General features: G+C 44.2%; 1 long non-coding RNA gene across 1 annotated transcript; it reads left to right on the forward strand.

The window, feature by feature from the left end:
* The first annotated feature begins 36807 nt into the window (after nucleotides 1-36807).
* Nucleotides 36808-59075, forward strand: LOC132831491 (uncharacterized). The gene is made up of 5 exons (XR_009646502.1): nucleotides 36808-36854; nucleotides 37490-37596; nucleotides 40245-40314; nucleotides 42175-42267; nucleotides 58974-59075. It is a non-coding gene; the product is annotated as an uncharacterized LOC132831491 (long non-coding RNA).
* Nucleotides 59076-72089: the final 13014 nt, after the last annotated feature.

Consider the following 72089-nt stretch of genomic DNA (forward strand, 5'->3'; position numbering starts at 1 on the left):
GTGGAGGCTGGTACAATTGCAACATTTAAGAGGCATTTGGTTGGGTATATGAATAGGAAGGCTTTGATGGGATAGGGACCGGTTGCTGGCAGGTGGGACTAGACTGGGTTGGGATATCTGGTCGGCATGGACGGGTTGGACCGATGGGCCTGTTTCCATGTTGTACATCTCTATGACTCTACCTTCCATACCCTTCATTATAATATCATCCATGCGCCTACCCAGAAGTATATTAAATATCCCTGATGCATCTAATTTTACTGCCACCGCTGGCAGTGCATTCCACTCAGCCACCACTCTGTATGTAATGAACCTACCTCTGAAATCTCCCCTTAACCATCCGCTAATCACCCGAAAATTATAACCCCTTGTAATAGCTATTTCTATCAGCGTAAAAAATATCTCTTATTATTCACTCTATGAATGCCTCTCATCAACTTGTTCACCTCTGCCAAATCACACCACACCCTTCTTCACTCCAATGAGAAAAGCCGTAGCTCCCTCAACCTTTCTTCATAAGACATGCCCTCCAGTACAGACAGCATCCTGGTAAATCTCCTCTTTACCCTCTCTCAAGTTTCCACATCCTTCCTGTAATGAATGGACCAGAACTGAACACAATATTCCAAGTGGAGTCTAACCAGGACTGTAGAGAGCTGCAGCATAACCTCACCGCTTTAAAACTCAATCCCCAAACTAATGAAATCCCACAAAATATATCCCTTCTTAACAAGCCTATCAGCATGGGTAGCTACTTTGAGGGATCTATGGACTTGGACACCAAAATCCCTCTGTTCCTCCACACTGCCAAAGATCCTGCCTTTAACCCTGTATTCTGCATTCAAATTCAATCTTCAAAATGAATGACTTCACACTTTTCCAGATTGACCTCCATCTGCCACTTCTCGACTCAGCTCTGCATCCTGTCAATGTCCCGTTGCAGCCTACAACAGCCCTCCACACTGTCAGCCACCAACCTTCGTGTCATTGGCCAGTCTACTAACCGACCCTTCACTCACACATCCAACTTATTCATAAAATCACAAACAGCAGAAGTGCTGTAATCACACCCTACAGAAAACCACTGAGTTCCAGGATGAATTATTTCCATCTATCGTCACCCTCTGTCTTCTGTGGGCCAGTAATCCTGTATCCAGACAGACAGGTTTCCCTGTATCCCATGCCTCCGTATTTCCTGAATATGCCATAAATGCGTTTTGTCACATTCTCAAAAGATTCAATAAGACTTTTAAGGCATGACCTGTCCCTTATACAAACATGCTGACTATCTCTAATCCAACAATGGTTTCCCAAGGAATAATAAATCCTCTCTCTCAGAATCCTCTCCAATAATCTGCACACCACAGACATAAGACTGACAGGTGTGCAATTCCCAAGATTATTCCTATTCCCTTTCCTGAACAAGGGAATAATATTTTCCTGCCTCCAATCATCTGGTCCGACTCCAATGGACAGTGAGGGTGCAAAGGTCATCACTAGGTGCGCAGCAATCCATTCCCTCGCTTCATGTAGTTACTTTGGACGCATCCAGTCTGGTTCAGCGACTTATCTATCCTTATCTTTTACAAAATTCTCAGCACATCCTCCTTCTTAACATCAACCTGTTCACGTACATCAGCCTGTTTCACGCTGTCCTCACAAACAACAAGACCCTTCTCAGCAGTGAATACTAGCGCATAGTATTAATTAAGGACCTCCCCTACCTCCTGTGACTCCAGGCACAAGTTCCTTCCACTATCCCAGAGTGGCCTTATCCTCACTCTGACCATCCTCTTGTCCCTCCCATCAGTGGAGAATGCCTCACAGTTTTCCTAAAGCCTTCCCAAGAAAGTTTTTTCATGCCGCCTTCTAGTTGCCCTAAGTCCATTCCTTGATTCCTTCCTGGTACCTTCAGGGAATCTCTACAGTATGGAAACAGGCCATTTGGCCCAACACCTCCATATTAACCCTCCAAACAGTATCCAACCCAGCCCCATTCCCCCACCCTATTAATCTCCATTTGCCCTGACTAATTCACCAAACTACCCATCCCTGAACACTATGGGTAATTTAGCATGGCTGAGTCACCAAATCTGCACATCTTTAGGCTGTGGGTGGAAACTGGAGCACCTGGAGAAAACCCACGCAGATACGGGGAGAATGTGCAAACTCCCCACAGACAGTCGCCTGAGGCTCTCATCGAAATGGAGCCTGTGGTGCTATGAGGTAGCAGAGCTAACCACTGAGACACCGCGCTACCCAATGTAACTCTTTGGAGCCCTGTCTGATCCTTGCTTCCTCAACCTTAAGTTAGCTTCTTTCTTCCTCTTGACTAGATGCTGAAGTCCACGTGGACAATGCTAACTGCTCTGCCTTCATCTGTCTCTTGGCCAGCTCCTCAAAGACTCAATCCAATTTGTGAAACATGGTTTTCCACTCACAAAGCCATGCTGACCATCTCGAACCAGCCTTTGCCTTTGTAAATATACACAGCTCCTTTCTCTCAGAATCTCCTCCAACAACTTCCCCATCACTGGGCACACTGGGCTGTAATTTCCTGGCTTTTCCCTGCAGCCCCTAAGTGATGCAACAGCCTTAGCCTCCCTCCAGTCTTCCGGTACCTCACTGTGTTTGTTGATAATATAAATACCTCTGTCAGGGACACTGCAATCCCTTCCCTAGCTTCCCACAATATTCTAGGATCGACCTTATGAACTACTGAGGATTGATCTACCTTTATTTGTTTTAAGATTCCAGCACTTTCTCTTCTCTGGAGAGGATTCTTTCGAAGACATCACTATTTATTTCCCTAAGTTCCCGAGCTTCCATGTCTTTCTCCACAATAAATACTGACAACACTACTTTGTCTAATATCTCACCCATCTCATCTGGTTCCACACATGGGTGACCTTTTGATCTTTAAAGGGACTCTATTCTCCACCAAGTTACTCTTTAGCCCTTATTAAAACTTGTGTAAAGGCTTCTGATAATTCAAATACACCACATCCCCCATACCACTACACCCCTCCTACACCCTTACAACTCTGCCATTTGTATTCACAGACAACTTAACTCCAACAGGCTAAGAAACAAGTTCTCTTTTATCAAATGTGTCTCTAAATGGCCAGTTATTGTATACTGACTTATCCTTTCTAACAATGTCAGTTTGGTCCCGAATTACTGTCAGGGTAACTCTATTTGGTTTCGGACGGGCAGCAGAAAGGGTTGTGGGAGTTCTTGTTTATCAATCTGAAAAAGGTAGCTCACAGGGTCAGCAGGTAATAGAGAAGGCAAATCAAATGCTGACATTTATTACAGAAGCAATGGAGTCTAAAAATAGGGAGGTCTTGCTAAAACGATGCAAGGTACAAGTCAGACCACACCTCGATTATAATGAACAGTGTGAGTGCCCGAAGAAAAGATATTGTTGCATTGGAGGCAGGTCAGAGAAGGGTCACTCGGCTGATCCTGGGAATGGAGGGATTTTCCAATGAGAAGAGGTGGTGTAGGTTGAGGTTGAACCCATTGTAGTTTAGATAATGAGAGAGAAATGGAATGAACCATTCAAGATTATGAGGGGCTCTGATCGGGCAGATGCTGAGAAGTTAGAAAATAGAACAGTAGAGCACAGCAACAGGCCCTTCGGCCCACCACGTCTATGCTGTCCATGATGCTATTCTAACTGATACAATCTGCCTGCACATGGGTCCATATCCCTCCATTCTCTTCCCATTCATGTTTCTGCCTAAATGCCACTTCAAACCTTTACTCACATTTCTGCTTCCACGACCTCCCTCAGTAACATCCATTCTACGTAAAAAACACTTTGCCTCACACACCTCATTTAAACTTTCTCTTTTTCACTTTAAACCTTTGCGCTCTAGTATTTGAAACTTACACATTGGAAAAGAGATTCTGACTATCTACATTATCTATCCCTGTCCTAACGTTATATCCCAGTACCTGGTCACCTGTCAGCCTCTGATACCCTCACAAATCAATCCAACTTTGTTTAATTTCCTCTTACACACCTAACATACCCTTAAAAACCCAAACATAGGCAACGTGCTGATAAACACCTTTTTTTTACCCTCTCCAAGGCCTCCCCATCCTCCCTATTGTGTGGAGATGAGAACTGCACACAGTTCTCCAAATGTGACCAAACAAACATTTTATACAATTACAGCATCAGATGCAAACCACTTTACCCAATGTTGTGACCGATGAAGGCCAGTGCTCCATTTGCTTTCCTTCCAATCTGAAACACTTCTGTTGCCATTTTCTGGGAGTTGCTGACTTGCACCAAGATCCTTCTGTATATCAATATCCCTCAGTATGCTGACATTCTTCTTGAATTTGACATCATCTCACACTTGTCCAGAATAAACCCAATCCGCCATTTCTGTCCAACTCTCCGACTGTTCTGTAACCTCCTGCAGATTTTAATGAATCAGGGAAACAAGGGTTTTGTGGAAAAGGCAGGAAAGTAGAGTTGAACAGTATCAGATCAGCCATGATCTGACTGAAGGGCACAGTATACTCAATGGGCCAAATGGCCTCATTCCCCTCCTACATCTCATGGTCATAACACAAACTCAATATGTCCTGCATAATATTATGGGTTTCTGCTCACACAACTCCTTTTCAATGGTATTATTGGATATTTATTCGTACACAGCATTTGATCTACAAATATGATATGATGTTATAGAAAACCATCTCACATACAATCCAGGATTCTATCCGTTACAGCACTGATACTCATTGCTGTATCAGTCGGCATGGAGACCACTGTCACACACAGTTACTGTACAGCCCTTGCTACAAGTACATTCAGTGTCCTGACTGTAACCATATTGACATTCCCATCACTGGTTGGTGCCTACAATAGAATTCCTGCTAACGGTTGCTGCTGCTTGCTTATTCTCAGCTCCACTTTTGTTATTCAGATCCACATGACTGTCTCATTAATACATTAACCTCATCCTTCCTTCACAACTTGTTGGCGTTTTGCCGAGTCTGCCTATTGGGACTAGATTGGGTTGGGATATCTGCTCAGCATGGATGGGTTGGACCGAAGGGCTGGTTTCCATACTGTACATCTCACTGTCTCTATGACTCTATCCCAACAAACCTTCAGTATTCACTCCCAGCGATGGTCATTCTGCAGCTACATCTCCAGAAAGGCAGTTCCATCATATCTGTTCACTGTCATTCCATCTGCCTTATGGCGAATGCAGGGAGTCATTCCTCAGTAGTGGGGGGTTGAACAGATTGGTAGAGGTTACAGAGATAGGGAGGCTTAGAAGGACTCGAGGATGTTAGAGTTTAACAGAGTTACATCTGGTCAAGAACGTCAGTGGGACAAAGGGGTTTGGGGATTGGAGGAATTTACAGAGATAGAGGGAGCTGTATTAGATTTTGGAGATCGGGATAGGGATGGTGAAAGGAAGAGGTAGGCAGACTGAGAGGCACAGTCAGGGAGCTGTTTCATCTAGGAGAGTACTGTATACTAACAGAGATATGGAAGGTTGTCGTGACTGAAGACGCTTACCAATATAAGAAGGCTTCTAGGTTCTGGAGCTACGTAGATCGGAAGGCAATGGGGAATGCCAGGTTACTGGGTTGGAGACAGTGACACAAATGGGGAGGGTTGTACAAACTGAAGGAGGTTCCTGTGGTCGCGAGGGGTATGGTGTCGGGAATGAGGATGAAATTTAACAAGATAAAGATCAAAGTATTGGAGAAGGATAAGGAGATTACAATTTTTCACAGCTAAGGAAGCGTTGTAGGAGCTGGAAAAGATTATGGAGAGATTAAAGACAAATACATTGACGTGGAGGGTGGTATTGGTGGGAGGAGCTTACAGGGATAGATAGGACAGTCAGGGTTTACAGGGATGAAGGAATTTAATATCTACTGCAGAAGTTTAGGAGTTAAGGTGTTAGGGATTGGAGCACCTGAGAGAGACAGAGACAGGGAGAATGGTGTGGAGACAGAGGGAATGGTGTGGAGATTCCAAACAGAGGAAGGATTATCGGGACTGGAGGATATTACAGAGATCACTAACACAGCATGGGCCAGGATTGATGCCTGCAATCCCCTGTGCTGTCGCATTGAGGACCAGTACAGCAGAGGTGAAAGCAGGACCCCTCATAAGATGGTGGGAATGAAGCCTAGAATGTTGTTGTTCCTTGCCTAGCTCTGTATCTATTCCAGGTCTGAATATAGAAGTCTACTACCTCCTCTACAACCTCCCTGTGTTGTTTACTGTGGGTGATCTTACCGGCTGCAGGATTTACTGAAGGCTCCAGATCTCCCTCTCCATCCCTCTCCGGCTGACCAACCAGCTTCAATAAGGTGATGGATGAGACAGGAGTTAGGAACATCCTGATTACCTGCATGAGACAGAAATAGACAGAATGGGAAATTAGACTGATGTAATGAGGATAACTCATGCAGAGTGACACTGAGTCCAGCAGAGATCTCAAAATCCCAGTCTCCATCCCTTGTCTGTGCTGCTGCCTCTCTCTGGAGTGGACAATTCTGTTGACTCAGGATCTCAGACCATCTGTAAAAGGGAGAAATGCTGACAGAGGCAGCAAATAGACTGACACAGCGAGGGATACCACATGGAGAGATACTAAGTGATATCACATTATTAGACACTGCATTAACAGGGAATTGTTTGAATTTGTAACAAAGGCACTGGGATAATTGTGAGGGGATTCAACCTTCCTATCTCATCATCCCTTTGGCGGTGGGTCACAGACGAGGCTGACTCTCTCCCGCTGTCGGTGGTGTTGGGGTGGTGGGAGAAGTCTGGAGTTGGCTGTACAGACCGATGTGGCCTTCCACAGACTCTGTTACACTTGGGGCAGAAGGTGGAATTGGGATGGGGTGGGTGGGGCATTGGTGTGGCAGCGCGCTCCTTGTGCTGTTTTCTCCTGGATTCCCATTTTCCCCACAGCAAGTCTCGAGGTGCTCGATACCTTCCCAATGCTCCTTCCCCACTTCAGACGATCTTGGCCCAGGACTTAACAGATTTGATTAAGAAATGAAAAAAAAACTATCAATTCTTAAGAAGCCAGCGCTTAGAAATGTGGACGCATTTGTTAAAGAGATCGCTACGGATTCTCCTAGCAGGAGGAGTGCAGTAGGAAACAGAAACATTGTCAGATGATAGGAACAAGGAGAATTGAAGGTGCTGGAGGTGGTGAGAGTGTTACAGAAGGGGCAAAGGCCTGAACAGTGTTACAAAGCCAGTACGGATTGCTGCAGCTAGAGCTGTTTGCAGAGGTAGGGATGGACATATGTATTCTCATTGATTCATTCGTGGCCTGAGGATGTCACCGGATGGACCAGCATACATTACCCCACTGCTAATTGCCTAGAGACAGCTCAGAGTCAGCCATATTGCTGAGGGACTGGAGTCATATGTGAGTCAGACCAGGTAAGAATGTCAGATGTCGCTCCCTAAAGGACATACGTGAACAAGTTGATTTTTACCGGATAATCAACAATGCTTATACAGTGGCCTCACTAATGTCCTGTACAGATACACCATGGCATCCCAACTCTTACTCTCAATGCTCTGCCCAATGAAGGGTAACCATCCCAAACGCCTGTTTCACCAGCCTGTCTACCCGTGACTCTACTTTCAAAAAACTGTGTACCTGTGTCCCTGGGTCACTGATTGACAACACGGTCCAGGGCCCGAACATTAACTGTACAAGTCCAGCCTGGTCTGCTTTACCACAATACAATATCTTGCATTTCTCGACCTGTTATTCCTAACTTCACTGGCCCAGCAGTACTGTTGATCCCATTGTACTCTTCGATAACCCTCTTCACTGTCCACTTTATCACCAATTTCAGTCTCACTCCCAAACTTGCTAACCATGACTCCTGTATTATCATCCAAACTGTTTATATAAATGATGCACAACAGTGACCCAGCACCGAAGCCCATGGTACACCGTTGGTCACAGGCCTGCAGTCTGAGCACCAACCCTCTGTGAACCCGTTCTGTCTCCTACCGTCAATCCTGTTTTGTATCCAGTTGGTGAGCACTCCCTGGTTGTGTGTGATCTAAACTTACTAACCAGTCTGCCATGCAGAACCTTGTCAAAGGCCTTGCTAAAGTTCATGTGGACATCGTCTACTGCTCTGCTTTGATCTCTCACTTGTCTACCTCTACACTTACTTCTGAGGCATGATTTCCCATGCACAAAGCCATGCTGATGATTGTTAATCTGTCCTTACCTTTCCAAAAGCATGATGATCATTTCTCTCAGAATCTCCTCCAACAACTTACCACCCCTGCCATCAGTCTCACTGGTCTGTAGTGGCTGTTGATGATACAAATAGACAATAGACAACAGGTGCAGGAGTAGGCAATTCTGCCCTTCGAGCCTGCAGCACTATTCAATATGATCATGGCTGATCATCCTTAATCAGTATCCTGTTCCTGCCTTATCCTAATAACCCTTGATTCCACTATCCTTGAGAGCTCTATCCAACTATTTCTTAAATGAATCCAGAGACTGGGCTTCCATTGCCCGCTGGGGCAGAGCATTCCACACACCCACCATTGTCTGGGTGAAGAAGTTTCTCCTCATCTCTGTCCTAAATGGTCTACCCCGTATTTTTAAGCTGTGTCCTCTGGTTCGGCACTCACCCATCAGCAGAAACATGTTTCCTGCCTCTAGAGTGTCCAATCCTTTAATAATCTTATATGTCTCAATCAGATTCCCTCTCAGTCTTCTAAACTCAAGGGTATACAAGCCCAGTCACTGTAGTCTTTCAGCGTAATATCTCTGGGAGGGGCCCTGCAATTTCCTCCCTCGCTTCTTACAAGGCGCTGGGATACATCTGATCATGTCCCAAGGTTTTATCCAACTTTTTGCATTTTAAGACATTCAGCACCTCCTGTTTTCCAATGTGCGCTCTTTTCAAGACATCACTCTGTATTTTCCCAAATTCCCAAGCTTCCATGTCTTTCTCCGTAGTAAATCCTAACGCAAAATATGTGTTCAGTATCTCACCCATCAGCAGTGATTCCACACAGACAGCCTCATTGACCTTTCAGGGGCCCTACTCTCTCCCGAGCTAATTTTTAGCCCTTGTTTAAACTTGACAAAATGCTTCTGAAGTTTCAAATATCCCTCTACCGCAACTAGCCTCCCCCACCCTTATCTATTCTGCCATTTATGTTCACAACAAAATCTAGAATGCCTTTTATAAAATCATACATCTCCCATTGTTTCTAAGCATCCAGTTATCATTTATTGTCATATCCTTTATAACACATTCCAGCATGTTCCTGACTTACTGTCAGGCTAACACCGTTTGGTTTCAGACTGACTACACAAGGGTTTTGGGAATCCTTGTGGATCAATCTGAAAAAGGTATTTTACAAGGTCAGCAGGTCATAGAGAAGGCAAATCAAATGCCGCCATTTATTACAAAAGGAATGGAGTCGAAAAATAGGGAGGTCTTGCTAAAACGATACAAGGTACAAGTCAGACCACACCGAGATTTCATGAACAGTGTGCGTGCCCGAAGGAAAGACATTCTTGTATTAGAGGCAGGCCAGGGAAGGTTCACTCGGCTGATCCTGGAGATGGCGGGATTTTCCAATGAGAAGAGATGGAGTAGATTGGCCTTGAACCTATTGGAATTTTGAAGAATGGGAGAGAAATTGAATGAAACATCCAGGATTCTGAAGGGCTTTGACAGGGTAGATGCCGTTAAGTTAGAAAATAGAACAGTACAGCACAATAGGCCCTTCGGCCCACCATGGCTGTGCTGACCATGATGCTATTCTAAACTAATCCCATCTGCCTGCACATGGGGGATATCCCTCTATTCTCTGCCTGTTCATGTTTCTGTCTAAATGCCACTTCATAACTTTGCTCTCATTGCCACCTCTCCCACCTCCTGAGCAGCTTCCACCCTCTCGGTAAAGAAAACTGGCCTCATTCATCTCACTTAAAACTTCTCACTCTCACCTTAAACCGAGGCGCCCTGGTATTTGATATTTCTACATTGGAAGAAGGATTCCAACTATCCACACTATTCACGCCTCTCCTAACGCGATATACCTGTACCAGGTCATCCCTCAGTCTCCGATATTCTCGCAAAACAATCCAACTGCGTCCAACCTCCTTACAGTAAACACATTCTCATCCAGGCAACATGCTGCCAACCCTCTGTTACACCCTCCCCAAAGCCTCCACATCCTTCCTGTAGCGTGGCGGTGAGAACGACACACAACCTTCCAAACATGGCTGAATGAAGTTTCATTCAGTCACAACATGACATGCAAAGGTCTGTACTCAATACTGTAACCAATGAAGGTAACCATACCATACTCCTCCTTTACCACCACATCCTCCTGTGTTGTTATTTTCAGGGAGCTATGGATTTGCATCCAAGGTCATCTGTTTATCAGTGTTTCCAATTAGTCAATTAATACTCTTCTCTCTTCCATTTGACTTCATAAATGTATCATTCACACTTGTCCCGATGACATTCGGTTTGCCATTTCTCTGCACAGCGTCCCAGCTGACCTACACACTGCTGCAAACTTTAACCCTCTTCCTCACTATCCACAATTCCCCTAACTATCCCTAATCATTACATGCCTTTCCAAATGTCATCTGCGAAACACTAATTAAACTGCTGACCTTTTCATCTGAATCACAGATATAAATTACACACAGACATCGCAGCACTGATCCTTGTGAAACACCATTGGCCACAGATGTCCAATCAGAAATTGACCACTCCACATGCCTCTGTCTACTATCACCAAGAAAATATTGTATGCAACTTACCAACGAGCATGGATTGTGATTTGATCTTAGAGATCCCCCTTGCTATTTGGAAGCTGTCCACTCAAAATGACTCTATATTTTGATTTCCTGATTAAATTGGCTGTCTCACTAATGCACTGACTGCATCCTTTCTTCACAACAAAACGGGACCTTGTTTGTTTTTTTTTGCTGATCCTGCCTAAATCCCTACAACCCCTCAATAATCACATTGCTGTCATGATCATTGTGCAGCCACCCCTCAGAATAACAGTTCGATCATATCTGTTCTCTTCAGTTAATGCTGTCATTCCATCTGCCTTGTTGCAAATGCATGGCGCGTGTCACCGAGAGAGGGCCTTGGAGGAATGGATAGAGGTCACACAGTGGGAGAGATGTTTGGGGACGCAACAATGTTGCAGGGTTAAACATAGTTACAGTTGCTAGTGAATTTTAGCAGGAGAAAATATTTTATTGTTTGGAGGAAGGTAGAGAAATAAAGCGTCTTTGATTAGACTTCAGAGGTAGGGATGTGTGTAGGGCTGTGGATCGTTATATGAGAATATCACAGTGATAGGGAGGATGGTATGGACTGGAGAATATTACAGGGAAAGGGAGGATGGTATGGACTGGAACATGTTGCAAGCACACGGAAGATGATATAGACTGGAGAATTTTGCACGGATAGGGAGGAAGTTGTAGACTGGATAAAGTTAGAAGGAGAGATGATTTTATGCACTGGAAGGTATGTCAGAGAGAGTGAGTGGTGTGCATGCTGCAAGACACTACAGGGATAGGGAAGCTTGTAGAGACTAGAGGAGAGAGTCATAGAGAGGCTTGTGAGAGACCATATTCACTTATGAGCATAGGATGTGCAACAGTGAGCAGAACCTTTTGCAGATATAAACGAGGATACAATGGCCACAAAGCAGTCACACCTATACATAGGTATATGGGAACTGAAGGAATTTAAGAGATTACACAGACTGGGAGTGTTGTATGCAGTGGAGTAGATTAAACTGATAGGGATGGTTTTAGAGACTCAACAACATTAGGAAATAATGGGGGTTGAAATGTTGAGAGCGGGTTTCAGCAAGGTGGATGATATAGACCTGAAAGAGTTGTCACAGATAGTGATGGCTTTCGGGTCTGGTGGGGGCTGCACAGTACAGGGAATTGTAGTGGCTGGGGGCATTTACACAGATAGGGAGAGTATTAGTGGTCGGCAGAATTCACAAAAACGGGTCCGCAGGTCACGACAGAAATTAGAAGGGTTGTATCAAATTGATGGTGTACACAGGAAGGAAAGGTAATGGGGATTGGAGCAGCTCACCATGACAGAGGGACGCATGGAGACTGGAGATGTTGCAGAAAGATTACTATGTTTAATTGTATAGATCTCCACATAAGTCTGTCCTGGTTCTTCCTTCATGTTTCTGAACCGCTGTCGTTACGCTTCTGGTACGAATCCATAAGCACTTACAATAGCCTGTTTGACATGTGCATAATCTCTTAACGACTCATGAGACAGCGCTGCAAATACCTCACTGGCTCTGCCTAACAGCTTAGACTGAACTAGCTTTACCCACAAGACCTCCAAATGTCTCTCCAATTTTTCAAATGAAGCACAGAGGTCCTTGAAAGTAGAGTCACAGGTAGATAGGATAGCAAAGAAGGCACTTGGTATGCATTCCTTTATTGGTCAGAGTATTGAGTACAAGAGTTCAGAGGTCGTGTTGCGGCTGTACAGGACATTGGTTAGGCCACGTTTGGAAAACCGTGTGCAATTCTGGTCTCCTTCCTATTGGAAGGATATTGTGAAACTTGAAGGGTTCAGAAATGATTTACAAAGCTGTTGACAGGGTTGGAGGATTTGAGCTATAGGGAGAGTCTAAACAGGCTGGGGTTGTATTCCCTGGAGCGTCGGAAGCTGAGGGGAGACCTTACTGAGGTTTAGAAAATTATGAGGGGCATGGATAGGATAAGTAGACAAAGTCTTTTCCCTGGGGTTGGTGAGTCCAGAACTATAGGGCATAGGTTTAGGTTGAGAAGGGAAAGATATAAAAGAGAGCGAAGGAGCAAATATTTCACACAGAGGGTGATACGCATTTGGAATGAACTGCCAGAGGAAGTGGAGGAGGCTGGTACAATTGCAACAGTTGAAAGGCATCTGGATGGGTATATGAATAGGAGGGGTTTAGAGGGAGATGGGCCAGGTGCTGATTGATGCAACTGGATTGGCATGGACAAGTTGGACCGAAGGATCTGTTTCCATGCTGTACATCTCTATGATTCTCTTGACTAATTGTTTCAAATCACTGCAGGCAGTTAGTGATCGAGATAGAATTGTAAGGTCTTTTGGGGGTTACACAGTTCGGGAGGATTGCTGGTGAGAGCAGCTCCGAGTAAATGACAGGTATGGAGCTTGGGTTCCTCCTGCTGTGTTTGACCTTGTGCCATATCGTTATCTCCCGCTCATGAGTGAGCGTGTCATGTTCTCCAGTCCTGACAGTGTCCACTCCCTGGAAACCCTTCCAGCTGTTGAACATCTCCCTTCTCTCTCATACCCTCCAGCCCTTCCAACCTGGCCTTAGTCTTGTATCTCCTGCAATTCTAAATGACCAATGTTATCACATTGCTTTCCTTTGAGCTGTGTGGGAACAAACCTGAAGTAAGTTTGGACCATTGGAAGAAAAAGACAACTTCCCCTTCCCCACCTTTGTCAAACAGAGTCTGATTGTTTGTCTCAATCCTTTCAGCATCTACCCTGTCCATTCCCCTGAGGATCTGTACATTTTAATGAGGACATCTGTCCTCCCGGTGACCCTCAGTGACACAGCACTGAAGTGACATGTTTATGTTCCCTGATTTTCTGCAACTGCTTCCTTTTGCTCTCTCCCTCCATCATTCTGAAACCTCCCCCAGCCTGGACAGTGCTCCAAACTACTAATTACTGAGAATGCTCCAACCTCCTACCTCTGTAAACTCCTCACACTCCTACTACTCTCCATGTCTGTGAGAACCCCTCCAGCTTCTACAGTCCTTGCAAATTATTGCATCTCCTACAGCCCTCACCATCTCTGTATGCTCCAGTCACTACATTTCTCCATGTATCTGTAAACCCTTCCAGCCCCTTTTCTTCAAATCTGCCTATCTCTCCAAGGTCCTGCAGTTCCACAAAACATCCCTCTATGTGGAACTTCCACCAGAGACCACGAGCCTCCAGATCTCGGTAATACCCTGCGGTTCTCTCTATCTCTGTTCCCAGCTTCAGTCCCGACAACCCTACTTCCATATACAGCATCATTAAGTCCCAGGTTTGTTCATTTACTCAGGGAGCTGCTCTCACCCAGTCTGGTGCCAAGCCCCACATACAAATAGAGTCTAGATTAGAGTGGTGCTGGTAAAGCATGGCAGATCAGGAAGCATCCGAGGAGCCGGAACATCGACATTGGGTAAAACATCGATTTTCCCGCTCCTCAGATGCTGCCTGACCTGCTGTGCGTTTCCAGCATCACTCTAATCAAGACTCTGATCTGCAGCATCTGCAATTCTCACTTTTGCCACATACAACAGCATGAGGTTTCCCAGTTCCTGGTGCCCAGGGCCCAGTGCACTCACCCCTGAACCAGTCGGTGAGGTATTTACACAGTTACACATTGTCCAGAAACACTGTGCCCGAGCTGACATCAACTGGGAAACTGACACTCTACCAAAGAAAGACTATCTGCACTCAGATTCCCTGGTCATACAATCCTCTGAGTGATAGTCTGCAGCGAATAACAGAATCCACGAATCCCCGTTGCATGGGTCAGGGTCAATGATAAAAGTTTCATTCTTTCAAAAATGACAACTCCTCAATCCCTGCATCTCACAAAACTGCCATTTAAAAATATTAAAATAAAGACCATTCTAAACGAAGGCTTTGATGAGGTGAGCTGTGGTCAGTCCTGTAGATCTGGATGTTACCGGATATATTGAGAGTGCTTTCTACCAGAGCGCCACCAGGTCAATCTCAGGCACACAGAGAGAATGGGCAAATAGATTCACATCTGAACTCACACCTCCCAGCCTGGGAACCTGAAGCTGTGCACAGCCATTCCGGTAAAGACCTCTAGAAACAGGACATCAGAGCCAGAAGACTGGAGGTTGGCTATCATGTTGCTACTATTTAAGGAAGGCAGCAAAGAGAAGGCAGCGAACTATAGACTGGTGAGCCTGATGTCGGTGGGCACGTTGTTGGAGGGAATGGTGAGGGACAGGATGTACTTGCATGAGTCAGGGTCAAGGAAATGCAAGGACTGATTAGGGATAGTCAACATTGCTTTGAGAGTGGGAAATCATGTCTCATAAACTTGATTGAGTTTTTTGAAGAATTAACATAGAGGATTGATGAGGGCAGAGCAGTGGGTGTGATCTATATGGATTTCAGTAAGGCGTTCAACAAAGTTTCCCATTGGAGACTGGTTCGCAAGGTTAGATCTCACGGAATACAGAGAGAACTAGCCAATTGGTGCAGAACTGGCTGAAAGGTAGAAGACAAAGAGTGGTGGGGAAGGGTTGGTTTTCAAACTGGAGGCCTGTGACCAGTGGAGTGCCACAAGGATCGGTGCTGGGTCCAATATTTTGTATTGTTTAGAGAAATGATTTGGATGTGAGCATAAGAGGTACAGTTAGTAAGTTTGCAGATGACAACAAATTGGAGGTGTATTGGCCAGCGAAAGAGGGTACTTCCAATGGGCTGTGAAGTGGCAGATGGAGTTTAATTCAGATAAATGCGAGGTGCTGCATTTTGCGAAAGCAAATCTTTGCTGGACTTATACACTTAGTGGTAAGGTCTGACAGAGTGTTGCTGAACATAGAGATATTGGAGTGCAGGTTCATTGCTCCTTGAAAGCAGAGTCGCAGGTAGGTAGGATGGCGAAGGAGGCATTTGGTATGGTTTCTTTTATTGGTCAGAGTATTGAGGACAGGAGTTGGCAAGTCATGTTGTTGGACATTGGTTAGGTTACTTTTGGAATATTGTGTGCAATTCTGGTCACCTCCCCATCGGAAGGATGTTGTGAAACTTGAAAGGATTCAGAAAAGATTCACAAGGATGCTGCCAGGGTTGGAGGGTTTGAGCTACAGAGAGAGGTTGAATAGACTGGGACTGTTTTCCCTGGAGCATGGAAGGCTGAGGGGTGACCTTATAGAGGTTTATAAAATTATTAGGGACGACTTTACAGAGGATTATAAAATCACGAGAGGCATGGAGAGACTAAAGAGACATAGTCTTTACCTTCAGCTGTGGGAGTCCAGAATTGGAGGGCATAGGTTTATGGTTAGAGGGGATATAAGATATAAGGGGCAGTTTTTTCATGCAGAGGGTGGTATGTGTATAGAATGAGCTGTCAGAGGAAGTGGTGGAGGCTGATACAAAGACATCTGGATGGGTAAATGAATAGGAAGGGTTTGCAAGAATATGGACCAGATGCTGGTAGGTGGGACTAGATTGGGTTGGGATATCTGGTCAGCATGGACGGGTTGGACCGAAGGGTCTGTTTCCATGCTGTACATCTCTTTGACTCTAAGAACGGCTGAATGGTTCAATCAAAAATGATCTGTGGTTCAAATCATAACATCCTTCATGTTCCACATCCCATTCTTGGTCCCATCCTGCAGATTCTATGAATCCCGGTCCCTCTAACCTCCTGCAGGATCCACGTCCCTTCCTCCATTAATACCATCCTCCAGGTTCTGCAGCCCTTCCTACCTCTGTAACATGGCCCAGTCTCTGAAACTCTTCCCTCCTCTGCAATGTTCCCCATAAGGGCAGTGGAGGCCGGTGACATTTACAAGAGTTAAGGAGGGATATCGGGACTGGAGGATTTTGCAGGCATTAGGAATATAGGGACTTGAGGAGGTTTCACAGTTTATGAGTGTTGTAGGGACTGTGGGAAGTTACAAAAATTGGGATGTTTTCAGATTGGAGAATTCTGCAGAAAAACCTTACATGGGTAAAGGCAGGACTCTCAGCAGTGTACACAAACAGCGGGAATCCGGTGTCCCTGAAGTTACCAACCAATTTGAGAGGGAGTTAAAAAGGAATATGGTGTGTTGGCTTTCATTAGCAGATATGGCTAAGACCCTAAACAAATTTTTCACTCCAGAACTTACTGTGGACAAAGACTGGGGAACTCAGGGAACAGGAGTAATCCGTTAGAGCACGTTTGGAGTTCGCTGCAATTCCAGTCTCCCTGCCATAGGAAGGATGTTGTGAAACTTGAAAGGGCTCAGAAAAGATTTACAAGATGTTGCCAGGGTTGTTGCTGAATAAGCTAGGGCTATTTTCCCTGGAGCATCAGAGACCTTAAAGAGGTTTATATAAACATGAGGGGCATGGATTGGGTAAACATTCAATGTCTTTACCCAGTGTTTGGGAAGTCCAAAATTAGAGGGTATAGGTTTAAGGTTAGAGGGGAAAGTTTTGAAAAGGGACCGAAGGGACATGCACATGGTGATGTGTGTATGGAATGAGCTGAGAGAGAAAGTAACGGAGACTGATACCTTTTAAATGTTGTAATTGTATCTGGTTGGGTATATGAGTAAGGGTTTAGAGGTACATGGGCCAAATGCTGGTAAATAGGAAGAATGTATTTAAATCTCTAGTCAGCATGGATGAATTAGACCGAAGGGTCTGTTTCCCTTGTACATCTCTATGGCTTGAAATGAGCGCATGTTATAGAAGAGGTGGTGCTTGTGGTTTTAAAACACAAAGGTATGGAAAGCCCCAGGACCTGATTAAGTGTATCACAGGGCATTGTGGGATGCTAGGGAAGAAATCGAGGAGCTACTAGCAAGGGTATTTGTACAATTGACAGTCATGTGTGATGGGCTGGAAGGCTGGAGGGTGGTTTAGTGGACAGTGAAGGGGGTTTTCTAATGTTACAAAGGGACCTTGATGAAATGGGTGAATGGGCTGAAAATCTGTAGATGGAATTCAATCTGAATAAATGCGAGGTAGTGCAGTTGGTAAAACAAACAAGGGTAGAGCTGAGATAATTAATGTTCAGCCACGGTTAGTGTTTTAGAGCAGAGAGACCTTCAAGTTCACGTAAATAATTCTTGAAGTACCTGAGGTCCCTCAATTCTGAGGGACGCAATGAATCAACATTCCAAAGGACAGGAATACATTAGGAATTGTCTGTATGGATTTGGTGGAGGATTTTCCTCTGATATTGATGAGGGCAGTGCAGATGTGATTTACATGGGGTTTATTAAGGTATTTGACAAGGTCCCATGTGAAAGGCTGGTCCAAAAGGGAAGAGCCCATTGCATCCAAGCCAAGTTGGTAAATTGGCTCCATAATTGTTGGAGATTGTGTTTTTCACGATTGGAAGCCTTTGCCCAGAGGGTGTACCACAGGGATCTGTACAGAACCCATTGCTAGTTATTATGTACATTAATATCTCGCATGTGAAAACAGAAGGTGTCATCAGTAGATTTGCAGATGATATGAAAGGTGAGGGTGTTGCCCACAGTAGGAGCATGGTCTCAGGCTGTCGTCTGATATCGATCAGATGATAATCTGAGCAGAGTAATGGCAGATGGAGTTTACTTCTGATCACTGTGAGGTAATGCACTGTGGGAAGTCTCATAAGCGAACGATATACATCATGAATGGTCGGTCCTCCTGGAGTACTGAGGAACACGGGACCTTGGTGGGCAGGTCCCTGGATGTCTGAAGGTGTCAGCACAAGTAGACAGGGTGGGGAAGACACCTGAACTGGGAGCAGGAGGGGGACCCATATCCTGGTGGGGAGAGTTGCTGGAGCTGCTTGAGAGGATTTAAACTCGTCTGGCAGGGCTGTGGGACCCCAAACAGTCCGTAAGGCCAGAAAGAAATTTGAGGCTGGTAAAGATGTTCAAGAGAGCAATATAAATAGACAAGGCAGGCAAGAACATAGCAGGCAATGAGGGAAAACTGGTGGATTAAACTGCATTTATTTCAATACAAAGGGCCGAACAGATCAGGCAGATGAACGCAGAGCATGGAAGGGAACATGGGACTGGGATACCATAGATATTACAGAAACACAGCTAAGGGAGGGACAGGACTGGCAGCTCAATGTTCCAGGGGACAGATGCTACAGGAAAGATAGAACAGGAGAGGAGGCAAAACAGGAGGAGAGCTGGTGGTTTTGATTGGGGGAAACATCACAGCAGTACCTAGAGAGATTATTCATGCAGGATCACCCAGTTAAGTGATATTAGTGGAATTGAGAAATAAAAATTGGTCATCAGTTTGCTACGGTCGTACTACAGCAATAGGCAATGGGAGATGAAGGAGCAAATATGTCAGGAGATCTCAGATATCTGTTAGAATAAGACGGTTGTAACAGTAGGGGATTTTAACCTTTCCAAACCTGGACTGGGATTGTTACTGTGTTAAGCATTTAGATGGAAGGAATTTGTTAAGTCTGTTCCAGAAACTCCCAGTCATTATGTAAATGGCCCAACTGGAGAATGGGGTTAAACCTGACCTCCCCTTGGGAAACAAGGTCGGGAACGGGACAGAGCTGTTAGTGGGGGAGCACTTTGGAAAGTCACTACAATTGTATTAGATTGAAAATAGCGATGGAAAAGGACAGGCCTGGTTCACAAGTTCAAGTTATACAATGGAGCAAGATAGTATTAGACAGGAATTTACAAAGTTGATGTGGGGAGGCTATTTGCAGGAAGTCTGGCAAGTAGGAATATTTTAAAAGCGAGATAAAATGAGCATTCAGCGCCAGCATGTTCCTGTTAATGTGCAGCTCAATGCTGACAGAATTAGGTAACACTGGCTGAGTTTCGAGGCTCTGGTCAAGAAATAAGTGGGCACATGTCAGATATAACTGGCTGACTCAAGGAAATCCCTTCAGAGGATCAGGACTGCAGAAATACACTTTGGATGGAAATCAGGAATGCAAAAAGGGGACATGAGATAGCTTTGGCAGAGAAAGTTAAGGACAATCCAAAGCCATTCTGCAAGTGTATTAATAGCAATTGAAGAGCTCGGGACAAAACCAGTATCCTTAATGATCAATGAAGCCAATGATGTGTGAAACTACAAGATCCAAAACAAATATTTCACTTTGGAACTTACTGTGGATAAAGACTGGGGCGCTCAGGGAACTAAACAGTGTTTGTCGTGACTATTATTGGAACACTGTGTGCAATTCTGGTCTCAATGCCACTGGAAGGATGTTATGGAACATGAAAGGGTTCAGAAGAAATGAACAAGGATGTTGCCAGGGTTGGAGGGTTTGCGCTTCAGGGAAAAGCCTGAATAAGCTGGGGCTGTTTTCACTTGAACATGGGAGGCTCAGGAGTTACCTGAAAAAGATGTTTAAAATTATGATAGTCAGCGATGGGGTCAATAGACAAGGTATTTGCCCCAGGCTGGAGGATTCCAAACCAACAGGGAATAGCTTTAAAGTGCAAGGGGAACATTTCAAATGGATCTAAAGGACAATTAGTTCCTGCAGAGTGTATGGAATACGCTGCCAGAGGAAATAGTGGAGGCTGATGGAAATACATTTAAAAGGCATGTGGATGGGTGTATGAGTAGGAAGGGTTTAGAGGGATATTGGCAAAGTTCTGGCAAATGTGACTAGATACGTCATGCAGCAGTTGGTCCGAAGGATCTGTTCCATGCTGTGCATCTCTATGACCCAATGTCTTGAAATGAGTCCACGTTATTGAAGAGGAGGTGGTGGAAGTTTTAAAACACAAAGGTAGATAAATCCCCAGACCCTGAGTAAATGTAGCTCAGGACATTGTGGGAAGCTGGTGAAGAAATTGTAGGGCCCCTAGCAGAGATATTTGTACCATGTGTGATAGGCAGGTAGACTGGAAGGTGACATTATGAACAGTGAGGAAGGTTTTCTGAGATTACAAAGGTATTCTGATGAAATGTGTGAACAGCTGAAAAACTGTAGATGGAGTTCAATCAGGGTAATGCGAGGAAGTGTATTTGGTGAAACAAACATGGGCAGGGCTTATACAATTAATGAAAAGACCTTCGGTAGTGTTATAGAACAGAGGGACCCGGGGATCAGGTACATAATTCTTTGAAGTTTGCAACATGGAGAGACAGGATGGTTAAAAAGGTGCTTGCCACACTTGCTTTTATTGCTCACTCCTTTGGGTATAGGAGTTGGGAAGTCACATTATTGAGATGATACAGGACATTGGTGAATCCTCTTCTGGTATACTGTGTCCAATTCTGGTCGCCCAGTTATAGGAAGGATATTATTAAGCTGCAGAGGATTCGGATGAGATTTACTGAGATGTGGCTGGGTAAGGAAGGCTTCAGTTATAAAGAAAGGCTGAATAGGTTAGTATTTTTTCATTGAAACCTGAATGTTGACAAATTACCTGATAGAAGTTTATAAAATAATGAGGGGAATAGATAGAGTTAGTGGGAGTTGTCTTTTCCATTGGACAGGGAGTTTCAAGACTAGAAGCTACATTTTTAAGAGTGAGAGGAGAGACACTTAAAAAAAAGACATGTTACACAGAGGGTGGATTGTGTGTGGAATGAACTTCCCAAGGAAGGGGTGAATGTGCAGAAAACTACAATGTTTAAAAGACATTAGGATAATGAAAGGAATAGGAAAGGTTTGAAGGGATATGATCCAGGAACAGGCAGGTGGGACGAGATCAGTTTTAGAGTATGGTTAGCATTAACCAAACAGTACAGTATGACTCTCTGACTATGATTATAATGTTGTGTCATTAATTAAGAAAGGCTGCAAGAGAAAGCCATGGAACTACAGACTGATGAGCCAGACATCAGGGAGGGTCAGTTGTTGGAGGTCATTCTGAGAGGTAGGACTTACATGCATTTGGAAAGACAAGGATTGATTATGGACAGCCAGCATGGCTTTGTGTGTGGGAAAACATGTCTCACAAACTTGACTTGCATTTGTTCAAGATGTGACCAAGAAGATAGATCAAGGCAGAGCAACAGACATTGTTTGTTGCTTCAGCAACCCTTGGTCAGGGTGTAGAATGATACATTGGTTAGTAAGGGCAGATCACAAGGGATCAGGGAGAGCTAGCCAACTGGATACAAGAGGGTTGTTGTTCAGACTGGAGGCCTCTGACCAGCAGTGTGCTGTAAGGATTGGTGCTGGAACTACTGTTGTGCACCATTTACATAAACAATTTGAGTGAAAATAGGAGTCCCTGTTAGTATGTTTGTTGATACCAAGATTACTGGAAAAGTGGGCAGGGAATATAGTTATCGAAGGGGATGTTAATCAACTGGACCAGTGGGCCAAGAAATGAAAGATGGAATTTAATTCAGGTGTTGGATTTAGTTCAGACAAACCATGGAGGACTAATACAATTCATGGTAGGGCCCTGGGCAGTATTGTCGAACAGAGAGAGACCAAGGGGTGCAGTTACTTTGTTACTTGGAATGGAATCACAGTGGGACAAGGTGGGGAAAGCAGCATGTGGCAAATTTGTCATCAGTGGTCAGAGCATCAAGTATATAAGTTGGAAATGTTTGTAACGTTGTCATCAATATTTCTCCTGGCCAAGGGTTGACCTTATAAAGGTTTATGAAACCATGTAGGGCCTAATTAAGGACAATTGCCAAGGGTAGGTGAGTCCAAAGGTAGAGGCATAAATGTGAGGTGAGAGAGCAAGGATTTAAAGAGGGAGTTGAGGGGCAACATTTTCCACAGAGGATGGTGCATAGACGGAATGGACTGCCAGAGGAAATGGTAAAAATAAGTACAATTACAACATGGAAAAGACACTTGGGCAGGTACATGGAGAGGAGAAGGTTTGAAGGGAAATGGGCCAACTCATTCCGTTTAGGAAACCTCGAACAAAGAATCATGCAGCACAGAAACAGACCCAATGTCTTCGGTTGTTGGAGGAGACTATCGAGACAAGGCATGTTGTAGAAACTGACGCAAGTTACAGCGGTGTGGATGGGATCTGGACTGAACGTTTCAAATATGTCAAGAAATTGCTGAGAGGAGAGGACATGGCAGAGATAGGAACTGTTATAGGTGTTAGAATGATTGAAGACACTGATCCACAAGACGAGCCATAGATATGTGTTGGAGAGGGATTAGGGAACAGAAAGATCCCAGGCAGCATTACCACCCTCTCGTTGAAGGCCTGCATTCCCCTCTGTTGTCCTGGTGGTCACCAAGACAGAACATGCCTGGATTGAAAACTGGGAACTCCAGATGCTGTCTCGGTTCAAGACAACTTAAAGTAGGGGTGGTGATTGAGCCTGGAGTGTTTCGGTACTGTGCACCTCCTCCAGCACTATATCTATGTTATGTCCTGTTAGCTGATGTTTGGAGCCCTCTCATTGTTCTCTGCTCTTTGCACTGTGAATGATCTTACCTGGCAGCAGGATTTATTGAAGGCTCCCGAACTCCCTGACCTTTGTCTCTCTGGCTGACCAATCATCTTCCCAACCAGCAGTTGGCAAGTCTATGGAGTCAGGAACTCTCTGAGGACCTGTAGAAGACACACAAATAGGCAGAATGAGAAATTAGACTGATACTTGTGAGGGTTACAAATGTAGAATGGCACTGAGCCCACAGAGATTAGGAAAATCCCAGTCTCCATTCCAGGCCTGTACTGCCTCATCTCTCTGGAGTGGAGAATTCTGTTGGCTCAGGATCTGGAGTAGCTGCAAGAGGCAGCCATTAGACCCACACAGTGAGGGACCCCACATGGAGACATACTGAGTGATATCACCAGAGTGCAGGATCAAACAATTGTGCACAAAGACAGGGTTTTGATTCATGTTGCACTGGGATGTGCAACCTGTGAGCAGGTGAAGTGATGGCCTAGTGGCATTATTGTGAGGCAATTTATCCAGAAACTCAGCAAATGTTCTCTGGACACAGGTTCAAATCCCACCATGGCAAATGATTGAATGCGAATTAAATGCTTCAAAAAAGATATAATTAAAAACCCGTAAGTGAGTATTAAACAATTACTGATATTAAGAGAAATCCTTCGGGTGCATCCCTGTCTTTAGTGAAGTAATCTAAGATGGCACTGGGATATCACAGTTTTCAATGAACAACAGCTGAGGGAGGGACAGGACAGGCAGCTCAATGTGGTAAAAGTTAAGGTTTTTGCTCGAAACGTCGATTTCGCTGCTCGTTGGATGCTGTCTGAACTGCTGTGCTCTTCCAGCACCACTGATCCAGAGATAGCTCAATGTTCCAGGGGACAGATGCTGCAGGAAGGACAGAAGGGGAGCTGAGAGAGGAGGAGAGCTGCTGGTTGTGATTGGGGTGAAACATCACAGCAGGGACTGAGAGAGGAGATTCCTGCGGGACCGCCCACTGACGCTGTGTCCATGGAATTCATCAATAACAATGGGTCTTCCCTTTCCTCTGATTGTTCTACAGACCCCGATAGCTCCGCCCTCCTGCACCTTGACCTTCTCAAAATGGCAGCCCTAAGGCCCGCCCTCCTTCAACCCTCAAACAAATGGCGGCCGTGACCCTGGGCCCCTTCCCTGATCAGAGACCGCCACCTCCTTACCCGGGCCTGGAGGGTCTTTTTTCGGGGTTATTAACTTTTATTCGGGTTTTGTAAATTCTCTCCGCTCCTTTCTCCGAGCGAGGCTCCCACACACGTGCTCTGAGCACCGCTCTCTGAAGCCGATCGCAGCCGCTGCCGGAGAAAGCAGCTCCATGTCTGTCTCCGTGTCCTGCCAATGTGACACTGCGCATGCGCTACATAGAAACCAAACTGCGTGTGCGTCTGACGTTATCGGTGAGTTTATAGAGAATATTCATAACTGCACAGAATCATGGGTGAACTACTAGACATTAACAATTGCTCTGTCGATTACTAGTAAAAGCGATGTCTAGGATGTGAATGGAGTGAATATACTGGCCAGATATGTAAATTACCAATCGTTCCGGGAGTTTGAAAATAAGTTTCTTACTCGAGTTGTGTAAATCGCTTGGAAATATGTACGTTATCAGATCTACATTTCAACTATTTCATAAAATCTCACGTTGATTTATGAGAGATTTAATGCTCCACTACGTAGTGAGAATGATCACTCGTGCAAAACAGTTTGCTTTCTGACCAATCCTGAAGTGTTCACGCCCGAGAATGCTTTGGCCCCGCTCCTCACTCACTCTGGTTGGAGGACCGGCCGTGACTCAGGGACAAGGGAAGTTAGAGTTGATGCCTTGTGATGCGGTTAAAATATCCGGAATCTTGGACCGAGAGGCCTGGGTTCAAATCACAGCTTGTGCAGGTGTGTGTAATAACGACTTTGAACAGGTTCATTAGGAACAACAAGGAAAGTCAGGAACAGAGTTAAAACAATAGAAATGCATATATTGTGATAGGGCTCTCAATGCTCAGATGATTTTAGTCTTTACCAAGGGTTTCGGGGGCCCAGTGGGTCCCAGTACAGACTTTGCCCCACAATCGTGGTATCTGGCTGTGCACAAGGAGGAGTGCAAAGTGTTGTAGTGGTATATAGCGGCGCTTTTCTGGAAGGCGCTCAGTTTTGGAGGTGAAAATAGATGAGAAGGAGTAGGGTTTTGTATGGAGTTACCTGTTTCCCCCCTGTTACAGCATCTTAATATTGCCTTGACTAAATTGTACATGTTTGGTAGAGATCAGTGACATTTCATTAGCCCACAATACAAGATCCATTACTATGTTTAAGACAGGAGAAATCTCTTGTAGCACTATAGGAACAGATCCTTCGGTCCTTGATGTTGTGCTGACCTGTGAACTATTCTCAGCTCATCCCCCTACACAATCCCAAAATCACTCATGTGCTTATCTAAAGGATTGTTTAAATCTCCCTAACTTGGCTGAGTTAACTACATTAGCAGGTGGTGCATTCCACATCCTAACCACTCTGAGGAAAGAACCTGCCTCTGACATCTTAAATCTATCACCACACAATTTGTAGTTATACCCCCTCGTACACACTGATATCATCATCCTAGGAAAAAGACTTTCACTGTCTACCCTATCTAAGTCTCTGATCATCTTGTATGCCACTATCAAATCCCCTCTTAGCCTTCTTGCCAATGAGAACAGGTTCAAGTCTCTCATAAGACCTTTTCTTCAGACAATGCAACATCCTAGTAAATCTCCTCTGTACCTTTTCCAATGTTTCCACATCCTTCCTGAAATATGGGCACCAGAACTGCACACAATATTCCAAGTATGGGTTCACCAGCGTTTTGTATAGTTGCACTATAATATTGCGGCTCTGCAACTGAATCCCTCTGCGAATGAAACCTAACACACCGTGTGCCACCTTAACAGTATTATCCATCTGGGTGGCAACTTTCAGGCATCCCTCTGCAAATCCACACTACCAAGAATCTTTCCATGGACCCAGTACTCAGCCTCCCTGCTATTCTTCCCAAAGTGCATCACCTCAGATTTAGCTGCATTGAACTCCATTTACCACCTCTCAGCCCAATTCAGCAGTTTATCCAAGTCCCCATGCAACGTGTACCATTCTTGACACTGTCCACTTCTCTACCGACTTTAGTGTCATCTGCAAATTTATTAATCCATCCACCTATGCCTGTGTCTAAGTCACTTATAAAAATGGCGAACAGCCGTGGTCCCAAAACAGATCCTTGTGACACACCACTAATAACCGGTCTCCAGGCTGAATATTTTCTATCAACCACCACTCGTCTTCTTTCAGAAAGCCAGTTTCTAACTCAAACTGCTAAATCACCCTCAATTCCATGTCTCAGCATTTTCTCCAACAGCCTATAATGTGGAACCTTATCAGAGGCATAATTGAAGTCCATGCATGCCACGTCAACTGCCCTACCCTCATCTACTTGCTTGCTCACCTTCTCAAAAACCTCTGTGAGGTTTGTGAGACACAACCTGCTCTTGATGAAACCATGTTGGCTATCTGAAATTAAATTGGTGTTTGCCAGATGATTATAAATCTTATCTCTTAATAATCCTTTCCAAAACCTTTCCTACAACAGAAGGAAGGCTCACTGGTTTATAAATATCTGGGTCATCTCTACTGCCTTTGTTGATCAAGGGCACAACATTTGCAATCCTCCAGTCCTCTGGTACCAAACCTGTAGACAATGACGATGCATATCAAAGCCATAGGCTCTGCTATCTTCTCCCTAGCTTTCCAGAGAATCCTCGGATAAATCCCATCCAGCCCAGAAGACTTGTCTCCTTTCACTCCTTCTAGAATTGATAACACCTGTTCATAACTAACCTCGATCCTTTCTCGTCCAATATCTTATACCTCATTCTTCTCCTCTACAATATTCTCCTTTTCCTGAGTGAAAACCAATGGAAATTTTTTATTTAGCACCTCTCCGATCTCCACAGGGTCCACCCTCGACTTCCCACTTCTGTCTTTGATTGGCCCGATTCCTACCCTATCCTCTTATTCCTCACATATCTATAGAAAGCTTTCGGGTTCTCCTTTATTTTATTTGCTAAAGACTACTCGTGTCCTCTCTTTGCTCTTCTTAACTCTCTCACTAAATCCTTCCTAGCTGATCTGTAACTCTCCATTACCTCATCTGTACTATCTTGACTCAGTAACAATTAAGCCTTCTACTTTTTCTTAACAAGAGATGCAATTTCTGTAGTAAACCATGGTTCCCTTACCATATCACTTCCATTCTGCCTGACAGGGACATAGCTATCAAGAACATGCAATATCTGTTCCTTAAACCAGCTCTACATGTCAATAGTCTGCATCTCCTGCATTTTGCTACCCCATTCTCTGCATCCGAATTCCTGCCTAATCGCATTCTAATTGCCCTTGCCCCATCATCAACTGTTGCCTTGTGGTATGTACCTATTCCTTTCCATTGCTAAACTAAACTGAATAAGATCACTCTCTCCAAAGTGCTCTGCCACAACTAAATTAAACACCTTGTCTGGTTCATGACCAAGCACCAGATCCAATGTGGCCTCCCCTCATGTCGGCTCTTTGACCTACTGTGTCAGGAAACCCTCCTGTACACATTGGACAAAAACTGATCCATCCAACGTACCAGAGTTATAGCATTTCCAGTCAATGTTGGGAAAATTAAAGTCCCCTATAAGGACCACCCTGTTACTTTCACTCATACCCAGAATAATTTTGCTAATCCTCTCTTCCACCTCTCTGGAATTCTGCAGAGGCACATAAAAAAAACTCCAAGCAGTGTGACCTCTTCTCTCCTGTTTCTAACCTCAGCCCACACTACCCCAGTAGACAAGTCCTCATCAAAAGTTCTCTCAGCCACTGTTATACTATCTTTGACTAGCATGACATGCATGAACCCATTGCAGTGCCTCAAATTCCATGGGGCAGCCATACTCTCTATGACAGACAGACTCAGTCTGGAACCTCCTCCGTCCTAAAGACCTTAAACACTGCCTGCGCTCCTCCATTTCCCCTTTGCACGTTCCCTTTCCAATCCACCCCACCTGCATCACTCCACAATTGGAGCTGTCACGGGCAGGAGTCTGTAGAATAGTCTCCCTAACCTTCTCTATCCTACTATTAAGATGTGTTTTAAAATCATTCTCCTTTATCAATGTTTTGATCATCCATGAAGCATCTTAGGAGATCTGCCATTGTGAAATATTCCATACAATGCAAGTAGTTGTTATTGCCGTACATTAGGAGAAACAGGAATGATGCATTCAAAATTCTAATAAGGTCACTGATAGGCGTAGTGTGTCGGCCACCACATAATAACATCACATTGTGATGGGCAAGAAACAAAGAAATAACTAATGCCTGTGAAAAGGGTATGGCTATTATCATGGGTGATTTTAATCTACACGTAGATTGGTTGAACCAGCTCAGGGTAGCCTTGAGGAGTTTATTAAGTGCATCCATGGTAGTTTTCTTGAACAATATGAAATGGAACTGACAAGGGAGCAAGCTACCCAAGATCTGGTCCCTGTGCAATGAGACAGGAATAATTAATGACTTCAGAGTTAGGGATCCTCTTGGAAGAAGTGATCATTGTATGGTTGAATTTAGAATACATACGGCAAGTGCGAAGGTAAAATCTAATACCTCGGTCCTGTACTTGAACACGGGGAACTACAATAGAATGAGGGAGAACCTGGATAAAGTAGACCGAAAACAACGATTTTGTAGTGGGCCAGTTCACGAGCAGTGGAATATTTTCAAAGACATTTTACAAAGTCCTCAGCAAAGGTATATTCCAGTGAAAAGGAAGGACTGTAGGAAAAGGGATACTCTACGATGGGTATCTAAGGAAAATGATCAAATTGAAAGAGAAGGCATACAAAGTGGACAAAAACAGCATGAAACTAGAACTGGGAAAACTTTGAAGGCCAACAGAAAGCCACAGAAGAGCTATCAAGAATAGCAAGATAGAACATGAGAAAAATAAACTAGCACAGACTATAAAGACAGAGATCTAAAGTTTAAAGTTTATATATATATGAGAGAGAGAAAAGAATGGCTAAAGTAAATGTTGATCCTTTGGAAAATGAGAAGGAGCATTTATTTGAGATATCACAGTGGAGGATACTAATATCTTGCCAGTAATTAACAAAGAGACAATTGTAGGTGTAGATTTGGAAAGTATCATTATTACGGAACAGCTAGTGTTGGACTATTCGAGGTAATTTTTCTCATGATAGCAAAGTCTCCTGACCCTGATGGAATGCATCCCAGGGTAGTAAAGGAGATGCCAGGAGAAATAGCAAATGCACTGGCAGTAATTTTCTAAACTTCACTGGACTCTGTGGCAGTCCCAGCAGATTGGAAAGCAGCAAAAATGACGCCACTGGTTTAAAACGGAGGTGGACAAAAGATGGGGAATTATACACCAGTTGGCTTACTCTCTGTAGTGGGAAAAATGCTTGGGTGTATTATCAAGGAAGAAATAGCAGGGAATCTCAGTAGAAATTGTTCCATTGGACACACACAGCACGGGTTCATGAAGGGCAAGTCATGCTTGACAAATCTTTCAGAATTCTATGAAGACATTACAACAAGATAGACAATGGGGACCCAGTGGATGTGGAGTACCGGGATTTCCAAAAGGCCTTCAGCAAGGTGCTGTGCAAGAGGCTGTTGCATAATATAATGGTGCATGGTGGTATGGGTACAGTATTAGCATGGATAGAAGATTGGTTGACTAACAGGAAGCAAAGTGTGGGAATAAATGAGTACTATTCTGGCTGGCAAACAGTGACTAGTAGTGAGCTTCTGGGATCAGTGTTGGAACTGCAAATATTTATGAATGAAACAGATGATTTGGAGTTGGGGACATGTAGGGTGTCAAAGTTTGCATATGAGACTAATATGAGCAGCAGAACAAAGTGTGTGGAGGACTGTCAAACTTTGCAGAAGAAAAAAGATACATTGAGTGAGTGTGCAATGGTCTGGCAAATGGAATACAATGTTCATAAATGTAAAGTCATACTGTTTGGTTGGAGTAACATTACAAAAAAGATTATTACTTGAATTTTAAAAAGTTGCACCATTTGCTATGCAGAGGTACCTGGGTATCATTCTGCATGAGGGTTGGTCACCAGGTACAACAATCAATTCAGAACGCAAATGGAATTTTGTCCTTCATTGCTGAAGGGATTGTGTTTAAAAGTAAAGGTTATGTGCCAGCTGTATAGGGTGCTGGTGAGGCCACACCTGGAGTACTGCATGTAGTTTTCATCTCCTTACTTGAGAAAGGATGTACTGGCACTAGGGACGTGCAGAGGTTGATTCCAGAGTTGAGGGGTTTGGCTGAACAGAGACTGAGTAAATTGGGATTGTGAGAAATAAAACTCACCGTATAATAAATTTCAGTCCTAGTTAAAATCTGAAGCAGCGAATCTTATTGGAACTTGCTTGCAAGAAGGGGTGACCTGTGGGCACACACATTCAGAGATTGCTTTACAATTTAGTTTTAATTTCCCGTCCTCCCGGTTTACCTCATAGGTCTTCATACCTATCAATCTCCCTTACTGCGTTCTGCCACTACCCAGCTGCGCTCCGCCATTATTACTTCCCCCCCCCCACCGCCCCCCCCACCTTCTCCAAGTTAGCAACTCTCCACTCTGTTGACATAAGGGAGATTTTGCTAAACTTGGATCTTGATGTTCTTTTCACTTTCTGTTTGCTTGTAACATCTTCCATTGTTCATAGGTACATTCCATTCCTGAATATACATTTTAACAATGTGTCTTTTCTTGCCTTGTTTGTGCTTCAGCTCTTTTGCTGAGACTGTAAATTATTAAAACTATCATGATGGAAGAAATTATTTGCTAGAATAGTTATGCACTAAAGTTAGTATCAATTTGGGTGGCACGGTGGCACAGTGGTTAGCACTGCTGCCTCAAAGTGCCAGAGACCCGGGTTTATTTTCCGCCTCAGGTGACTCTGAGTGGATTTTGGACATTCTCCCCATGTCTGCGTGGGTTTCCTCCAGGTGCTCCGGTTTCCTCCCACAATCCAAAAATGTGCAGGTTAGGTGAATTGGCCATGCTAAATTGCCCCTAGTGTTAGGTGAAGGGGTAAATGTAGGAGTACGGGTCTGGGTGGTAAACGCTTGTTGCGTGGTATTGTTGGGCCGAAGGGCCTGTTTCCACACTGTAATCTAATCTAACCACAATTATACAATAAAGTTAGTAATTATTTACCTATATCCCACAATTATACACTAAAGTTAGTACCCCATTATACTTGCAGAAGTAACGCTGTTTTACCTATATCCCACAGGATTATATTCATTGTAATTTAGAAGAATGGAAACATATAAAATAATGCATGGAATGGATAAAATAAAAGTAGAAAGGATATTTCCACAGGCAGGTGAAGCGAGGAAAACAGGGCCTCACCTCAAGATTAGAGGCAGCAAATTGAGGACTGATTTGAGAAGAAACTTCTTAACTTCTATGGAATTCACTGCACAGGGAAGTAGTTGATGTTAGTTCAATAAACGTTTATAAGCTAAGGTAGATTTCTTTTTTTAAAAAGAAATAATTAATTAAGGGTTACGGTGAGAATGCGGGTAAATGGTTCTGCGTCCATGAAATGATTTTGATGAATGGCAGGGCAGGACGGCCTTCTCCTCTTCCTATTTTTTTTTGTTCTTATATTATGCATTCCTCCCTCACTCGTGACTTGGAGATGCTGGTGTTGGATTAGGATGGACAAAATTAAAATTCAGTGAACACCACTTGAGTCCAACAGGTTTATTTGGAAGCACTAGCTTTGCTGCTTTTTCATCAGGTGGTTGTGTGACTTTTAACATTGCTCCTCTCATAAGTTATGAACAGCAGCAAAAGCCACAAAGCAGTGCACATGCGCCAATCAACTGATGTCAGCGGCGGATCAATGGAAAGGCGGGGGCTGAGCTGGAAGACCTGATCCTCCGACCAATCAGAGTAAACGAAGGGAGGGACTAGACTATACCACGTGATCATTCTCGCCGTCGGCGCGCATATTCAAGATGTGTGGCTGGCGAGCTGTCGGTAAGGAAAGAAATAAGCAGCGGGAAGGAAATGGTGTTAGTATGGGCTGAGAGGTTTTGCATACATTTAGTGCACATCGGAAAACACAAATTTGGAACTTACATTTTTGCAGCAAACGGGAAAATGCCTCATCGAGCGATCCCGCCCAAGTGAGCATCACCATCTTTATTCGGGGCAACGATTCATTGGACACGTGCGGCCGCCAGCTTTGTAGGGGGCGAGGTTCAGAGGGATATATGTCCAGCTCTCCCTAATAGACAGTCATGGGGCAGGATTTACACAGAGTACATTTAAACCCAGGGAAATGGATGCTTTTTATTCTGGAGATGTCTCGTCATTCACTTAAAAAATTATGATGTGAAGAGAGGCGGTACAGTTAGTACGTTTGCAGATGACACCAAAATTGGAGATATTGTGGGCAGTGAAGAAGGATATCTCGGAGTACAATGGGATATTGATCAGATTGGTCAATGGGCTGGGAGTGGCAGATAGGGTTTTAGATAAATGTGAGGTGTTGCATTTTAGAAAAGCAAGTCAGAGCAAGACTCACACACTGAATTGTAAGGTCTTAGAGATTCTTGCTGAACAAAGAGACCTTGGAGTGCAGGTTCAGAGCTCCTTGAAAGTTGATAGGATAGTGAAGAAGTTGTTTAGTATGTTTTCCTTTATTGCTCAGAGCATTGAGTAACGGAGCTGGACAGGACATTGGTTTGGCAACAATAATTTGGCAATTTAAAAAACAAAACGAGCTTCATTGCTGCTCCAGTCGGGTCCCAAGCTCTGTGAAAAAAATAACTGTTCAGGTTTATTGCATACATTCTGAAACATGTTCCTGCTACAGATCCTGCAATTTTCCCCAATGAGCATCGTCCATCCAAATGATGTTGCTAACTTTGGCCAACTCATTTCTTTCCTAGCCTTTATAGCCTGAAGAGTGACCAGAAGCAATTACTCCACATATGTGGGAACATTACCTACGAGGAGTTTTTCCTTCAGAAATGACTTCCATATATTCAGTGCCAGAACAGATAAAAAAAACTTGTTATCTTTTATGGAGCAATGATTCAGTGGGAGTAAAACACTAACATTTTCTTGCTTAATAATCAAGCTGCCTAAATTATAAAAATGAACACCTCTTAATAGTTCACTAGATCCTAACGAAATATTTTGTGCGAAACAAATCACATGATACATAGTTATTCAGATAACAAAACAAGTTTGTTCAGTGAAGAACCCAGAGGAAAAGGTAATGAAACAATGTGAGTTTGATATACCTCAATCATCATTGCAAGTGCATTCTCTGCATAAATTTCCTTTTCCTCCTTGAAGTATTCAAATTCTTGAATAATTGAAAGAATGAAGTCACAGTTGAACAACACAAAATCAGACCCTTCAGTCCAACTTGCCCATACGGACCAGATATCCAAAATTAATCTAGTCCCATTTGCTAGCATTTGTTCCATATCCATCTTAAACCCTTTCTACTGATTATCCGTTTATTTTACTTTATCAGCACTTGAAATACTGACTTTTTTTTCTCCCAACATTGGTAAAAGAAATCATAAGTTCATTCATCCAAGTTATTTTTGTAATCTTTCACAAAGAAACAAGTGAGAACAACATATAGCTGAGTGCAAACCAAAATACCGCAGCTGCGCGATATCTGGGAACACTAAAGGTGAGGCACTGATACTGCATAAGTTTGTCAGCATGGTTTCAATTTACTGACAATAATTTAGTAATGTCTTAGCCTTCACATCGTGAAGGTAAATGTGAGATATCTGAATTTCATGAATTGATTCCTATTGCACTTTAACCAAGAATAATTTTTGTTGATCAATCTACTCAAAGGAGAAAGTGACGACCAAAGAAGCTGGACATCAGAGTTGAAAAGTGTCATGCTGGAAAAGCACAGCAAGTCAGGCAGCATCCGAGAAGCAGGAGAGTTGATGTTTCGGGCATAAGCCCTTCATCAGGAATCCCAGGCTTCAGAAAAATAACTGGCATAGACTTATGCCAATACATATGTAGAAGGGTCAGAGCATGTTACTATCAGATTAGAGACTAATTTCAGATTTGGAACCATTCAGTGCAACATTTCAGTATGATATTTACATATGTACCTAAAAGAGAAGTTGTCTAAAATTACAAACTCCAGAATTATTATACGAAAAATTTGGAAATAAAGCTGGTGAACAAGAATGGCAAAGTGAAGTCCCGTCAGTATTGCCTTGGGCAGTGTCAAGTAAGAATTTGACGACAGCATTGCCACTTTGGTGTAACCTGCAGTCTGGCCAAATTGCAGCAAAAATCTGTTCAATTTTATCTGCAAACTATTGAATGCAAAACCCTCCTTGCAAAATAATTAGGCAGCATTTTGGGATGTCATTTTTAAAATATATTATTTTCAAAGTCGCTCACAATTAAGAGTGATCACTTGGTGCTGTCTGCATAACACAGTACGAAGATGAATTAACATTTAAAAAAAATTATAACCCAAATTCAGAGTCACTAATTAATTGATAGTGCATGGGTCCAGCATTTATAAGTAATCAATTTTTAAAAATAAATACAGATACATTTACTAACTATATTGGAGTACAGTCAAGTTTCTGACTGAACAGTGACAGCATTGGACAGAATCCTCATGGATTTAAGAGAGGGGAATCATACTTAGCAAATCTACTGAAAGAATCAACAGAGTCGAATATTAAAGTAAGAAATTGCAGGACATTTAAAAAAGCTTATCATGAAACATGGTAGACTGGGTTTTGTGAAAGAGAAACTATATTTGACAAATTTGCGACAGTTCATTGAGGAGATAACAAGCAGGACTGATACAGGGCAATCCAATGATGTTCTGTATTTGAATTTTAAAAATGCAAATGATAAGGTGCTACATAAAAGTTAATTGCACAATTTAGGAGCTCATGGTATCGGGGTAATGTATTAGCAAGGATTGAGGATTGGTTAACCACACTCGCTGTTGCTGAGTCCTCACTTGCAGTGCTGTATACAATGATGGCTCCCATATTTAATAAAGGGTAAACCAACATTGGAGACCATTCAAAAAATATTAATTTAGCTGCTTCGAGGACGGAAGTGTTGACCTATCAAGAATAGATAAGCAGGGGTGATCTTATGGAAACAAGATTCTGAGGAGCTTGACAGGGTAGATGTTGACTAGATCTTCTAGCACCAGTGAAGTCTCAACCCAGGGGATATGACATAAGGGAACATTCATTTTTTAAAAAAGGTAAAGATTTTTTTTCTCTCAGCGAAAGGCTAGAATTTTCTCACTCAAACTTTTGTGAAAGTTAAATGTGGGAGGGGAATGTTTGGATTACTCTTCGGTGGGTTGTTCTGGCTTGTTGGGCTGAAGGGCCTGTTTCCACACAGTAGAGAATCTATGATTCTATCTCAAATTATTTTAAAAGAGGCCAGATAGATTTTTGAAATGTTGAGCAGTTGAGGGCTATGGGGATCAAGCATAAAAGAGGTGATGAGGTCTGGGTTGGCCCAGCCATGATCTGACAGAATGGGGGAAACAAGCTGAAAGAGATGAATTGCCTACTCCTGCTCCGATTCCTTGAGGCTCCGTTTCATGATTTTTTTGTCTCCAAAGAAGAGCGTGATACAATGTGCTCAAGATCTCAGATGTTGTGAAAATGGGGTGCTTATGTACTGATTCAGATGGCATTGATTCATCAGTCACAGCTATACAGTCATGAATAGGAAGGCAATTCCCTCCATGAATAAAGGAAATCTACTGCAGAGCTCATTCTTATCCGCAGGAATCATGACCCAACATCTCAGCAAAAGCAGGATACCCTGCGCTTGCTCGAGCCAACAAAGGCACCCCGGGTGATTGATATCAGCACCGGACTAATGAAAGGACAGTGGGCGGAACTGGAGGTCGCAGCTGCAAATGTGTTGCTGGTCAAAGCACAGCAGGCCAGGCAGCATCTCAGGAATAGAGAATTCGACGTTTCGAGCATAAGCCCTTCATCAGGAATAAGAGAGAGAGCCAAGCAGGCTAAGATAAAAGGTAGGGAGGAGGGGGAGAGGCGATGGAGGTGGGATAGGTGGAAGGAGGTCAAGGTGAGGGTGATAGGCCGGAGTGGGGTGGGGGCGGAGAGGTCAGGAAGAGGATTGCAGGTTAGGAGGGTGGTGCTGAGTTGAGGGAACCGACTGAGACAAGGTGGGGGGAGGGGAAATGAGGAAGCTGGAGAAATCTGAGTTCATCCCTTGTGGTTGGAGGGTTCCCAGGCGGAAGATGAGGCGCTCCTCCTCCAGCCGTCGTGTAGTTGTGTTCTGCCGGTGGAGGAGTCCAAGGACCTGCATGTCCTCGGTGGAGTGGGAGGGAGAGTTAAAGTGTTGAGCCACGGGGTGAACTGGAGGTCGGTCCTCCATCCAATCAGAGTGAATGAAGGGCGGAGCTAAACTAAACCATGTGATCACCCTCGCGCGCGGCGCAGAGTAGCTGAAATGAATGCTCGGGAAGTTATGGAGCGAAAGGATACGGTAAGGAAAGAAATCAACAGGGAAACTGGAGAAAAACTGTGTTGCTGTGAGCGGAGAGGTTTTATAAACAAATTGTGCACTTCGGAAAACTCAAGTTTGAACGTCCCAGTCCCGTGTTTGCAGTAAATGAGGAATGGCCTCAGCGCGGCTGCAGGCCTGAGTGAGCGCCGCCATCTTTATTCGGGACAACGATTCACTGGACATGTGCGCGGCCGCCATCTTTGTAGGGGGCAAGGTGCAGCCAGGCGCATGTGCAGCCTTTGTCTCGCAGAGAGTCATTGTGATCACAGCAGCCACTGCTCTGATTCACCTCTGGGCTCCCTCAGGACCACTTTGTCAATGTCTAGCTTCATCAGTCTCCAACCATGGGTGTATTTTTGGTCTGTTTAATACTGTATTATTACTTTTATACACACTTTGTAAATGAGTTTTTCACTGTGGCCCAGCCCCTGACCATGTATTGCTCTATCATTACATTACATTTTTCTTGAATATTTTTGACAGTCAAGAATTCCTTTTTCCAATAAGCAAGTGTGTTTTCCTTCCATTTCTGACTATCAAATTCTGCACCAATTTCATTCCCTGTAACCCGTTTTGCATTCCCTGAAACATCATATGTATTTCTCCTTCCACAGATACCAGTGATGAATGCCAAAGCCCTGCTGCCTGTGGAGACGGTGATGCTTGACTTTATTGTACAGCTGCAGTTTGTGTGATGAAGGTGCTCCCACAGTGTGGTTGGGTAATAGACATTACAGATTATTCATTACAGCAACAGTGAATATTTGAAGATAATGTCCAAATCAAGAACTTTGTAGTTTTATCATCATGCTTATAATTTCACAAAAATACGATTGAGAACTTTACTTATCAGGCCAGATATAAAAATATTTGGTCAGGTGTCCAAAACAATTGCCAAAAAGCAGATTTTGAGGGATGTCTTAACGGTGGGAAGCAGACCTGTGAGGTTTCATCTGCAAATTCCAGACCATGTTGCTTTGGCAACTGTAGAATCAGCCACACAGTTGAAATAATGAATTAACAAGTCGTTGGTAGTCTCAAAGAAAATGGTTGTCGAGGTCTCAAAGGATGTGTGGTGAAGGGAGCTAGGGATGATCACAGCCAGGAATTATATGAAGAGTGACTTTTCTAAATTGTTGTTGCTTATGAATAGGAGCCTTTTGACGGATCAACATGATTGGGGAGAAGTGAGCACGTGGGCAATAGAGCTTGCAATTTTTCTTGAGATTACAGGAAGGTTGAATTTGGGAGGCTGGCCAGGAGTGTGTTGGATAATTAAGTCTGGAGATAACACACAATGGATGAGAGTTCGAGTATATGAGCTGAGATGAGGGTGGAATCAGCTCGAAATAGTGGTGTTGGAGTGGAACTAGGCTGTCACTCTCACCTCGCCTCTGGGATTCAGCTGGCTGTCAGGTTGTGAATCAGGCGGTAACATCGGGAGCTGAGTGGCCCTGGTGGAGCCTAAAATGAGTGTCGCTCAGCTGGCTGTTGCTGAGCAGCTGCTGCTTGATAGCCCTGTTGATAACATCTTCCATCACTTTACTGCTGATGGAATGTGGACTGACAGAGGGACATTTCCGGGGTTGGATTTGCCTTGTGTTTTTGTGTTGTACATGCCTGGGCAATGTTCCACATTGTCAGTAGATGCCAGTGCTGGAGCGGTACGTGGTTTGGTGGGTGGCAAGTTCTGGAGCACAAGCTATCAGTATTATTGCCAGAATGTTAGCAGGACCCATAGCCTTTACACTACTTAACCATTTCTCGGCATTATTCAAACTAAATTGAACTGGCTTAAAGCTCACATCTGTGATGTTAGGAACGACTGGAGGAGGCTGAGATGTTTCATCCCCTTTGCATCTGGCTGAAAATTGCTGCAAATGCCGATATCTTATCTTTTGCATGGATGTGCGAAACGCCTCCATCAGTAAGGGTGGGGATATCTGTAGTGCTTCCTGCAACGAGTTGTTTAATTGTCCATCACCATTCACAACTGGATGTGGCAGAACTGCAGAGCTCTGATCTGACCCATTGATTGTGGGATCTCTTAGCTCTGTTGCTTGCTGCTGATGCTGTTTGAAATGCAGATAGTCCTGTTTGGTAGCTTCACCAGGTTGGCACTTAATTTTTAGGTATGCCTGGTGCTGCTCATGGCATGCCGTCCTTTCCTGTCTATTGTGATGGGTGAGTGCGCGATGTACAAACCCGTGAGATTGCAGATTGTGCTGGAGTACAGTTCTGTTGCTGTTGTTACCCCACAGTGTCTCAGAGAGATCCAGTTTGGGATCCTACATCTGTCCCATTTAGCACGGTGATAGTACCACTCAGCACAAGGGAGGTTTTTCTCAACTTTAAGGTGAGGCTTTGTCTCCACAAAGACTGTGGGATGGTCGCTCTTACCGATACTGTCATAGACAGATACATTTGCAGCTGGTAGATTCATACTGATAAGATCTAGTACGTTTTTCCCTCTTGCTGGTTCCGTTACCGCCTGCTGCAATTCTAGTTCAGCAGTTATGTCCTTGAGGACCCGACCAGCTCAGTCAGTAATCCTGCAGCTGAGCTACTCTTGGCAGAGGACATTGAAATCCTGTACCCAGAGTAGGCTTGTCATCATTTCATTGCCTCAGTGCTTCCTCCAAGTGTTATTCAACATGGAGGAGCACTGATTCATCAGCCGTGGGAGCACGGTACGTGGTAGTCAGCAGGAGCCATGAGACTTCCTGGTGTCCAAAGTCAATGCTGAGTACTCCCAGGGCAAATGGTTCCTGTGTGTACATCACTGTGCCACCACCTCTGCCTGGTCTGTCCTGCTGGTGGGACAGGACATATCCAGAGATTTCAGGAGAAAGAGAAGACTGCAGATGCTGGAGATCAGAGTCGAGAGTGTGGTGCTGGAAAACGCAGCAGGTCAGGCTGATGAAAGGCTTAGGCTCGAAACGTCGATTCTCCTTCTCCTCGGATGCTGCCTGACCTGTTGTGCTTTTCCATCATCACACTCTCTATCTTGGGATGGTGATGGTGTTGTCTGGCCAATATCTGTAAGGGATGACTCTGTGAGTATGACTATGTCAAGCTGTTCCTTGACTAGTCTGTGAGACAGCTCGCCACGTTTTGGCACAAAAAAAAGATGTTAGTGAGCAGGATGTTGCAGAGTGGAGAGGGCTGATCCTGTGGTTGTATTTCCTAATGCCTTGTTAGATGCCGAGTGGTCCATCCAGTTTCATTCCTTTGTTGAGACTTTGCAGTGATTAATACAGGGAATAGCTGGCTGGGCCACTGTCAGGTTGGCAGGATCTTTTTGCCATTGACAATGGTTCCATGGAGATCAAGAGATTCCTAATTCCAGTTATTTTTTCTTGAATTCAGATTCCACCATCTGACAAGCTGGGATTCGAACAGGGATTTCAGTTGTACATTTTAATATTCTGGATAAAAGGTAAATGCATTAGGTTTGTTCACTCATTTTAAATATTATGAACCCTGATTTTGTTTCTTTGTAAAACACTATCCATCATCCTGTCTACTTTATCCTTCCCTCCAATAACAAGAGCAAGAAACACATTGTCTCAGTCTTAGTGACAGAGAAACTCAATCTGATCAGCTGCCTCTGTTGCTTCCTTCCCTCCCACTAGCCCACCGAGACAAATTGCCTCACATGGTGTTCCTGATTTTTGTCCCGAACTTACATCTTTCTCCAGTCTCTTGCTAAGTCTTATCAGAGCTCATCTTGATCTTTTACTAGTCTCGCTAAACTACAGATATTCCAATTCTGTTTCCTCCTCCTCATCATCACTGTTCTGTCTGTCTGTCTTTCCTGGTTATGTCCTTCTCATTCATTCTGCAAGAAAAACTAACATTTGACCTCACCATCATTTGTAAATCCTGCTCCATCCCCACTCTCCATTTCCTTTCTGAAGTCCTTGTCCTTGTATGTGGTGTCCCTCAAGGATCTATCCTTGCTCTCTCCTGTTTCTCACCTACATACTGCCAGGAGGTGACATTGTCCAAAAGCGCTGTGTGAGGTTTCACATGTACACTGTCAATGCCCAGCTCTCCCTCCCCATCATCCCTCTCCATTGCTCCACTGTTACTCAGTTATCAAACTGCTTACCACACTCCCACTACTCGATTAGCTGCAATTTCCTCCAATGAAACGTTGCAATGGTTAAACCCATTGCCTTCAGTTGCTATTACAAATTCTTTTCCCTCACTGCTGAGCCCCTCCCTCTCGCTGGGTGCAGTCTGAGATAGAACTAGACTCTTCACAACATCGCTGTCATATCTGTAACCCCAAGGTGACTTTCTGATCACACATCTACACAGTCACAAACACCAGGAATTCCAATCTCTAAAATGTTGCTTCTCTCCCCCTCACCCCAGCTCCATTGCTACTGGAACCCCTTACCTGTGTCTGTGTTGCCTTAAACTTGATGAATCTGAAACAGAAGAGTAAAACGTGAGGGCTGCAGTTTAGGTAGGGTGGCATGGTGGCTCAGTGGTTAGCACTGCTGCCTCACAGTGCCAGGGACCCAGGTTCGATTCCAGTCTTGGGCCACTGTCTGTGTGGAATCTAAAGCAGAACCCTTGATTTTGTGACTGACTGACCTAGAATCTGCTGGCTTTCTGTGTTTCCTGGACAATTACCCCTGGTCCCTTTGTGGTGCAGCTTTCTACAGTCTCCACCATTTAAATAGCACTCTGTTCTTTTATTATCTCCTCCAAAATGTTCAACTTCCCGTTTTCCCAACTTATACTCCATCTGACAACTTGTTGCCCCCTTCTCCTGTGCATCTCTCACTCTTCACAATCCTTGTAGAACCTTACAGTTATGCCTTTTCTAGGAGATTTGCCCCCCCCCCCCCATTCTTCTAAACATTTACTGGGAGCACTGGGCAGTGGGAAGCATGCAAAGTTCCTCTGTTTTTAGAGATACTCTATGGGAGGAGCTTGCTGCCCATTGGTCAGAGTGGAGGCAACTTGCCCATCGAGCTTTCACCCCCATGTCTTATTGATGAGGCACAGCAGCAGCACGGAAGAAAACAAAAAGAAGCGAATCCTGCTCTCCACATCTCACTGACTCTTGGAACATTCTGTCTCATGTGTCAAAGATCTGCCCTGTTCAGTCACATGAACGCCCACGGTGGAAACTCCTAGAAACCCACATAGATTTCCCTCTGAACTGACTGCTGACCTCCACAAGGGGTAATGTGTCCAGTCATCCTGGGCCAGGAGGAGGGGATAGTGCGAGTTTCTAACCTGAACTGACAGTGACGGATTTTATAAACTTGTATTACAGGATACTACAGGTGGACATTCAGATGGTAAACTCAGTCATTGTAACTCTGATTGAATTAGTCAGTTCATCAGGACTAGGATATTCGCATTGTGTGTGAGTATTGTATTCCATCTGAATCCCATTTGCTGCATAAAAGTTCTCCTTTGAATCTTCCCAAACCTTTTAATGTGTGTCCTGTAATCCTTGTATAATGAGCTGATGGGTGTAAGGTTTGTTATTATAACATGTAACTTTTCTAAGCCCCTCTATCACAGCTCCCCTCAATTGCCTTTGCTACAAGGAGAAAAACCTCAGTTTCCCCAAACCCCTGATTCCCCAACATCTGTTTGCTCTCTATAAGGCACACATCAGGATCGTGTTGGAACATTCTCCACTTGCCTCCATCAGTGCAGCCCCCAATAATATTAAAGAAAGTGAACATCCCCCCCCAGGACAAAGCATTGTGCCTGAGTGGTGTCCCATCCACTATCTTCAGCATTCCCACTCCCCATGCCAGAGACAGTGTGTAAAAGATAAAGGCAGCATTGTCCTCCCAGACCATAGGGACGCTCTCTCAGTCGGGAGGAAACTGGAGCCCCTGGAAGAAACCCATGCAGACACTGGGAGAATGTGCAAGTCCCACAGAGACAATTGTCCAAAGCTGGAATCGAACCTGGAGTCCTGGCAGCAGTGCTAATCACTGTGCCACCCTAAAATTGTAATTTGATTCACAACTACCACTTCCTCTGATAGTTCATTCCACACTTAAACCATTGTCTGAACAAAAATTAAAAAAATCCCAAACAACTTTTTACAGCCGTTCTGCTGTCACCTTAAACGGTATGTACCCAGCCTTGATTCGTGTCCCTTCCTGGAAAGGACACCTGCTGTTCACATTACTGATAACACCCCTCCATGATTTGAGTCTAATAAGGTCGCTCCTCAGCCTCCTGAGCACCAGTGAAAGAAGTCGCAACCTATCCAGCCTCTGCTTATAATTCAAACTATCCATTCCCATCAACATCCTGGTAAATCGCTTCTGAATCCGCTCCAACTACATAATGTCCTCCCGATATCAGTATGACCAGAACTGGACACAGAATTCCAGAAAAGGCCTCCCCAACATCCAAGATAATGTCCCAACTCTTGTACTCCAAGGTCTGAGCAATGAAGGCAAGTGTGCTAAGCATCTTCTTAACCACCCTGTCTACATGTGACACAGACTTGAAAGGCCCGAACCCCTCGGCCTCTTTGTTCCATATCATTACTCGAGGCCCTGTTTTTTTATTAGTGTAAGTCTGCCCTCGTTTGTTGTATGAAGATGTAATATTTTGCATTTATTCCAATCCAAAAATAACAAAAAAACCTTAAGCATTAAAGACAGTGGGAGTATATTTAAGAGGGAAATCAGGAGTGCTAAAAGGGGACATGAGATAGCTTTGGCAAATAGAGTTATGAATAATCCCAAGTGTGTTTATAAATACATTAAGAACAAAAGGGTAACTCGAGAGAGAATAGGGCTTCTCAAAGAGCAGCAAGGTAACCTACACGTGGAGCCGCATGAGATGGGAGAGATACAAACTGAATATTTTGAATCAGTGTTTACTGTGGAGAAGGACGTGAGCAATATAGAATGTGAGGGAATAGATGTTGAATGTGTCCATCTTACAGAGGAGGACGTGCTGAGTGTCTTGTAACCTGTAAAGCTTGGTTAATCCCCAGCACCTGATCAGGTGTACCCTAGAGCTCTAGGAAGCTGGGAATGTGATTGCTGGGCCTCTTGCTGAGATATTTGTATCATCGATTATCACAGGTGAGATGCCGAAAGACTAGAGGTTGGTTAATGTGGTGCCGCTATTTAAGAAAGGTGGTAAGGACAAGGCAGGGAACTATCGACCGGTGAGCCTGGGCAAGTTGTTGGGAATCCTGAGGAAGAAGATGCGTATGGATTCTGAAAAGCAAGGACTGATTAGTGACAGTCAGCATGACTTTTACATGTCTCTCAAACTTGATTGAGTTATTTGAAGATGTAACAAAGAGGATTGATGAGGGCAGAGAGGTGGACATGATCTATGGAATTCAGTAAGGCGCTCGACAAGGTTCCCCATGGAAGACTGTTTAGCAAGGTTAGATCTCATGGAATATAGGGTTAACTCACCGTTTGGATACAGAACTGGCTCATATGTAGAAGGCAGGATGGTGGTGGAGGGTTGTTTTTCAGATTGGAGGCATGTGACCAGTGGACTGCCGTAAGGATCAGTGCTGGGTCCACTATTTTTTGTCGTTTATATGTATGATTTGGATATGAGCATCGGAGGTATAGTTAATAAGTTTGCAGATGACCCCAAAATTGGAGGTATAGTGGGCAGCGAAGAGGGTTACCTCAGATTAAAACAGAATGTTGTTCAGATGGGTGAGAAGTGGTAGATGGAGTTTAATTGAGATAAATGTGACGTGCTGCATTTTAGAAAAGCAAATCTTAACAGGAATGATACTCTTAGTGGCAAATTCCTAGATAGTGTTGATGAACAAAGATATCTTGCAGTGCAGGTTCATATTTCCTTGAATGGAGAGTTTCAGGTAGATAGGATACTGAAGAAAGTGTTTGGAATACATTCCTTTATTGATCAGAGCATTGAGTATAGAAGTTGGAATGTCATGCACAAGACATTGATTAGGCCTCTTTTGGAATATTGTGTGCAATTCTGTTCTCTGTGAATCAGAAGGATGTTGTGAAACTTGAAAGGGTTCAAAAAAGATTTACAATGATACTGCCAGGGTTGGAGGGTTTGAGCTGCAGGAAGAGAGCAAAAAGGCTGTGGCTTTCTTTCCCTGGAGCATCAGAGACTGAGGGGTGACCTCCATAGGGATTTATAAAATCATTACTAGCATGGATAGGGTAAACAGACAAGGTCTTTTCCCTGAGTAGGAGAATCCAGAAATCGAGAGCATAGGTTGAGTGTGAGAGGGGAATGATATAAAAGGGAACTAAGGAGCAACTTTTTCATGCAGAGAGTGGTGCATGTATCGAAAAAAACTGCCAGAAGAAGTGGTGGAGGCTGACAATTATAGCATTTTAAAGGCATTTGGATACTTGACATGAATAGGAAAGATTTAGAGGGATATGGCCCAGGTGCTGGCAAGAGGGATAAGGTTAGTTTCGGATATCTGGTCGGCATGGACAAATTTGACTGAAGGTTCTGTTTAGCGCTGTTCATCTGTGACTCACAGCTCAGTGGGTTTTGGTCCCTTCAAAGATAAATCTTAGTCTGTTTTATTTTAGTAAAGCTACAACATTCGGTAGGGTGACGGTTTATTTTTTTAAATACACGTCTTATGATACATTGATTAAGTTTTTAAATATAAAATATTGGTACTAATTTATTCTAGAGCAGTGTTTTGTAAAGCTGTAAGACTGTGTGCCTTTTTCTGGGTCTGTGGACTGTTAAGGTGCAGAGATGGCCATTCGTACAGAGATGTGCTCTTCCTGTTGGGTGTAGGAGATTAAGGAAAGTTTCAATGATCTGATTGTCTGCAGGAAGTGAGGATGCAAATCCTGTAGGATTTCATGGATGAGATGGAGCGATGGTTAAAGGTAATGAAGAATTTACAGGAGCCGGGGGGTGTGATAGGTGGCAGTTTCAGAAAGGTAGGTAAACTGCCAATCCAGTCAGGTAGATGGGTTTCCTCTCGGAAAGGGAGGAGTGGAGAGCAAGTAATGCAGGAGTCTCCTGTGGTTACTTCCATCACAAACAAGTATACTGTTTTGGAAAGCGTCGGGGATCACACTCTCAGGGGAATATCGCACTGACAGCCAAGTTACTAGTGTAATGGATCTGGTGTAATGTGAGGTATATCAGGTTCCACCGATTGATGGTGATAGGGGGCTCTCTAGTCTGCAGCACAGACTGCAGTTTCTGTAGCTAACAGTGAGACATCAGAATGGGGTGGTGCCTCCCTACTGCCTGAGCGAAGGATGGCTCCGAGGGTGCAGAATATTCTGAAAGGGGAGAATGATCAGTGGGAGGTCGCTGTACATTGGTACCAATGGCATAAGAGAAAAGAATGAAGTCCTGATGAGAGAATATAGCAAATATATCTGGAGGATAATAAGCAGGTCCTTGTGGGTAGTAATATCTGGATTACTCCCGGTGCCACATGCTAGTGAGAGTAGGAATAGCAGGGTAGAGCAGATGAATGCTTGGCCAAGGATCTGATACAGGGGAGAAAGATTCCCATTTTTTGATCATTGGAATCTCTGCTGGGGTAGAATTGAAATGCATAAGAAGGATGGATTACACCTGAATTGGAAGGTGTCTAATATCCAACCAGGGAGATTTGCTAGTGTTAATCGGGAGGCATTAAACCAGTGAGGGTGTGGGGTTAAACCTAAAGAGATAGTGAGAAAGGAGGTAAGTCTGAGGCTGGTACAGTTGAGGAGAGAGACAGGAATGGCAGGCAAGGGCAAGGAACAGAATGAGGTCGGACTGACAAGGTACAAAAGACAATAGGTGCAGGAATAGGCCATTCTGCCCTTTGAGCCAGCACCACCACTCATTATGATCATGGCTGATCGTCCACAATCAGTATCCTGTTCCTGTCTTATCTCCGTAACACTTGATTCCATTATCATTAACAGCTGTATCCATCTCTTTCTTGAAACTATCCAGAGACTTGGCCTCCACTGCCTTCTGGGGCAGAGCATTCCATGTGTCCAATACTCTCTGAGTGAAGACGTTTCTCCTCAACTCTGTTCTAAATGGCCTCTCCCTTATTTTTAAACTGTGTCCTCTGGTCCTGCACTCACCTATCCATAGAAACATGCTTCCTGCCTCCAGAGTGTCCAACCGTTTAATAATCTTGTAGGTCTCAATCAGATCCCCTCTCATTCTTCTATTCTCAAGTGTATACAAGCTCAGTCACTCCAATCTTTCACCGTATGATCATTCCGCCATTCCGGAAATTGTCCTCGTGAACCTACCCTACACTCCCTCAATAGCCATAATGCTCTTCCTCAAGTGTGGAGACCAAAACTGCACACAATACTCCAGGTGCGGTCTTACCAGGGCCCTGTAAAACTGCAGAAGGACCTCTTTGCTCCTATACTCAATCCCTCTTGTTATGAGGGCCAGCATGCAGTGAGCTTTTTCTCACTACCTGTTGTACCTGCATGCTTGCTTTCATTGACTGATGTACAAGAACACCCAGATCTCGTTGTACATCCCCTTTACCAAACTTGACTCCTTTTAGATAGTAATCTGTTCTTGCCTCCAAAGTGGATAACCACACATTTACCCACATTAAACTGCATCTGCTATGCATCTGTCCACTCACCTAGACTGACCAAGTTAACCTGTATTCTCATAACATCGTCCCCACATTTCACCCTGCCACCCAGCTTTGTGTCATCAGCAAATTTGCTAATGTTACTTTTAATATATTCATCTATATTTTTAATATATATTGTTAAGAGCTGCGGTCCCAGCACCGAAACTTTGTGGTACCCCACTAGTCACTGCCTGCCATTCCGAAAGGAAGCGTTTATCACTGCACTTTGCTTCCTGTCAGCCAGCCAATTTTCAATCCAAGTCAGTATATTCCCCTTTGTAAATCCATGCTGACTCTGACGAATCCTATTACTGCTATCCAAATGAGCCATAATTTAATCTTTTATAATTGACTCCAGCATCTTTCTCACCACTGACACTAGGTTAACCGGTCTATAATTCTCTCCCACCTTTCTGGAAAAGTGGGACAACATTAGCCACCCTCCAATCTGACTCTACATCTCCTGATTCTGTGTCTCCCCCTTCGCAAGGGGCTGAACGTCATCCCTCACCAACAGGGCCATCCCACCCCCTCTGCCCATCAGTCTGTCCTATTGATAGCACTGCACTGCATTTATTTCAATGCAAGAGGTTTAACAGGGAAAGCAGATCAGCTTCAGATATGGTTTTGAACATGGGACTGGGATATAGTATGCATTACAGAAACGTGGCTTAGGTTGGAAAGGACAGGTAGCTTAATGTTCCAGGGAATAGATGTAAGAGGAAGGATAGAAAGGGGGATAAGAGAGAAGGTGGAATGGTGTTTTTGATTAGGGATAACATTATTGTGCTCAGTGAGGATATTTATGGGGGTTCGCTCGTTAAAAATTACTTGGGTGGAACTGGGAAATAAGAACAGGATGGTCACTTTATTGAGGTTGTCTGTGTGGGTTTCATCCTGGTGCTCTGGTTTCCTCCCACAGTCCAAAGATGTGCAAGTTGTGTGGGTAATCCAGGCTGAATTGCCCCATATTGTTCAGGGATGTGCAGGTTGGGTGGATTGGCCATGTGAAATGCAGCGTTACAAGGGTAAGGTAGGAGACTCTGAGGGTCAGTGTGGATGTGATGGGCCGAATGGCCTGCTTCCACACTTGGCATTCTCTGACGATAATTCTACTAGTTTTAAAATTGTTACAGAAAATAAAAGACCAGTTCTAAAATTTGGTGTTCAAAATTGGACCAAGGTGAATTTTGATGGTACAAGGCGAGAACTTTCAATATTTCTTTGCAACCCCCAGGTAAAGGGACAGCTGGAAAGTGGGAACATAAGAACAGAAGGAATAGGAGCAGGAGTAGGCCATCTGGCCCCTCAAGCCTGCTCTGCCATTCATTAAGGTCAGGGCTGATCTTTTCATGGCCTCAGCTCCACATTCCTGCTCTCTCACCATAACCCTTAATTCCTTTCCTGTTTGCAAATCTACATTTTTACCTTAAAGACATTCAAGTTGATAACGTCAACTGCTGCACTCAGCAGGGAATTCCACAGATTCATAACCGTTTAGCTGAAGAAGTTCCTCCTCAACTCTGTCCTCAATCAGATAACCGCTTACTTTGACGCTATGCTCTCTAGGTTGACCCACGACCCCCCCCCCCCAGTGGAAATAACCTCCCTGCTTCTATCTTAACTATTCACTTCTTAATTTCATTTTTTCCAGTACAACCTCCCATTCTTCTAAATTCAACAAGTATAGTCCCAGTCTATTCAGTCTCTCCACATACACCAACCCTCTCAACTCCCGACTCAAACTAGTGACCCTCCTCTGCAACCCCTCCAGTGTCAGTACATCCTTGTTGAAGTAAGGAGATCAAACCTGTACACAGTACTGCAGGTGTGGCCTCACCAGCACCCTGTACAGCTGCAGCATAACTATCCCTCTAGCAAGGAAGGACAATAGACCCTTCACCATCTCTTTTAGACCCTGGGAAGCATTCCATCACGGCCAGGAGACCAATGTACTTTTGGGCTGTTATCTTTCCCAACACTACCTCTTTACTGAGAATGACTGTTTCCATGTCCTCATCTGCCATTGCCTCCATAGGCCTGTGAAAATGAGATAACAAGAGAACATAGACAGTATGTTCCTGTTAAGGCCAAGTCTAGTAGGTGTAGAGAATGCTGTGTGTCTAGAGAAATTGAGGGACTGGTCAAAAAGATGAAGGAGGGATATGGCAGGTACAGACAGCTGGGTTTTAGTGAATCCCTCGGAGTATAGGGGCAGTCGGAGTACACTCGAGGGAAAACAGCAGGGCAAAAAGGATACATGAGATAGCTTTGGGGGGAAAGAGGTTTAAGGACAATTCAAAGAGATTCTACAAAACACTAAGGACAAAAGAGTAACCAGGCAGAGAATAGGGACCCTCAAAGATCAACCAGGCTGTCTGTGGAACCACAGAAGTTGGGAGAGATACTATCCGAGGATCTCATGTCAGCTTTTACTGGAAGAGGATATGGAAGCGAGAGAGTTTGGAGAAATAAATAGTGATAACTTGACAACTGTCCATATTACAGAGGAGGTTGTACTGGATGTCTTTTACATAAAGCTGAGCAAATCTGTGGGACCTGATCAGTTGTATCCCAAATCTTTGTGGGAAGTTAGGGAAGTGATTTTCGGGCCCCTCACTGAGATATTTCTATCACCGATAGCCACAGGTGAGGTGCTGCAAGACAGGTGCCACTATTTGAGAAAGGTGATGAGGAAAGGCCAGGAAACAATACACTGGTGAGCTGAAGTTAGTGGCAGACAAGATGTTGCAAGGAATTCTAAAGGACAGGTTTATATGTAATTGGAAAGGCAAGAAGTGATTAGGGATAGTCAGCATGGCTTTGTACATACATCACTAACTTGGACTTCAGAAAGACATTCAAAAAGGTCCACATAACAGACTGGTTAGAAAGTTAGACACCATGGGATGCAGAGAGAACCAGCTATTTGGATACAAATTGGCTGGAAGGTTGGAGACGGAGGGTAGTGCTTTTTGGACTGGAGGCGTGTGATGAGCAATATGGTGTAAGGATCGGTGCTGGGTCCATTGCTTTTCATCATTTATGTCAATGATTTCTATGTGAATATATGAGGCATAGTTAGTAGGTTTACAATAGACATCAAAATTTGCGGTGCACTGGACAGCGAAGAAGGTTACCTCAGAGTACAATTGGACTTCAATCAAATGGGCTGAAGATTGCCAGATCGAGTTTATTTCAGATAAAAGTGAGATACTCCATTTTGGAAAAGCATATGAGGGCAGGAATTATACACTTAATGGGGAGGTCCTGGGTGTTGCTGAACAAAGAGACCTTGGAATGCAGATTCATTGTTCCTTGAAAGTGGAATCATAGGCAGGGTAGTGAAGAAGGTGTTTGGTGTACTTGCCTTTACTGGTCAGTGCATTGAGTAGTGGAGTTGGGACGTCATTTTGCGTCTGCACAGCACATTGATTCAGCCACTTATGGAATTCTGCTTTCAGTCCTGGTCTCCCTGCTATCGGAATAATATTGTGAAACTTGAAAGGGTTCGGAAAAGATCCGCAAAGATGTTGCCAGGGTTGAGGGTTTGAGCTACGTAGGTAGAGGGTGAACAGGCTGGGGCTGTTTCCCCTGGAGCATCGGATACAATTGTGAGGGGCATGGATAGGGTGAAATCCCAGAGTCTTATTCCCAGGATATGTGAGTCCAACGCTTGGGGGCACAGGCTTCAGATGTGAAGGAAAAGATTTAAAAGGGATCTAAGGGGCAATGTTTCCACCTGAACATGATACGTGTATGGAATGAGCTGCCAGAGAAAGTGTGGATGCTGGTACAATTACCAAATTATGCCTTTGAGATGTTGTATGTGAATAGCAAAAGTTTAGAAGGATATAGGCCAAGTGCTGGCATATGGGATGTGATTAATTTAGGATATCTGGTCAGCATGGACAAGTTGGATCGAAGGGTCTGTTTCTCTGCTGTACATCTTTATGGCGCTACTAAAATTAAGATGGGTTTCTCTTTTATGGAGAGTTAGCAGAAGATCAGATAATTCTCCTTGGAGCTGAGAAGGTTAGGCAGTGATTTCGACCAGGAGCAGATTTGTTTCCAGGATATTTAATTTACAGAGAGACAGAGGGAGAAATTATTAACGTCACAATTTTTAGTAACTACCTTCAGGTAACTGGCAAATAATGCAGGTTAAAAATGTGAAGATTATTTTACTCACTAAGTTCTGAGCATCTGGAACAGTTTGACCGACAGCTGGATGCAGATTCAGTATTTATTGTAAAAACAAATTTGGAATTTAACTTGTTTCATGAAGGATTTGGAGAGCTACAGACAAATGGGAGGTGAGTTGGGATAGACTGGCAGCATCTCCAGAGGGGTACAGTACAGCCCCATTGGGCTGAATAGCCCCAAACCCCTGTGCTCTGTGTTACTGCCCCATTCACTGTGAATGATGAAGCTCATCCCAGGGCAGATTCCAAGAGAAATACAGCATGGAATTAGACCCTTTGGTCGAACTGGTCCATACCGACCAGATATCCCAACCTAACCTAGTCCCATTTGCCAACACCTGCCACATATCCCTCTCCACCCTTCCTATTCACATACCCATCCAGATGCCAAATGGTGTAATTGTACCAGCCTCCACTACTTTCCTGAACAGAAGATTCAATACACGCACCAATCTCAGTGTGAAAAAAGTTGCCTCTTGGGTCCCGTTTAAATCTTTCCCCTCTCACCTTAAGCCTACACCCTCTCGTTCTAGACTCCCCCACCCCAGGGAAAAGACCCTGTCTATTTTTCCCATCCATACTCATAATTTTATAAACCTTCATGAGGTCACCCCTCATCATCCGATGCTCTTGGGAGGAGCCCACTCATGTCACAATGGGGCCCAGGTGATTGACAGCAGCTTCAGACCAATAGGAGAATTGGCGTGATCCTCCAGCCAATGGGAGTGAATTGGGGTGTGTCCAGCAAACCAACACATGGCCATGAGCTGTGCAGGCGCAGTGTCACGGTGAGGGGGTGGGGGGAACTTAGTGAGTGTGAAGGGAGTGGGAGAGACTGCAAAGTCTGGGGAAGAAATGGAGTTATTGTGGACTGGAAGGGTTTATAAACGCAGGGTTTTAGGCTACTAGACCTGAATTAGAAATTCCTTGTAAAATAGAACCAAAAGAACAGCGAATGTTGTAACTCTCACACAACAACCAAAAGGTACTGGAACATCTCAGCAGGTGTAGCAGCATCTGTGAAGAGAAATCAGAGTTAACGTTTTGGATCCGCTGACCCTTCCTCAGAACTGATGTGTCTGAAAAGAAATGTCAGTTTATATGCAGAAGGTGGGGTTAAGGAGTAAATGATAGGTGGGGATAGAGTCCAAAGAAAGAGATGGGAGCAGTTGGACTAAGGAGTGGATAACAATCTGGCTGGGGGAGAGTAAATAGCCGTTTCTGGGGACTGTTAGTGGCTAACCATAGGTAATGTGTAATGGCAGGCTATGTACTAACAAGGCCTGGTGTGTGGGTTAAGAGGCTAGGGCTCTAGGACATTGGAGAGTTCAGGACCTAACATTATTAAATTTGATACTGGGGCTAGAGGGGTGCAGGGTCCCCAAGTAGAAGATGAGGTGTTGTTCTTCCAGCTTGCGTTAACATGTGGCGCTGGAAAAGCACAGCAGGTCAGTCAGCATCTCAGGAGCAAGAGAATTGAAGTTTTGGACATATTCCTTTCATCGGGAATGCCAGGATTGGCGGGGTGGGGGTAGTAAGAGAGCAGAGAAATAAATAAGTGGGATATGTGGGGTTGGTGGGAAGGGAGCGAGAAAGTCAATAGGTAGATGTAGGTGGAGGGTAATGGAGAGAGGGTGGAGTGGATAATTGGGAAGGAAAATGGACAGGTGGGACAGTTCAAGAGGGTGGTGTCGAGTTGGAGGGCTGGATCTGGGATAAGGTAGGGGAGGGGAGATGAGGAAATCTTGATTCTGTGATTAACGGGTCCCAAAGTGGAAGATAAGATTTTCTTCCTCCAGGCGTCGGGTGGCTGGGATTTGGGGGTGGAGGTGGCCCATGACTTGCATGTCCTTGCCGGAGTGGGTGGGGAAGTTGAAGTGGTCGGCCACAGGATGGTGGGGTTGGTTGGTGCATGTGTCCCAGAAATGTTCCCTGAAACATTCGGCAAGTTGGTGTCCTGACTCCCCAGTGGAGAGGAGACCACATCGAAAGCAAAGGCCATAATAGGTGAGGTGTTTGGATGTGCAGGAAAATGTCTGCTGGATGTGGAAGGGTCCTTTGGAGGTGAGGGGGAGGTGTGGGCACAGGTTTTACACCTCTTGCATTAACATGTGAAGGTGCTGGGAGTGGAGGGTGGGTTAGTGGGGAGCATGGATCTGACTAGGAATTCACAGGGAATGGTCTCTGTGGAATGCTGAAAGGAATGCAGAGGGAAATATATCTCTGGTGGGATCTAATTGTAGGTGGTGGAAATGGCAGAGGATGATGCGTTGTATCTGGGTGGAGGGTGAGGACTGGGGTGTCCTATCCTTGTTGCAGTTTGGAGAGGTGTGGTTCAGTGGCAGAGGTGCTTTGGAAGTGGTGGAGATACACTGGAGAATATTGTTGACCTCATGGGAGGGGAAATTACAGTCCTTGAACTACGGGGTGTTTTGGTATGTCCTGGAGTGTTCTGCCAGCTTGCATCAAGCTTCACTGGAACACTGCAGTAAGCATGAGACAGAGATATTGGCCAGGGAACAGACTCGTGTATTAAAGTGACAGGCAGCTGGAAGCTCAGGGTCTGTTTTGCAGCAGAACGTAGATCATCAGTCGTCATTTCCAGCACCTCCACTGAGCTGCTGCCAGACACAGGTTCCTGTCCCCTCCATTAACAGCTATGCACCCTCCCAGCCAGACTGTTATCCACTCCTTTGTCTTTCCAAATGTTACTGTCTCTTTTGGGCTCCATCCCCACGTACTATTTTCTCTTTAACCCCTATCTCCTGCAGTCCAAAGGTATGCATGTTAGGTGAATTGGCCAAGCTAAATTTCCCATAGTGTTCAGGGATGTATAGGTTAGGTGCAATTATTTAGGAGAAATGTAGAATAATAGGGTCGGGGTTGAGAAACTCTTCAGAGGGTGGATGTGGACTTGTTGGGCCCAATGGCCTGTTTCCACACTGTAGGGATTCTAATTTTCCCAGCTGCCGTCGGTTCTGAGGAAGTGTCACTGGACCTAGAATGACCCTTGGTGTATGCAGGAGGAGGAAATGGGAAAGAGGATTTGGATTTACTTTAGACTAGGAGGGTTTAATTACACTCTGTACAGGTAGTTAGGCCTGAATTAGAAACTCTTGGTCCCATGTTGGCATCAAATGGCAGAATGGATATGGCCCTCAGGCAGTGATGGGTCCTGGGGTATGGCCGCCATCTTTATTAGGGGCAAGGTACAGCGAGGCGCATGGACATATCCTCTTCCTGGGTGGGGGAGGGGTGATTTGAAGAGGGGCATTTACACATCAAACACATTCCAAGAGAAGTGTTTGCCTTCACTATTCATCTTGCATTGACTGTGAGCTTTGTTTTGTGAATTCATTTTATAGGATATTAATTGAGAATAATTGAGACAGGGGTCTCAAAAGCAATTTTCTATCATCAGCAGGTTCATCAGGATCTGAATACCATTGACATTTAACTGGGGAAAGGAGAAAGATTTGTCTGTGGGAAAGTATCTTTTTGTCGAGCAAAAAGCAGAAAGATATTCAAATTTGTGGTTAGATCACCCTTGGGGTTTGTGCTCTGCTCTGGGCCCTGCAGCTGTGGAAGGAGGTATTGCCCTGAGAGGGAGCATAGATTTATCCAAATTACACCTCGTCTCTTTGTAGGAAATGTCAGATTTTGTCCCAGTCACCCACCTCATGATGTTAACCTGTAAACTCCTTATTTTCAATTCACTGCAAATTTCTCATTAAAATTTCTTATGGACTCAAATTCCTTATGTGAGGGCTGCTTGGCTGAATGTGTGTTTTGGAGTTGGGTGTAAACAGAGCGAGGGGAGACAGGGAGAAGGTGAAATTCAGCTTCAATTTTAGTTCAGGCCATTCAGAAATTCACATGGTCCCAATGGGAACAGCCAGTTTGTAAGTGAAACCTGCTGAGTTTTTTTAAACAGTTTTTAAAAGCATAAAATGTCAGCTTAAGTAAAGATTGGGGCTTTTGATTATAATGGAAATGTTAGAAGTGAAGGAAGGTTTCTCGCTCATTTAAATTCTCCTAATGGGAGTAACTGGCTGAATCTATAGACACATTGTTACAGGAGACCTCAGACCCGTGGGGCGCTCCTCTTGCACAATGTGGGAAATAAGGGACACTTCCAGTCTCCCTGACGGCTACGTGTGCAGGAAGTGTGTCCATCTGCAGCTACTGGGAAACTGCTTTTCAGACCTGGAGCTGAGAGTGGATTCACTGTGGAGCAATACTGAGAATGTGATAGACAGCACGTTTAGTGAGTTAGTCACACTGCAGGTGAGGGTTACACAGGCAGAAAGGGAATGGATGACCATCAGATCAACTAAAAGGCTCAGGAAGGAAGTGCAGGACTCCCCAATGATCATTCCCCTTCTCAAACAGATACTGTGCACTGCTTGGGATTCTATAAGGGGGAACAGGTGGGGTGGACTCTCAGGGGAAATCAGCAACAGCCAGGTCCATGATACCACAGAGAGCTCCGCTGCACAGAACGGGAGGAAGGAGAATGGCAGAGCTATCGTGATAAGGGATCCAGTAGTCAGGGTCAGAGACTGGTGTGTCTGTGACCACAGACATGAATCCAGGACAGTGGAATTGAACTCAGGTCCATTTATTGATAAGTGCACAGACCAATAAAGGTCAGCATCCCAAATGCAACCTTCAGCACTTGGACACGCTGAAGCTCTACTTTCCAGGGTCTGTGCACTTGTTCTGAGCCCTTCAGTGGGATTGAAGGAGATGGGGAGAAAACAGGAACAGGATTGTGTTGTAGATCTACAACATAACCGTCGCCCTCCGTTCTTGGTCTCCCCACCTCCCCCCCACCTCCCCCCCTCCCCCCCCCCGCCAAAACGCCGTCCGCCACCCCCCCCCCCCATCGTGCCTCCTCCCCACCACTGGGAAAAGACCTTGTGTATTTACCCTATACATGCCCCTACTGATTTTGATAAACCTCTTTTAGGTCACCCATCAGCCTCTGACATTCCAGGGAAAACAATGTATTCATCCTCTCCCTATAGCTCAAATCCTCCAACCCTGGCAACTTGCTTGTAATATTTTTCTGACTCCTTTCAAGTTTCACAATATTGTTTTGATAGGAAGGAGACCAGAATTGCACACAATATTCCAAGCATGACCTAACCAATGTCCTGTACAGCCGCAATATGACCTCCCAACTCCTATACTCAATGCTCTGACCAATAAAGGAAAGAATACTAATCACCTACTTCACTATCCTATCTACCTACAATTCTGCTTTGAAGGAGCTATGAACCTGCACTCCAAGGTCTCTTTGTTCAGCAGCACTCCCGAGGACCTTACCATGAAGTGTATACATCCTGCTAATATTTGCTTTTCCAAAATGCAGCACCTCACATTTATCCAAATTCAACTCCATCTGCCAGTCCTCAGCACATTCAACCATCTGATCAAGATCCCATTATAATTTGAGTTAATCCTCTTCACTGTCCACTACACCTCCAATTTTGGTGTCATCTTACTAACAATACTTCCAATATTCACATCCAGATCATTTATATAAATTATGAAAATTAGTGGATCCAGCACCGATCCTTTGTGACACCCCACTGGTCTCAGGTCTCCAATCTGAAAAGTAACCTTCCACCACCACCCTATGTATTCTACCTTTGAGCCAGTTTTGTATCCAAAACGGCTAGTTTTCTCTGTATTCTGTGAGATCTAACCTTGCTAACTAATCTCCCATGGGGAACCTTGTTGAACGCCTTACTGAAGACCATGTAGATCATTTCCACGGCTTTGCCCTCATCAATCCTCTTTGTTGTTACTTCAAAAACATTGACTCAAGTTCATGAGACGTGATTTCTCACATACAAAGCTGTATTAATATCCAGGACTTAATTCTGTACATTGGGGTCTGTGTCACCCAGTTATAGGTGTTAATATTCTCGATAAAGTTCACGTACATCAGCTTTGTGTTAATGACTGTGTATTGAGTCTTGTTAATATCACCAAGACAGGTGAGTTCCTTTTCAAAGGCAGTCCCTATATCCCTAACCCTGCTCCCATCTGCTCTGTCTCCTCCATCCCCACCGTAGACAGTAAGTGGGAGGAGCTCATGGAGTTTCCATGTGAGTGAGATTGAGAAAATCTTCCCTTCTTTCCACTAGCCCACCAAGAAATGATGGTAGTGTCCTTACCTCTGGACCAGGAGGATCGCGTTCAGAGTTGAATGACAGCATCTTTGAAGAGGCTGATTACAAAACGTGCCCAAGCCACCAGGCCAAACTGCCTCCCAGCTGTCCCTGCCTGAGCCTCCAAACAGAACCTTCCTGTAGTTTCTCTCCTGTCAGATTCTCCCATTGCTCAGTTTGTCCAGGATCCCCTCCTGCTGCTGCACTGATCCAGTCCCTCACTGACCTGTCCATCCCCCAGTGTCCTCTACATTGGTTCATTATTCACAATCCCATTGTCCCAGTCCTCAAGCTCCACCCTTTTGGGCAGCAGCAGCTGCTGTCAATTACCCAGGCTCCTGTGTGATTCAGGATTGTTATGGAGAGGGACAGGGGTGGGCCTGTAATTAGAGTTCTAATCTGTTTCATTTCAGTTCAACCAGATATGATTTGGCCAGTGTGTGCAGGAGGTTCTCATCAGAGGTCGGAGTGGGGGAAATGAGTAAGAGGTTCTAGATTGGGGGAAAAAAATCAATGTGTGTCTGTCCAGGGAGGAAACCCTGGGAGGTGGGGGGAGGATTCATCAACACCCAGGAGGCTCTGAGTCAGACCCATTGATTTGATTTGATTTCCTACAGTGTGGAAACAGTCCCTTCGGCCCAACCAGTCCACACCGACCCTCCGAAAAGCAACCCACCCAGACTCATTTCCCTCTGACTAAAGCACCTAACGCTATGGGTAATTTACCATGGCTAATTCACCGGACCTGCACTGTCAGTCTTTGGATTGTGGGAGGAAACCGGAGCACCCGGAGGATACCCACACAGACACGGAGAGAATGAGCCCGAGGCTGGAATTGAATCTAGGACCCTAGTGCTGTGCCATCGTGCCGCCCCTTTTATTGGTTCTTAGTCTGCCGACAGGAGCTAGGAAGCTGAATTCAAAGAGAGTGTTAGAACTGGGTGTGGAGGGAAGGAGTGAGGAGATTGGTTTGGATTTCAGTTCACAGAAGGGAGAAATTGAGAGACTGAGATTTAAAACTTTGGGGGAACAAAGAAACTACAATTTAATACTATAATTGTTTTATGAATTTCCATCCTGTGGTGACCTGTTTTCTCTGTTGTAGGGTTCTGAAAGGGCAGATTTGTGGATGAGAAATTCAAATGTTCGGTTTTGATGGTTACTTGATCCGTGCCGGTCTGAATATCATTGGCCTTTTCATATGGAAGGAAAGGTGTGTATTCTGTCCGTGGCAAATATTTCAAATGTTAGTGCGTCTGTTAAAAAAAATACTGAGACACAGCCAAGTCCATGTTAGTGTGGTGAGTGTGGTGAGTGTGGAGAGAGATTTCATTTGCTTTTAAAAGTCTGAAAAAACGTGGCACATTTCCCAGGAACAATTAAGCTACAGATTTGTTTTGGATGAGGGCAAGTTTTAAATTAATCATGCAAACAAAAAGACACAAGGATACCTGCAACATGGAAAATGCTATGAAAACGGGATAGTTGTAAATGAGTGAATTCTCGATCATGGTTTGTAATCCATTGGTGTTGTTAAGTCAGTTCCAATACCGTGGGGAAACACTGGAAATGAAAGGAATGCAGTGTAGGTTTCAGTTATTAAACTGTAAAAGGTGCAGAAGAAATTTACAGGGGCCTGAGTTACAGGGAGAGGTTGGGCAAGCAAAGTTGTTTTTAGTTTAGAGCAATGGAAACAGAGGGGGGATGTTTTCTGGAAATGTATAAGATCATGAGAGGCACGGGTAAGGTGAATGCACTCAGTCTTTTTCCCAGGAAATCAAGGAGTGGAGGGCATCAGTTTCAGGTGAGAGGAGAAATTATGAAAGGGAACCTGAGTGGCAACTGTTTTACCCAGAGGGTGGTATGTATATGGACTGAGCTGCCAGTGGAAGTGGTTGAGGTGGGTACATTAACAACATGTAAAAGACATTTGGACAAATACCTGGATAGGAAAGGGTCAGAAGCAGATGGGCCAAGTGCAGGGAAATGGGGTTAGTGTGGATGGACATTCTGGTCAGCATGGGCCAGTTTGGGCCAAAGGGTTTGACTCCGCTGTAGGACTCTGACTCCAAGGATATTTACTATTTCTCCTGCTATCTCTGGGAGCACCCTGGGATGTATTTAATCAGGGCAAAGAGACTTGTCGACCTTTAGCTCCATTAGCTTACCCAGCTCTAACATTTTCATCATAATGGTTGTTTTTTGGTCCTCACTTTCCTCTGTTTTCTTATCAATTTCTGGCATGTTCTTCGTATCCTCCACTGTGAAGACTGACTGCGGCGTATTCATATTCCTGAACCCTGCTGGATAGGAATAACTAGGTACAGAACTCTGAGAGGTCTTCTTTGAGTCTTTATTGATGAGACATGGCAGTTACCTGGATAGTGTACATGCAGAACACCTCCAGGCAACACCAGGTAACGCCCCACCTGTCCAATGTATGTCTCCCATTCTTATACCTTTGTGTTTTGTGGTTTTGAATGGACACTGTCACTCAGTATTATCTCCATGGCAATGGCAGTTAAAAAGTCGAGTTCAGCTCAGCACTTTGTGGTTAAACCACATACCCCTCCCCAAGCCCCTGTGCTCAGTCAGGAATCTGACAGGCACTTCAGTTTCAGTGGGGCTGTCTGCCAGGATTCTGTTGTGGAAGAACTGGTGTTGGAGCGGGGTGGGCAAAGTTAAAAACCACACAACACTAGGTTATAGTCCAGCAGGTTTATTTGGAAGTACAAGCTTTGGGAGTGTGCTGTGATTTTTAACTCGATCAGGATTATCTCTATGGTAACAGTGAAGTGCTTCAACAATTACAGAGGTCATATGTTCCCCACACAATAGGTTCCCCTCTAGCAGTGTAAACTGCTATTCCGGCCCTGGGGACAGCTACTCATCACATTTCTCCCCCAATCCCATCTAGCTTTCTGTTGATCTTTAAAGTTTTTCTAATCTCCTAGTTTCTCAGTAGTCTTTGCCAATTTGTATGTTTTCTATTTCATTTTGATAGACTCCTTTATTTCCTGAGCCACCCATGGCAGATTACTCCTTTTCCTGCAGTCCTTCCTTTTCCCTGATATATACTTTTGCTGAGCAGTTTGAAAAATTCTTTGATATTCCTCCACTGTCTGTCAACTGTCCCAACCTAAAGACTTTGCTTCCAGTCTACATTAGCCAACTCCTGCCTCATCCTATTGTAGTCTCCTTTGCTTAAGCACAGGATCTTGGGATTGGATTTAATCTTCCCGCTTTCCATCTGTGTTCTAACTTCAACCAGACTTATCACGTTTCTTTTATCAGATTACGAGATGAGGTGATGTTACCTGGGTGTTTTGGTTTTCATTGTCAGAGACCTTGGCTTTGTAATAAAGTACAGGATAGATATTCACAACAGAGTATTCTGGACGGTGTGAATGTGCTACACAGTCTAAAACCATAAATCCCTCTCTCCCCTCAATTGATATGATTTGGAGATGCCGGTGTTGGCCTGGGGTGTACAAAGTTAAAAATCGCACAACACCAGGTTATAGTCCTTCAGGTTTTTTTTTTGTAGATATTTTTATTGAAATTTAACATTTTTGCAAATTTACAAAAATAAACAAAACTCTCAAATACAAACATTGATGTACAATTAAATCATATATACAATAGTCATAATTTAACAAAGAAAAGAGAAAGAAAGAAAACAAAAAAAGAAAAAAAAAGAAACGAGAAAAGAAAGAAAAAAAAACTCAACTTTCTACTAATCTAACCTATAACTAACCAGAGTGTATACCTAAGTCTCTTACATGCTCGGAATGTATAAACATCAAATATAATAAAACCCGTATTCGCGCAGGATTCCTCTCCCAAGGGGCCCCGGAGCAGCCCGGTCTGAAATCTTCACTAAATAAAAGCCCTTGTTAGGATAGCCGAAATATCTGCATTTATATAATTCAAAAAGGGCTGCCATATTTTATAAAATAATTCAGTCTTTCAGTGCACCATATTTGTGAGGAAGTCAAGGGGGATATATTCCATAATTAATCTGTGCCAATTTGAAAGTCCAGGGGGGCCCTCAGCCACCCAGTTCACCAAAATATTTTTCCTTGCACAGAAAGAGAGAATAGAAAATAGTCTCTTCCCATGCATATCCAGAGATGAGAGGTTCGAAAAGCCCAAAAGGAGAGATACAGGGTCCACCCTAATTTCCGTTCCTAAAATTTCTGTCAGGGTATTTGCCACTTTAGTCCAGTATCTGCGGATTTTCTGACAAGTCCACAGACAATGTACAAGAGTACTCACCTCTATTTTGCATTTGGGACACATTGGAGATGCTCCTGCCTTAAATTTTGCCAGTCGAGCCGGAGCTTTTTGGGCCCTATGAAGTATCTTTAGTTGGATAGCCTGAGTTCTGTTACAGATAGCAATTCTTCTAGCATTTTCCCAAATGTCATTCCACATATCCTCAGAGATTTCTAGCCCCAAGTCCTGCTCCCATGTTTTAAGCAGGTCATCCATGTCTCCTGAGACTCCATCATGTAGCAAATGGTATATAGTACTAACGGAGGATGCCCCCGCTGGTCGTAAGACATTACGTTCTCTGTCTGATTTATAAAGACTATCTATTAATGTAGTCTTCCTCTGTATATAATCTCGAACTTGGAAGTATCGAAAGAGATCCCCATTAGGTATTCCGAATTTCAGACGCAGCTGCTCAAAGGACATCAGGATCCCATCTTTAAATAGGTCCCCTAAGCATGAGATGCCCCTGGATCTCCAGAGTTTAAAGGTGGCATCTGTAATCCCCGGTTGGAATCCCCATGCGCCTACTATTGGTGCATGGGGGATGTTTTATGTGAGTTACCCTCATTTTGCCGCATTATATTCCAGGCCTTAATTGTGTTTAATATTATGGGATTTTTACAGTGGTCTGTAATGATTTTCCTCTTATCTGAAAATAAAAGGTTAATAAGTGGGTATTTTACTTGGGAGGCTTCGATATCCAGCCAAATTGATTGTGGATCAGATGAAACCCAATCAGCTATGTAACTTAGTAGGGAGCTTAACTGATATTTCCTAAAGTCTGGGAAGTCCAGTCCTCCCCTTGCCTGTGGAAGCTGTAGCTTCTTCAGCTTAATAAGGGGCCGTCTATGGTTCCAAATAAAGGAGCCCAACCAGCCATATAATTTACGTAGGGCTAGCCTTGGCAGCATCAGCGGGAGGATTCTCATAGGATATAAGAGACGGGGCAGAACATTCATTTTAATTAATGCTATTCTCCCTAGCCAGGAAATCGGAAGGTCTCTCCATCGCTGGAGGTCCTGCCTTATCCTTTCCATTAATTGTACAAAATTAGCCCTATACAGCTGATCAAATACTGGCGTGATAAAAATACCTAAATATAAGAAGCCCTCCAGGGACCAACGGAAGGGAAAAGGGGATCCGTCCATTAAGTGGGGTATCATAGCCAGACCACCCATTGGCATGGCTTCCGATTTTGAAAAATTAATTTTATAGCCTGAGAATGCACTAAATGTATTAATAACTTGAATTAGACGAGGCACTGACATTAAAGGATTACTGAGGAATAAGAGAACGTCATCTGCATAGAGGGTAATTTTGTGTTTACCTGTACCAATCCTCGGGGCCATTATATTAGGATCAGTCCGGATGGCTTCTGCTAATGGTTCGATTATCAGTGTAAACAACAATGGTGAGAGAGGACATCCTTGACGGCAGCCCCTACCCACACTGAAGCCATCCGATCTTAGAACATAGAACATAGAAGGATACAGCGCAGTACAGGCCCTTCGGCCCTCGATGTTGCGCCGACCGAGTCCTACCTAACCTATACTAGCCCAATAACTTCCAAATGCCTATCCAATGCCCGCTTAAATGAACATAAAGAAGGAGAGTTCACCACTGATACGGGCAGGGCATTCCATGAACTCACAACCCGCTGTGTGAAGAATCTACCCCTAACATCTGTCCTATACCTACCACCCCTTAATTTAAAGCTATGTCCCCTAGTAACACCTGACTCCATTAGCGGTAAAAGGTTCTTAGTATCTACCCTATCTAAACCCCTAATCATCTTATAAACCCATTAGTAATAACAGCTGCTTTGGGGTCATTATACAATGTTGAAACCCATTTGGTAAACACCTGTCCAACGCCAAACCTTTCCAATGTGTAAAATAAATATGACCATTCAACCCTATCAAATGCCTTTTCCGCATCCAATGAAATTACTACTCCTGGTATCTTTCCCTGATGACAGGCTTGGATCATATTCAAGACCCTTCTGATATTATTGGATGATCTGCGGCCCTTAATAAATCCCGTCTGGTCCTTCTTTATAATATATGGCAGTACCCTTTCTAGTCTTAGTGCTAACATTTTTGAGAGAATTTTAAAGTCTACATTTAGTAAGGATATTGGTCTGTAAGATGCACAATCTTCTGGGTCTTTTCCTTTTTTGAGGATAAGAGAAATATTTGCTGCTTTCAGCGTGGGCGGGAGACAGACCTGACTATGCGCAAAATTATACATATCCATAAGTGGGTCAACCAATATTCCTGTAAATTCTTTATAGAATTCAGCTTGAAAACCATCCGGGCCCGGTGCTTTTCCGCTCTGAAGTTGCCTAATTGCCTCAAGTATTTCTTGGACTGTTAAAGGGGTATTTAGGGCCGACACCTGTTCCGGAGTCAGGCCCGGGAAGGTCAAATTTTTAAAAAATGACTGCATCCTCCTAATCCTATCTTCACAATCCTGCGATCTATATAGTTCAGAATAAAATTCTTTAAAGGTCGCATTGATCTTTTTATGATCATGAGTCAGGGTACCTGTACTTTCCTTGATGGTCGGAATAGTTTGAGGGGCTTTCTTTTTCTTTGCAAGAAATGCTAAGTATCTACCCGGTTTGTCGCCATATTCATATAATCTTTGTTTCGCAAATAATATTTCCCTTTTAGCCGTTTGAGTAAGCGCGGTGTTTAAAGCTGTCCTAAGAGCTGTAATCCTCTGCAATTTTGTGATAGAAGGTCTATCAGCGTATGCTGTTTCGGCTGCTTTTAGGCGAGCTTCGAGCAGACGCTGTTGCTCTCCCTTCATTTTCCTCTGGGTCGCTGAATAGGAGATGATCAAACCTCGTGCATAAGCTTTGATGGTCTCCCACATCATTGACGGATTGCTAGCCGTACCAGTATTAATTTCTAAAAAAGTTTTAAGTTCTTGGGAGAAGTACTTTAAAAATTTGCTATCATTTATCAGGAAGGGGTCCATACGCCAATGCCGAGCAGATGTCCCATTGTTCTTTACCTTAGTTTCCATGTATACAGCGGCATGGTCCGAGATTGCTATAGTACCTATTTTACAGGTTGCTATAGAGTTTAGAAAAATCGATGGGCAAAAAACATATCAATTCTTGTGTGACATTTATGTGGATTAGAGTAGAAAGAAAAATCTCTACCCTGTGGATGGAGACATCTCCATACATCTACCAATCCTAATTCTTTATTCAGGTCCGCCAGTTGTCTAGATCTGGGAGATACTCCAGCGGCACTCTTGGGAATCCTGTCTATTTCCGGATCCATAATACAATTAAAGTCTCCCCCTATAATTGTATGACGGGCACCAAAGGCCATCAGTTTTGAAAAAGCTTCCGTTATGAATTTAAAGGGGTGTGCCGGGGGGCAGTATACATTTAAGATCCCATATTCCTCTCCATTTATGAGGGCTTTAATCAAAATATATCGTCCAGATTCGTCTTTTATCTGATTTAGAATTTTCAAAGGGAAGTTCTTCCTGACAAGGATGACCACTCCCCTGCTTTTTGAATTAAAAGAGGAAAAAAAGGCCTGATCAAATCCGCCCTGTCGTAATTTTAAGTGTTCTTTATCCGACAGGTGTGTCTCCTGTAGGAGAGCTATATCAACTCTCTCCTTCTTAAGATTTGATAATATTTTCTTCCTTTTAACTGGCGAATTACTCCCCCTGACATTCCAGGTGCACCACTTAACCGACTGTTCAGCCATAATCATCTGGACAGATCCGAGACCCCTCGGGAGGGGAAACCCTATCTAGAACATCCCGAGCATGGAGCATACAAGATTTACAAAAGTAAAGATTCTCTGATACACTCAAAACAATATAACAAAAAACTCTTTCTAAGTATAAAAAATATAAAACATTCCGAATTGGAGATTTTCTCCCTTGTTCCCAGGGAGCGTCACTTCCTCTCCCACAGTCCATCTTACCCTCTTCCAACCAGTGCCCCACCCTTGACCCAGGTGTTCCTCAATAAAATGAGGAGAATTCAAATATAATATAAAGCTAGAGTTAACAGTGAACACCCCACCCCCACCCACACCCACATCTAAATATATTTGGGAATATTAATACCATATATAACTATAAGATTACAATCTCAACACGTAATACTTAAATATAATACCACAGAATAACAGGGGAAAGAAAAACAACCCCGCTCCTAAAAACAGAAGTAAAATAGAATAAGGTAACCACCTCCCCCCATCAACATTAACCAAACGCCCCAACATATATATATATACATACACACATAGGGGGAAAGATAAGAAAAGATGAAGGGATGTAAACCAAAATAATGGGAAAGGCAGACCAGCGTCCACAATCTCTTACAGCTTATTTAAGAGAGTCCAAGAATTCCTTAGCCTTCTCCGGTGATCCGAAGTTATATATGGATCCTTCGTGGCTAAGGCGTAGCGTCGCTGGATATCGTAAGGAGTACTGGATATTTAAGTCCCTTAAACGCTTCTTCACCTCATCAAATGCCTTCCTCTTTCGGACCAAAGCTGGGGAGAAGTCCTGGAACAGCATGATCCTGGATCCTTTGTGGGTCATAGCTTGGGGATCTTTTCCCAGATTTCTTGAGGCTTCCAGGAGCATCTGCCTCTCCCTATAGCTCTGCAGCTGGAACAGGACCGGGCGTGGGCGCTGGGTTGAGCCGGGCCCACGTACTGTGACCCGGTAGGCCCATTCTACCCTTACCTGGCCTGATCCAGCCTGCAGATTTAAAAGTTGTGGCAGCCAATGCTCTAAGAATGCTGTCAGCTGGCCTCCCTCTTCCTGCTCGGGAAGGCCCAACAACCGAATATTTTTTCTACGACATCGATTTTCGAGGTCATCAATGTGGTTTTCTAGGTTCTGGACTCGATTCTCGAGAAAACGGATGTGGTCGGCTGTTGATTTTATCCCAGTCTCTGAGGCTGCGGCCTTCGACTCCACCTCTCTGACTCGGCACTCCAGTTCCTGAATGTCTCTGCCCTGCTTCTGCAGCTCGGCTGATAGTGCTTCTCTGCTCTGCCGAGACTCATCGATAAAAGCATCAATCTTCGCCTCCCACCTGGCAAACATCTCCTCAAAGCTCATCTTCATTGGTAAATCTCCTGAAGTAGCTGAAGACACCTTTGTTGCAGCTGAAGAGGGAGAGGGTGGGGGAGGGGTCCCTGCTTTCTTAGAGCCGCCTGTTCCCTTCCCTTTACTCATTTTCCAGCTAGTATTAGACTATTTAAATGTACTAATAGGTAACTATTTAAGGTTAACGACTATTATAAATGGTTTAGTGAGTGTGGTGGGGGTGGATAGCCCACTTTTCCCAAGTTTTGGGTAGAGCACTGTGGACTCAGTCTTGCTGGGTCGCCGCCATCTTGGATCCCCCCAGTCCTTCAGGTTTAATTGGAAACACACTAGATTTCGGAGCATTGCTCCTTTATCATGATCCAAATAAACCTGTTGGACTATAACCTGTTGTTGTGTGATTTTTAACTCACCTCAGTTTATAATTGCAAAATCCCTATCTCCCACATGCTTCCTCACTTACACTATCTAAGTTTGGAACACTAATCCACCTGACTATCCTGCTTTTTCCGAAAATCTCCTTTGGTGAAGGTGGTGAGTTTTGGATTCAGCTTTCCATTATTACCGGAAGAAGATAAGCACTGGGCACAGGAGAGGCAGTTCAGCCCTTCGAACCAGCCCCACCATTTAATACGGTGATGATTGAGCTCACCTCGGTCTCAGCTGGATTTTCCCACCTGCTCTCTCTCCCCCTTCATCTCATTGCAAATACAACATCTGTATCTCTTCATTAAATCTGCTCATTGTCCTGGCATTGACAGCATTTTGAATAGGGAATTCCACAGATTCACAGCACATTGAGATAGGTACGTTCTTCTTCATGAGAGAATCCCTCCAGTGCAGAAACAGGGTATTCGTCCATGGAGTCCACACCAACCCTATAATGAGCATCCCATTCAGACTCACCCATTCCCTGTATTTCCTATTGTTAATGGCTTAACCTGCACTGGCATGGACACTGTGGGGATTTAGCATAGCCAATCCACTTAACCTGCACATCTTTGGACTGTGGGATGAAACTGGAGCACCCAGAGGAAACCCTCACGGACATGGGGAGAATGTGTAAACTCCAGACAGTCGCCTAAGGCTGGAATCAAATCCAGGTCCCTGACGCTGTGAGACAGCAATGCTAACCATTGAGCCACCTCTGCTTAAAATCTGCTCCTCCTATTAACAACCCCACGCCCCAGTTGGCTGAATCTATATTCCTTACATCAGAAAATCAGGTTGTGGAAGCAGGTGTCTCAGTAAAACCCGGTGACAGTCCACATGTCCTGTGTGTGTGAATGGGGATCCTATACACAACACCCTCCAGTCCACATTTTTCATTCACTTTCCAGAGACAGGGCTCCAGTGGCTTCATGGGGACTGCAACTCCCACATTCCCTGAAGCAGGGACCACACGTGTGTGGGGAAACCCGGCACTGCACATGTACAGAATGTGGGCGGGTTTTGGAGCATTTGCTTTGGGTAAGTATACTTTGCAGAAATTATTTCACAGTGATTGGCTGGAGGAGAAATGCATCTGCTTATAGTATTGATCAGTTGGGGGGTCAAAGTGTCACTACATCCTTGTAGGACCACTCTCCATCCCCAATTATTGTAATCGTGGGAATCAACTAATGAGGAACAAAGAAGGATCTGACCCATTCTCCCAGACTGAAGGTTCCTCTTCTGTCCAGGATCTGCTACCTCCCTTTCTGTTTCCTTTTGTTTCATTCTGCTGTTACATTATTGACTTGCAGCAACTGAAAGGAAAGGAAGTGAACCCAGAAAGGGTGCAGCGTCTAACCAGGGACGGGAAGTGGTGACATGGATCTGTTTATCAGTAACTCCATGAGAATGGGGAGGATGTACACTCGGGGGTAGCAGAGTCAGAACAGTGGGAGAGAGTAAGTGGGCTGGAGGGTTTCAGCTTTTGGGGAAGAAAGGGGAAAAAGATATTCCAGAGAAACTAGAATTGTCTGCTCTGAATTTCTAACTGTACATATTCCTTTATACAGGGTGCTAGATGGTGAAGGTTTGCAGCCTGAAATCGCAAACTCATGTGCAGATTGTGATTGTTAACCAGCATTTGAAGAACCAAAAATAGAGAATCACTCAGCCAAAATCCTGCACACTCTCCCTCCCAGCAATTTCGGTCTTTCTGCACCAAATGGACTGTGAATGGTTCAAGAAACAGCTCACTACCACCTTCTCAAGGGGAACTAGAGATTGGGAATAAATGCTGGCTGAGCCAGTGATGCCCATATCCTGGAAATGGTTTCTATCTCTAGTTGCAGAAACCCGGTTGATGTTACTGCAGGATGATGAGGGACGCTGAGTACATCCTCCAGGAGGCAGCACCATCACATTGCCCCTGCCTACACCTGCACAGTAACACTGCAACGTCACTGGAACAAAAGGCAGTGAAACCAAAGGAGGACTTAGATATAGTTCTTCGAGGTAAAGTCATGAAAGGGGATTGGAACCCAGCAGGAACAGGAGACTGAGCTGGATGGTCAGCTGTTTCCATTGAATGGTGGAGCAGGATTGAAAGGCTGAATGGTCTCCTCCTGCTGCTATCTCCCAGGTATGTATATAGCCATGGAGCCTGACTAGGAAGAAGTAGGCAGGACAGGGATTCTGCAGGAGATTGCACTTCCACATCAGTTTTCAGTGAGGGATGGTTTGATGGATTTTATTTAACATTTGTCTTTAACACAAGGTTTGTGAATTTAGTTTTAAAATATTGTAGCTGTTTATTCCACAATAAATAAAACTAAAAGAAATGAAACTATCTGAATATAACAGTTTTTAAAATTTCAAGCGCCCTGTAAAACAAATCCTGTCTACTCTCGGACACCATCAGTTTCCAGTTACTCAAACTCCACGGAAATATTCCCTCCCTGTCTGAGCCTTTGGTATGATTCAACTGATTTTCAGTTCTCCTTCTGTGAGCTGTGAAGCATTCTTTATCCCCCCATTTCTCCAACCCGGAAATGTAATCACACACAGCTGAGCAACCGTCCCACTATCAAAGTCATCATTACGCCATTTTGGTTTTTGTTAACATATAATCACCAGCAGTAAACCACCCGTGTAACCAATTGAATATTTACAAACAACGCCCCTTACAGGCAAAGCAAACTATTACAAATGACAAAGTGGGAAGGGACCAAATCAAAGTCGAGTTGGGGGTGAGGAGGCAGCGATGGAGATAAAGCACTGTATCCCCTGCGGTACCCACCTCTATCTAAAGACATCGGGAAAATTGAGACACATTACATGCTCCTTCTCCAAGGACACCTTGCTGTGTCGCCTTTATCCTCAATCATAGAATAGAATCCCGACAGTGTGGAAGGAGAGCATTGGCCCATCAAACCCCACCGACCATCCAAACAGCATCCCATCTGGAGCACTCCACCCCTGTAACACTACATTTCCCATGGCAGATCCACCGAGTCTGAAAATCCTGGACGCTGTGGACAATTTAGCATAACTGATCCACCTAACCCACAAATCTTTGGACTGTGGGAGGAAACCAGAGACCTGGAGTGGACCCACACTAACCTGGGGAGAATGTGCAAACTCCACACAGGCTGTTGACCAAGGCTGGACTCCAACCTTGTACCTGGTGCTGTGAAGCAGCAGTGTTATAGAGCAATTTAAATCAAAACAGATGACCCCTGCTCATTGCTGTTTGTGGAGACTCGTTGCCCTTAGAGACATCCTGAGATTCAGAAAGAGACAACATGAATTCAGTCAATTCCTGTTGAGTTAATGTGATTAACAACAACATCAATACTCCAACAGTGTCAATAGACCTCGGACCTACTCTGTCATTTACAATTTTTAACCCATGGGAAGTTTGTTACCAGCTTCGATGACAGCCATCATGCTCTGACCACTTTGACGGAGCCAGTGCTAGTCAGTTCTAATAGTTATCAATAGATTGTATTTAAACAGGATGCCCCACAACAGGAAGTGCTCTGACACTCAATACCTGTAAGTCAAGGTCATTTTCCTAAAACCACTCACATCTGGCAATACCATTGAAGGTATTTTATACAGGAGCCTTTCGGTCTCAATTGCCAGTTCCAGACCATGAGGCAGCCAGTAACATGCCAGTGAATTGAATTCTAACAGCAACATTGCCCTGGCAGGAGAGATTGAGGAGCTTGAAGCTGTCTTCTCTGGAGTACCTAAACATGAAACACTTCAAATGAACAAAAATCTTCAAGAGCTCGATAGGACAGGTACAGGAAGGATGTGCTCCCTGGCTGGTGTGTCTGGAATAAAATAAGCACTAACTATGGTATCTTTACCCAGCATCCCCTTTGGCTGCAACAATGTTGAAGAATTATTTGCTGCTCTAATTCCACTCTCTCGATCACTCCCATTTTTCACTGCTGTAATGTTGATGATTGTGCAAATGTATAAAATTTAATTTAATCCATCCCAAAGCCTCTCTGTACATGTGTCTCACTTGTGTTCACCGAGATGCTCATTCAATCTGACCTCTTTACAAACCCTGCTCTGATATTTCCTTAGAGGGCTCAGAATTAATTATTCACAGAATTGTTACGGTGCCAAAGGAGGCTGATTGGCTGATCAGCTCTCCAAAGGATCACCTCACTGACTGCCATTCTTCTCCCTTTACCCCATAAATCTTCCCATTCATCCTCTTCCAATAACACTAGCGAATTCACAACTAACCACAGCGATCGGATTTGTTTTATTTGTTTGTGGGATCACGGCATCACTTGCTGGGGCAGCATTTGTCATCCATTCTGACTGCCCAGGAGATGGTTCAGAGTCAACTCCATTATTCGGGGTCTGGATTCACATGTCGGCTGGACCA

This window comes from Hemiscyllium ocellatum, chromosome 33 (assembly GCF_020745735.1).
Source record: "Hemiscyllium ocellatum isolate sHemOce1 chromosome 33, sHemOce1.pat.X.cur, whole genome shotgun sequence".
NCBI lineage: Eukaryota > Metazoa > Chordata > Chondrichthyes > Orectolobiformes > Hemiscylliidae > Hemiscyllium > Hemiscyllium ocellatum.